The sequence below is a fragment of the Carassius auratus genome, chromosome 27, assembly GCF_003368295.1.
Source record: "Carassius auratus strain Wakin chromosome 27, ASM336829v1, whole genome shotgun sequence".
NCBI classification, from domain to species: domain Eukaryota; kingdom Metazoa; phylum Chordata; class Actinopteri; order Cypriniformes; family Cyprinidae; genus Carassius; species Carassius auratus.
In genome coordinates, this window is record NC_039269.1 from 12,619,320 (window position 1) to 12,678,128 (window position 58,809).

At 38.9% G+C, this 58,809-nt stretch overlaps 1 protein-coding gene across 1 annotated transcript; it reads right to left on the reverse strand.

Moving 5' to 3' along the window:
* Positions 1-2,464: 2,464 nt before the first annotated feature.
* Positions 2,465-44,842, reverse strand: LOC113045536 (translation initiation factor eIF-2B subunit gamma-like). The gene is made up of 13 exons (XM_026205949.1): positions 44,824-44,842; positions 44,574-44,716; positions 44,193-44,349; positions 40,305-40,462; positions 23,413-23,572; positions 23,027-23,138; positions 13,827-13,916; positions 11,857-11,990; positions 11,546-11,736; positions 11,368-11,430; positions 11,117-11,265; positions 6,307-6,410; positions 2,465-2,641 (listed from the first exon to the last, which is right to left on the reverse strand). Exons 3-13 carry the CDS (start codon positions 44,338-44,340, stop codon positions 2,589-2,591), a joined length of 1,362 nt encoding a protein of 453 aa, XP_026061734.1. The 5' UTR covers positions 44,341-44,349; positions 44,574-44,716; positions 44,824-44,842; the 3' UTR covers positions 2,465-2,588.
* Positions 44,843-58,809: the final 13,967 nt, after the last annotated feature.

Here is a 58,809-nt window from a genome sequence, read left to right on the forward strand (position 1 = left end):
CTGTAAAATAAAGTGCTACCAGAAAAGTTATAAAAGTTACTTTTTGGTTGGCAAATCTCAAAGCTCTTCTCACATATAAGCAGGCCTAGAAAACCGGGCTGGAAGCTACACAGAGACAGTGAGGTGGGCCTGATATACGATCTGCCAGTTGACATCTGATCCCCGGCCCAGGAAAACACAAGCATCTGTCACATTTGGCCCAAAGGCTGGGGAATGACACTGAACACAGCTCTGCACAGCTCCAAACCAACACAGCCATGGGGACTCCAACTCTGAGAGGCTTTGTCTAAATATACAAACCTTTGAAAAACAACGGCTGCCACATCTCCCGAGCCAGGTCTGGTGGTCCGAGCGTGGACACTGCAGCGAGAGGGGCCAAAGGCCACGACATCTGATTAGTTATCACACTGACAAAATGGAGGACACATGTTTCATATTAGTAGACGACAGGCATTCAGAAAGGTCCTGGGGCATTTGGGGATTTTAATCATTTCATTTCTACTTAACGTGTGCAATGCATCATAGCACCAAACAATTTAATAAACATTATCCGTCTCCAGGGAACAATTCATTATTTAAAAAAGTTATTATTAAGCCATTTGGGAAGAAATCCCAGCACTACCGCGGATCCCAATGAGCTTAATCTGCCAAAAGTCTTGAAACATAATGAAGAAAAAAAAAAGGGAGGCCGAATGGAGCAGTGACAATCTCATAAATACACAAATTATTTTATGGATTCAAAGACAGCGAGGGGAAACACGAAAGAGATGTCACTATAAAATATTTCATTACACCCAAAAACAAAACGTACAATCATTCCACCGCTGACACTAAATGACTTGGATTGGCCCTAAAAACAATCAGTTGGAACAGTTATAAATCACACAGAGCATCTTCCTCAGGCTCTGAATCCATCGTCACCAGGGAACCAGGGACCTGTAATTTAAGAGATGCACAAGTGCTGGAATGCTATAAATCGTTGACAGCAAAGAGGAAAATCTTTAGGAAGTATTCCTTTTAGGCATTTTGTGAAAGCCTGTAAGTATGGGAGAGAAAAAGAGACTGTTAGTAGTCGCTGTCTGACTGGGTGGTCCATTTCTTTCAGTCTTTTTGTGTACAAATAAACTTCTCCCCATTGTGGTTATCTGTTCCTTTCAGCACCAGAGCATGCAGTCCCAGTCATGGTGGTCACGCAGATGGGTGATGGGATATCCACTGGACAAACAACCAAACTGCAAACTACACAGACACCCACCAAGATCAACACCTGCAACCAAACACACTTTATGAACTCGGTTTCAATACATCAAACACTTTATACCCATGTTTCCCACATGATAGTGCCTTATATAAATCAAATCCCTAGAGGAAGTGATGGTATCAGAGCGTTCTTTGATGTGTGCGTGTGCCTATACACAGCAGTATCACAATCCATCTACCATGCTATCATTTTTAGGGGTGATAATCGATTTACAATTAAGGTGATTTTCTTTTATATCGCTTTTCAAAGGGTGTTTATATTTGCATAATATTAAATTGAGTTAAAACTAATTATTCGCAATATTAAAATTTGCATATTAATAACAAAATCATAATACTACTAAATTGATTTAAAAATAGGGGAAAAAAATCTTTATATGTATTTTTTATATCGCTTTTTAAAATATTTTCATATTTTAATAATTCTAAAGTTAAAAGTGTAATAAAAGTGTAATTATTATTCACATTAATAATTATTTTCCCTAGTTTAAAATCAGTTTATTATTATTATTAATGCTAATGTTCATTTTAATTTGAATAATAATTATACTTTTAATCTAATTTACTCTTATTAAAATATAGGTATTTATTATAAATGTGGCAAGTTGATAACTTGCATACAGATATTAGCCTGTTTACTTTTATCTCACAAAAAAAAAAAAAAAAATATATATACATTTATATATATATATATATATATATATATATAATTTATAAATAAATGTTATTATTAATAAACTATTAATATAAATAATACTAAAATAGGTTAAACCTATAATTATTATTCTTATTAAAAGTAACATTAGAATTAATAATAATAAAATAACGTTTCATTATTAAAGATTTTAAAAAATTACATTTACGTTAGTGTTAACCATAATTACATTTTTAAAGCTCAGTATTAACTGTATTATTAACAACATTATTATTATAATTAATTAGTTAATACATACACATGACTATTAATATTATTTATTAATGCCAAGTTAAAGTTAATAATAATAACACTTACATTTGTATTCATGATTACATCATTACATAATAAAAATGGCATTCATATTATTAATATATATATATAAAAAAACTAAATCTATTGAATTATTTGTATTTCAAATGGTAAAAACACCATGGCACTTTTTGAAAAAGTGGCTGCAACCTACTAAACTGATGACATACAAAACACACACACACACAAAAACAGAAGTCTTGAGATAAATAAATCCATTTTTATTTGGACACATAAAAAATGGATCCTGTGTAGGGGTTATGCACATGGAAGCAGGTTGATCTGAGCATCTTCGGCTCTGTGTTCCATCTCCACCAAAGTTCTAGATCTCCATGAGTTGGTCTGATCCAACGATGACCTCATTGGTTCTTTCAGCTGTGAGGAGAGAGAACAAGATTCTCACAAAGAGCTGTCAGGCATCTGGCGATGACCTGTGTGTCCTGTTAAGATTCTAATGGTTGTTTCTATCAATTAAAGACAGGAATATACTTTTATTTTTATTTTTTTAAATCTGGAGTTTACCTTTGTGGGCCACTCCATCAAATACTGACAAGCAAACAGTTTACAAATGTGTCAGGCTTATACACACTCGCTTTGGAAGGATGATATCCTCTTGCCGAATCTGACTATTCCAAACTAAACGTTTGAGAACAAGATTAATGATCCATAAAGACATATTTTAGTGTGAAGGAATCTGCACAAAAGCCTGTTTTTGTGTTCTGAGTTTGGGGAAAGACAAATAGAGCGTGCTATGCCAGAGAGAGAGAGAAAGAGAGAGCGAGAGGGATGAACACAAAGAGAGAAGGTTGGAACAAGGGTGTCTAAACAGTCTGAGGAAAGGTACACGTCCTCAGCCTCCAAAACACCTGCAAAACTACTGCACCTTACAACACTGTGCCGAGTGGCAGGCTGGGTGGTCCTGGACGTACAACCCATCTCCAGGGCCTGGGATGCTTTTAGCAGCCATAACCCAACACACTCAATCCCCTGAGGACAAGGATGCTGGGAACACAGAACCTTATAGAGAAAGCGTTCAGCTAGAGTTTATGAGATGTCTATCACTCCTTTGTGGCTAACACACGCCAACAAGCCAGTAGCAGTAAACAGACTGGGAACAGAAAGAGTGCGAGTGAATGAGAGAAAGACACTGAGAGGATGGAGAAAGAGAGTGTGTGTGGAGTTGACTGTATTAGACCACCATGGTGGAACAGCTATAAAGTCTACTAAGAGTTGTCTAATCACTCAGCAGCTGTCTAAAGAGATTAAAAGAGTACCAGAGTCCAATGTGGGGGTAACCTATAAGCTACAAGTGGACACAAATCTTGGCATGTAATAATTAGGGCCAATACTGGCATTTTTCCCATATATATTATGCTACAGCTGACAATATTTTGATGGATATATCAACACTGATATTTTAAAATTAAAATGTTAAATTTAAAATTAATTAGTTTTACTCAAAAACCAGGCATCAAAGTGAGAATAACAGAATAGATATATGTCCAGATACTGATTATTACTTAAAGGTTCATTTCAATAAATTAGAATGTCGTGAAAATATACATTTCAGTAATTCAACTCAAATTGTGAAATTTGTGTATTAAATAAATTTAATGCACACAGACTGAAGTAGTTTGTATTCTGAAGTCTTTGGATCTTTTAATTGTGTTTATTTGGGCTCACATTTAACAAAAAATCCACCAATTCACTATCTCAAAAAACTAGAATACTTCATTAAAAAAAAAAAAAAAGCCTTCTGTAAATTATGCTAATTTACTGTACATTTACTCAATATTTGGTAGGGGCTCCTTTTGGTTTAATTACTGCCTCAATTCAGCATTGGCATGGAGGTGATCAGTTTGTGGCATGGCTGAGGTAGTATTGAAGCCCAGGTTTCTTTGACAGTGGCCTTCAGCTCATCTGCATTTTTTGGTCTCTTGTTTCTCTTTTTCCTCTTGACAATATCCCATAGATTCTCTCTGGGGTTCAGGTCTGGTGAGTTTGCTTGCCAGTCAAGCACACCAACACCATGGTCATTTAACCAACTTTTGGTGCTTTTGGCAATGTGGGCAGGTGCCAAATCCTGCTGGAAAATGAAATCAGCATCTTCAAAAAGCAGGTCAGCTGAAGGAAGCATGAAGTGCTCCAAGATTTCTTGGTAAACGTTGCAGTGACTTTGGTTTTCAAAACCAAACACCAGCAGATGACATTGCACCCCAAATCATCACAGATGGTGGACACTTAACACTGGACTTCAAGCAACTTGGACTGTGAGCTTCTCCACCCTTCCTCCAGACTCTTGGACCTTGGTTTCCAAATGAAATACAAAACTTGCTCTCATCTGAAAAGAGGACTTTGGACCACTGGGCAACAGTCCAGTTCTTCTTCTCCTTAGCCCAGGTAAGACTCCTCCAGGAGTGGCTTAACAAGAGGAATACGACAACTGTAACCAAATTCCTTGATTCGTCTGTGTGTAGTGGCTCTTGATGGCCTCAGACCATTCCTTGTGAAGTTCACTCAAATTCTTGAATCGATTTTGCTTGACAATCCTCATAAGGCTGCGGTTCTCTCGGTTGGTTGTGCAACCTTTGCAGGTATTTTGAGTTGATTAGCTGATTGGCATGTAACCATATTCTAATTTGTTGAGATAGTGAATTGGTAGGTTTTTGTTTAATGTGAGCCAAAATCATCACAATTAAAAGAACCAAAGACTTAAATTACTTCAGTCTTGTGCATTGAATATATTTAATACACGAGTTTCACAATATGAGTTGAATTACTCAAACTTTTCCACCACATTCTAATTTATTGAGATGCACCTATATATATATATATATATATATATATATATATATATATATATATATATATATATATATATATATATATATATATATATATACACACACACACACACACACACACACACACATATACACACATGCATACACAGACACACACAAAGTAGAATAGTTCAAATAGGTCACATTCATAAAATTAAATTAAATACAAGGAAAGAAAAATTCTGTAATACCAAGATAGTTTCCAAACATTGCAATCTATATCAGTGCACAAATTTGAATCCAGCATTACATTTAAGCTGAATAACCATATTTTGTGCGTCTCGAAATCTTTCAATTTTCTAGCTCAACCTCAAAGGACAATCAGCCTTTTTATTTCAGGAGGGTACACATCAAAACCAAGCAGCGACTCTTTAATGAACTTAATTTCTCTCTTTGACTTCACTGTAAATTTGTGCATCTGTGAGCAAGTGTCAACCTCAAGGGTACAGAAGTGGATTTATTGCAGTTATTATAAGCCATGCTTTTTAAATAATAGGTTACATTAACCTCTGTTCTGGGTTTTTCTGAGATAACTTTGAATCGTGGTTTCTTGCTGCGCTGAAGCCGGAGGAGCGGGTGTACGTCGGGGGAAGTACAGGGGGTCTAGATTGTAATTTGGGATTTCTGGGAGCACTTCAATAAGCCTCAGCATTTTTAGAGGTTATGGCCAACTAATCGAGTCCAGCTCGAGAGTGATGACAGAGAGGTGGGGGGTGGAGACGTAGAAAAGTTTTTTTTTTTTAGGGGGGGTGAGAGGGGGTCAGTCTACGCAGCAACACCCTGTTGTTCAGTCAATTAGACTGTGCAGCCTCTGGACATCCTAGGGCCGCCTTAAGGCACTGTCATTGATGGAGAGGTTAGAGACCAGGCACGGACCACCCGGAATACAAGAGCCTGAAGCCACACACACACAAACCTTGCAGTGATCTAAGACTGCGAGGATTAAGCATATTAAAAAATAAAGCTCAATTGTACACACAAGCTTAGGTTTTAATACGCTATTAAAACAGATTAAAACGCACATACACACACAAGATCACACAAACGAAAAGGCAGACATGGGCGTGAGAGTGCACACATAAACACAAACACAAAAGGCTGGATTTATTACGAACACTGCGGAACTACAGAAGTGTTGAGTGTGTGTTTCTGTGCGTGTAGTGTAACCCGCAGAGCGCTGGACCACAGCGTTCTTACTCTCTGGCTCTATGCGCTGGCCGCTCCCCACAAGACAGTACTTCATGTCGGCTCCACGTCCAATCACTGCATTGTTGCAGATCACGCTACCTTGAATGTTACACCTGGGGAAAGAGAGAAATGTTGTAGTGTTTTAGTGTTGTTTTCATGCGCATACAAAAAAATGCATGCCATAAAAAGTTTGGGGTCGGTAAGAAGTCTCACCAATGCTGCATATATTTGATAAAAAATACAATAAAAACACTAATAACATGAAATATTATTTTTGAATTTAAAACAACTGTTTTCTATTTAAAATACATTTTAAAATGCAATTAATTCCAGTGATGGGAAAGCTACAATTTCAGCAGTCATTACTCCAGTCTTTAGTGCCAAATTATCCTTCAGAAATGATGCTAATGTGTGATTTAAATCATTTGTAACATTATGAATGCATTTAACTGTCACTTTTGATTCATTTACTGCATTTTTGCAGAATAACGGTATTAATTTCTTTTAAAAACAAAAATCATACTGACCACACATTTCTGAAAGGCAGTGTAAATCATGAGAGAAACAGCACTTGTTGTGTCCAAAATAGTGACAAGTTGGACTAGAATTTGAGAGATGTTTTGAGACTGTCATATTGTTGACACCTACGTCTATTTGGTCAGTAGTGTTGGCAACAAAAATCTTGCCTCTACCATGCCTCATTCAGTTCTTTTTTTAAAGAATTAAAAATATATATTTTTAAGTGAGTATTTGAATAAATACTGTATGTGACAGTGGACCAAAAAAACATTAAGTTGCACTGGTATATTTGTAGCAATAGCCAACAATAACCTATATGGCTTATTATAAATCTATGGGCTGTATATATCTTTTATGCCAAAAATCATTAGGATATTACATAAACATCATGTTTCATCATGCAGATATTTTGTAAATTCCCTAATGTAAATGCACAAAAACGTAATTTTTGATTTGGAATATGCATTGCTTAGGACTTCATTCGCACCCTCAGATCCCATATTTTCAAATACTAATATCTCGACCAAATATCGTCCTATTCTAACAAACCCTGGTTTTGTGGTCCAGGGTTACATATTGTGTTAAATAACACTTTGGCTGTAATTTACTATTCAGAGATGTTTTTGATTTTGGAAGGCCCATATTGTTTGACCACTAGTCCCAAGCAAACCATTTTTATAGCTCAGTTCACATAACTGATCTCCAGCATTCGACTTGACTATTAATATCCAACTTTACTTTCATAATCCGTCATATTTCTATGTGAAACAGAATAATCAACATGAAACATACCAGAAAGAAGTCAGGCTTTGTGTGAATTTGCTAAAACAACACCCAGATAGCTAATTGCTCAAAACGAAAGTAGTCTCAGAGAAAGTTATTGCATTATGATTGAATAGCACAATGAATTCTTTGGAATAATACACCATGACCACATGACCACAGACCAATAAATCAATCAGAGATAGAAAGCAAATAGTCAATACTGATTTAGTTGCTTCTAACCGTTGGTCTGTGCACATTCACATCAAACCAGATGTCTTTTAAGACACTGAAAACATTGTTTCACATCAAAAGTAATTTAAACAGAATCAAGACTCCATTGCACTGCACTCCATCCAGCTGTTTTTGAACTCCAGAACACATCTTGTGTAAACACTCTATCCTTAACACTAGATATCAAGCAGTAAATACCTTGCTACATTAAAATAATACAGGAAGTATATAAGTAAAGAAGCACTGACAGTGCTTATATGCAACATGACTTCTTTTCAAAAAACATAGTTTACGTCTGGAATCTTTGAGCATATTAGCATAATTAAAGGCTGATATTTGTGTATGCGAAGTGCTCGGGAGCCTGGCTTTGAACTATGTGCACTTGGACGCACACAGACACAGACGCACACGCACACACACACACACATCCCTGTGCTGCTGTCTGTTTACATCATACAAAGAATAATATTTTCCTGGGATCGCTTTGGCACCATAAAACTTTATTTGCTCAGTTTTATGTTTACTTGGTTTGCCTGGGCCAACTCTTAACTTTTTCTGCACTCTCTTGCGGTGAAACATATTTACCACGAGTGTTCGGCTTTCATGTCTTTTTGCTAATTGCACAGCTGAGGGTCTTGTCCTTTCCTCACCCGACCCTATTACAACCCCCCACCCCACACACCCCCGCCATCACCACCATGTCAATTTGAAACCTGATACCTCAATGTGTTCCCCAGTTTTTATTTTCCTCTTGGCGACATTAGCATATATATTAAAAACAACATTGCCTTATGACGTACAGGAGCGCTTTAGTGCTACTTTTCTGTGGTTTAGTGTCCGGATGTCACAGGACCTACTGGAAGTGCCATTTCACACTTTCTCCAGCCATATAGCGATGCAGAATCTTAAACCACAACTTTTTATGAAAGATTTTCAGCTCACGGAACAGGGACAGCAGACAGGGCATCCCGTCTTCAAGATCAAGCAGCGTCGGACAGCGTGCCCCGTGTTGTAGCTGACGGAGGCAGGTTTCTATTGGCAGCTACACAGTGCGCTCTATTCAGGTGCACGGGTGTGTACAAGAGAGAGAGAGAGCGAGCGAACGAGCAAGGTTTGAAGAAAGAGAGGGAGCGGGTGAGACAGAGGGGGTAGATGGGAGATTACAAGGATTGGCGTTTTAAAAAGAGAGACCACCAAAGATGCAGTTGCTGAAATACCACTAATTACTGACACTTTGCTCCTCCTCGCTGTGATCCCCCCCTCCCTGCCCTCCACCCCCACAAGTCACCATCATGCTCCCCCCACCCTTCCCATCAACCCCAAACCTCCCGAGCTTTGTAAACAACCACTCCTACATGCAAACAAAGGGCCGAAAAATGCAAGTGGCGCTGTTAAATGCCAGGGATTTCCTAATCCCTTCTTACTTTTTTTATGTTTTGAAAGAGTTGCTGTTCCTTTCTTTCCTTCCTCTATCCTTTCTTTCACTCCACTCTTCATGCACAGGCTAATTCGTACACGAGGGTCGCCACGTTGGCTCCAAGCTTGTTTTTTTTGAAGGGGAAAAACTGGTTTAAACCAAAGCTGTCTCCACTTAACAGGGTCCTTTTTCTTTACCACCCAGAGCTGATTTGGGACAGTTTGTGTTCAATGGCAAGCAGGATTGCCATGAACCCAAATCAGCTTACATCTAAACCGTTTAGGGTGAAGAAAAATAAAAAAAAGTGGTGGGCAAAGAAAAAAAAAAAGTCTATGATCTCAGAAATAAAGCATGCAAGTTTAGAGAGATATGAATGTTTGCTGAAGCTTCTTTGACTTGTGTGTTTAACACTTCTTTGGGAATCATTACATCTACATTTATCACTTTTCTGTTAATTTGTGGTACCGGGGGCCTGTTCGGGGTCAGCGAACACCTTTAGGGGTCTGACAACACAAGTTTCTGTTTTTGCTCAACACAACAAAAAGCAGAAGCATCCACCCCAACACCACCCGCAGGCAGAAGCTGGTCAGTCTCTCTGCGCATTATGTCTACGTCAAGCCCACTTTTAACCTAAAAGACAAAATCTGAACATTTGTTTCTACCTGCTGAACATCTGACCCAAACCACTAAATACTCACGAGACGGTCAATCTGTCTCTCATCCTATACTGTGGACGGTACAGGACGACAAAGGGGTGCATGAAATTGCAAAGGCTTTGTACAATACTATTTAAAATGTTGAAAAGTATACTTAGGGATACTTTGAACTGCTAAATGACAGCTAAAAACTTGGTATGAATTGAAAAATGTATTACTTAAAAGTAAATTTGTAACTATTTCCTAGATGCTTTTATCAAATAATCCCTAAAATGTTCATGGTTTCCACAAGAATATTAAGCAGCACATACATTCTTAGCATTAATAGCAGTAAGAAATCAGAATATTGGAATGATTTCCGAGGCATCATGTGACACTGAAGAGTAATGGCTGCTGAAAATCCAGATATGCAATCACAAGAATAAATGACATTTTAAAATGTATAAAAATAGAAAAGTTAGAAGTTTTCAAATGTAATAATATGTCACAACATTACAGTTTTACTGTATTTCCAATCAAACAAATGCCGCCTTAGTGAGCATTAGGAGATAAAATCCCAAAATTTTGGAACAGTTATATATAATACTTGATAAGTCAATCTTGCAGATGGGCTCCGTAAAGTCGGTTTCATTTAAGCAAATCATGTCATTTTATTAACATTTTTAAATCAAGGTTCCAAAGCTTCCAAATTCCCATGACTGTCCCTGGTTTTTTTCTCTTCTTCTTTTTTTTTTCTAAATCATGGCAACTGCACTGAAAAATGAGTTAAGAATATGAATTGTATTCGATATTGCCATTTCCATTTTTTTAAAAAGGTTTTATTGATTCGAATGGCTTCTCTTGCTCTGAAAATCACCATTTTAAAATTCACAAATATTTCCAAGTTGTCCATGACCACTGGAAAGCTGCTAAAATAACTGGTAAAAATAAAAAATACCTTGACAGTCTATGCTGGAAAGTGTGTTCCCAAAAGTCTGCAATGCATTTGACTTTATTTGATCTATTGCAGCAACATGATTTAGTTATTTATCTAAACTCTTTAGTTAAATATTGCGGTTTATTAGTGTGTTTTTAAATATTATTACATTTAACCACTCAAAGAATGCAAATGATGTTATTCTGGTCAAACATCCTGTCTGGGTTTGATTTACAAATAAATTACCCATAAAAAGACTCTTTCTGAATCATATTCTCATAAACATTTAGAACTCACTTGAGTAAGATCACATACCCTTCTTCAATAGTGACTCCATTCATGATGATGGAGTTGGTGATCTTCACCTTCTCCTTGATTATAGATGATGTGCCAACATTTGAACGCTTGATGGATGTCTTGTCTGATATCTGACAAAATGGCCCAATAATGCTGTCACTTCCAACCTAAATAAAAGAGACCGCATTACTTAATTTGAGGCGTAATGTATTTCAATGCACATTTTCAATATGCAACATGCATATTTTTGACACATCTATGGGACTCACCAAGGAGCGTTCTGAGACCGCAGCAGTCGGATGGATTGGAGGCTCCTCAAACAGCTTTGGAACCTAAGGGATAAAGGAAACCATAATTCAGTGCAGCCATAGCAGTGTCTCAAACGACTGTTTTGCGGACAGTCCACTGTAAAGAAAAATGGGCCATGTTCTTTCAGTTTGTTCTCACCACACGATTGGCCTCTATATAAGCCGCGAGCGTGTTCACACGATAACACATGCCCTCCTCCATGATGTGGACATAGCAGCGTAGCTTTCCGCCATGGTAGGCCTCACTCATGTCTCCACGATGATCGTTCCAACATGACCTCTCTCGGGCGAGCTGGACCAGCGCCTCATCTTTACTAGTGCTGAGGAGCTCTGTGAAGGCATGCATGCGGTTTTTGAAAGGTCACCATTTATTATGTACACCAAACATGCTCTTAAAAGGATCGCAAATATGAACCGTGCAAATGCGAGTCATTACAAGAGGAAGCTTACCCAAATTGTGGTCAGCATCCTGTTGTTTTTGATTCCTCTCTGTATCCTCCGTTGCAGTTTTGGAGTTTAAAGACTTGGAGAATTGCTTACGCACCAAATACGGCACTAGTTCCCCTCTGATTGAGGTGACAGACCTGTAAATAAAAGCATATGGTAACAACACAGGTTTGAGCTCGGCCTTAAAGCAGGGCTGTCAGTCATTTAAGACAAAAATCATTTTCTCACCAGTAGTGTATTTGCTATTATTCTATCAAATTCAAAGGCATTATAGTGGCAGAAGAGTAAAGTAACAAATATCCATTACATAAAAGGCTGTTAATCAGCACTACTTTTCAAAAGCTTAGTTTATTTTTATGCTTTATGCAAGAGACGTAAAAGCAAAGAGGAACATTTTACACATCTTAATGTCCAACTGAATGTATGGTCTCTTATATATAGAAGATATGAAATGTTTAATTACAGTTAAAAAAAAAACATGTTACTTGAGGAGCAATTCAAAATCTGCATCACTCCTTAAACTAGTCTCTCTCTCTCTCTCTCTCTCTCTCTCTCTCTTTATTTTCTCTTAGGCAAGATTAGAATTTCCATCTGAATGCAGAGACAGAAACAACAGTTACTATGTCCATTTTCTCCTTCAGTACTCCATGGCACTGCAGGCTCAAGGGCGACAGAGAGAGAGAGAGAGAGAAAGAGAGAGACGAAGGGAGGGAGGGATGGATGAGGAAAAAAGAATGCGGATGAGAGAGAGAGAGAGAAAAGGCACCATAAAAAAGTCAAACTTCTTTGATGAGGGAAAGTGGGGAGTTGGGGAGGGCTGGTGGGGGGCGGCAGATTAGATGAAATTATGTTTATATCAGGGGGAGAGTGAATTAAAATGTCAAAGCGGAGAGAAGCCTCGAGCTTTTCTGAAGTCTGTGAGAGGGAGAGGACCTAAGAGAGGCCATGCACCACACCACTTTACAGCGGGCTGCCTGGCCTCACAATGTCAGTTACAGGAGCACAAAGGGGACTGGAGGGGCAGGGGAACGGAGGGCTATTGGAGAGGATGAATGGAGAGCTGAGGGAGGAATGAAGGGGTGGACTGTAGAGGACACAGGCCCACTCCAGGATTAGAGACACTGCGAAACGACTAATTATGTGGAAGGGCTGCTGCTTAGATGCTTGCCATGAAGTACAGAAAGCTTCTTTTTTTGTTGTTTTTTAATATAAGCTTTTTAAGTAAAACTTCTTATATTAACTTTCAAATTCAAGTGAATTTTATTATACAACAGTAAATAAAAATACAAATACAATACTATACTATAAGTCTCGCAATACAATATAACAACAATAAACGAGCCATGTTATAAAATACATTTTCATGTTGTCTTTATGTGAGGAAAAGAAAAGTTGGAAAAGATTTTAATGACCTTCTGAAATCGGTTTGGAGGATACTAAAACCATATTTAATAGCAGGTGATGTGTTCAAAATTCACATGCGGTTCAGACACAGATTGTGCTTTCAGGTTGTACATTTTCAAACACTTTTACAGAAAAATGAATCTTTTTGATTCAATTCCTGATTCAACACAAACTTAGTTATTATAAAAAACTACCTTCATAAAAAATTGAGAGGAAAGTTGAATTGTCAGTATTTAGATTTAATAAAAGCAGCACTCAAGCAGCATGAACTCTAGAAGTTTGTGTAAAACCGTATGATCTGGATGTTATCCAGCACGATTTGAGCAAATTAATTCAATGGATGCAACATCTGACCTTGCGTTCAAAAGGAGTTCATGCGGCCAGTGTCATAAATGTGCAGACCTTATTATTTCTTCTTTTTTAGTAGTAACTTTTCCTTGTTCTAAATTCTTAAACGTTCAAAATAATCCTCATAAAGTGCATGCAAATTCTTTGGCACAACACACACCTGGCAGACATGGACACAGAAAGCTGTGAAATTCTTCCTTCATTGGGAAATCTTCACTTACTTGTTGTGTACTAAGAAATCAACCACAGATCTCTTCAGGCAGTACAGGTGGGCATCCAGCAGGCCGGTCTTGATGAGCATTCTGGGATGTCTGGAAGAGGGATATACATATATAAAAAAAGTGTTTGAGAAAGGGAGGGCAGTGAAGACGGGAATCTTGGAGTGCAAATAAAAAATAATCACAGTAAATGTGAGGAAGGAGGATGCGGCTGCTCCAGAATAAAACGCAGGGTAAACGTGGAACGTGCTTGATGGTGAAACAAAGTAAATACATAACAGCTCTGCCTAAAAAACATTATAAGGCGCCCTGCTACCCCGGTTTCCTCAGATGTTTTATAATTAGATTATATAGCTTGCCTTTACGTCCCATGCAGTCTTTCATTTTCCTGTCTCACTCCCACTCTAATTGGTCTCTTTGAGGCACTGAGAACTATAATGACCCCCAAAATAAGAATAACAAGTGAAACACAAGTGAAGTGACATGAAAGAGAAGAAATGGAGGTTGTATCTCCATTTAATCTCAGACAAAACTTAAAAAAATATAATCATTTCCATTTTTTAACATACATTTACATCACGGCCATGGCAACCTCAGCTGGATTACGCTTGCTGCCACAGCTTTTGAATTGTGAGATGTCAGAAACACCATCGGACCCCCCAGACAGTTTTATAGCCTGCCATTGACATGAAAATGCTCCCAGAGCCCCTCCACAGTGTCATGAGAGGCCCACAAAATGGCTGCCCCCGGGCCAGAGTGATTCACATGGAGAAAGAGTCCAGTGCATCCTGAAGAAACACACTAAGTGTTACTAAAGGTAAAGCAGACTAGAGCGCGACGCAAGTTAAGCTGTCAGATGTACGTGAGGACTTCCAGTCCCATGTTTGGAGAGAATAGTCTTTACATCAAGATTACTGGGTCAAGGTTTTGCTCAGTGGCCTCAATTCATGATGATTCAAGGCTATCAAGTGGCACAATTAGGGTAAAAATAAATAATTAAAGACTTCTCGAATGCAAAATATAAAATAAACCTTGAAATATTATTGAAGTATTTTAAGAAATGGATAAAAAAAAGTTATAACTATACAAAGAAATTATGAAATTCATTAAATTAAAAGAATTCAGTATACTGAACGTAATCATTTTAAAGTAATATTTTGAATAAAATTAAACTGATAAGTTAAAAAAAATATTTATTTTTAATGAATCTTTTCACAAAAAATATAATTTGTATGTAGTATCTCAATATAATCGTATTATATTTGGTGGCGCTTAAAGAATTTCCTTTGTTTTTGCTGTAAACAAAGCAGTGCTGCACTTATGAACTTTAATATGCATTATACAGAGGCAAGATGAAAAAAACTTTTCTAAAGACAGTAAGTTTATACATTCATATAAACTCCTACCCCTAGCTGAATCGCAATTTGTTTTGCCTCTCAACCGATTTGAATCATCACATATTTGAATCGATTTTCAATCTGCTCACGGTTCATCGTTATGTCCCTATGTTTTGGTACTTCAAATGTATCAAATTCAGTGTATAAAATATGATATTTGTAATTAATATTTTTAATGAAAAAATGTACAATAAATCTTTACACAAAAAAAATTGTAGATCATAAAAAAATATGTATTTTTTAACATTTGTTAAAGGTGCAATAGTTGATTGTCTTCAGAAACTTTTTTTTCTTTTTTGTTATGCTGTTTCACATCCCTATAGCAATCATTAAATTAAGTAGTCAATGTATATATCTGTATTTATTACATTCTGTAGAAGGCATAGAACCAATAAATGTATGTCTATTCAAAACGCTCAGTCTGAGAGTTTTTAAATGACTTTCCTACCTGCCTGTCAGTGTATGTGTTTGCATACCTCTGCACACCCTGTTCACGCAGACAGGATATGTCATCAGCGTGTTTACACATGCTGTGCAGAAAGAGCGAGAATGGCAGACAAACATCAACAACCCGGTCTTCCTTCCTGGTATTGTTTTCTCGCTGATGAATGACACTTGATGTAGCCCAGCGGTTCACAATTCCAGTCCTCGCACACATATTTTGCATGTCTCGCTTAACACACCCAATTCAGATTACCAACTCGTTAGAAGTGAACTATGTGAATGAACGGTGTTCTGATCGATATGATCCCTACAGTGTGTTCATTGCTCCCTATTCCCTGAGCAGGGGTTTACTTCACTTCGGAACAAGGGCTGGAATTGGGAACCGCTGATGTAGCCTTTTGTAGTAATGTTGTCTCTGGTATTCTGGTCTGAGTATAAATGCGTTCAGGGGGCCTGGCTTTGGCCAGCGATTGCAGGGCGATTTCAGTGCTATCAGGCTAACATTAACATTTTCTAAGATCTCCTATTGCACCTTTAACATTTGTTTATATAATTGCTATCTATGCAATCCAAGTTGGACTGCTGCCAGAGTTTCAATGAAAGTATTTTATGTTGATAATTATATAAATATGTCTTTCCATACATACATACATACATACATGCAGACTTCTGACTACTGCCTACTCAGACTTTTGAACCCCACTGTACACTCCCACCCATAGCGATGCACCACATGCAGGCTTCATGCCGGATGACCTCCCACCCCCCGTGACATTTACGAAGCGAGAACCTAAGAGAACCATCTCTTCTCTAGAGCTTTACTGTTTCCCTCCAGTGGATAACACACCGAGAGGCTGAAATGCTGCAGTGTTTATTCACTCAAATCTCAAAAACAGACTGGCTGTGTGTAAATCAGAGCATGTGTGCGTGTAGATACATTAGAAATAAATTATGATGACACTAAGCTGTTCCGTTAGCCAGCAGTGGCTGGATTCCTGAAAAGCAGGAAAAGTGCGTGCGGAGACAGAGGAACGTTCAGATGTTTTCAAGTACATATGGCACCAATGTGCTTGGCTCACACACGCAGACTGTAGGGAGAGATCCAGAGGAGGTGAGGAATGAACAAAGGCATGACACACTGATTTATGGGAACACCCAACATGTGACATCATGGTTTGGCACCTGCGGGCAGGAGAATGAGTGAATCACAGAGAACGATGAGTCGAATAATGGAGTGATGAGTAACAGATACAGATCCTTGCGGTTTCTGAGAAGAAATGAGTGTTAAAGACCGGGGAACAGAAGGTCAGGAGGAAGACGGGACTGCCAGACAATAAGGAACAGGTGCTGTTTATGAAGTGCAGACACTATAAGGATCACAGTGCAAAACATAACTACGAATCAACTTTTCCATCAAACTACTCACTTGAACGGGAAGTTGCTCTGAAAAAATGCTCTGAGTGGTTAAAAGATGTTGCTATGCCTTCATCAGAGCAGACTGTGCTTGCCGAAAGGAGGGGCTTTGTAGAAAATGATGTGTCTAAGAGAGGCGGGGCATAGAGAACCTACAATAATGTACAGTATTTTAAAAAATAATGTGTTTTTTTTTTAACATTAAAGCAAATACACAAAATATGTGATCTTTAAAACAGCATCATATGAGTATTAAAATATATATATAAATTTAATATATAAAAATATATATATTTTTATTATTGTTTTTGTTATTATTACATAAATCTAACTCATCTATTGAACTATAAATCTAACTAAATCATATAATCTAAATTAAAATCCTAAATTGAAGATGAAAACTGACTTATTTTGGTTTTACCTAAACAATTGTTTTTTTGAAGAACGTACTATTATGGAATTCAGAACATAAATGTTTATATTCAAATAATCTAAATCTACTCAAATTGAAAACGCTAAAAATACACAAAATGAGATTGTAACCGTAATCATGTCTTTTGATTTTCTCTCAATAATGTGGTTTTATTGAAAAACATACAGTTCTGGAATACAAATTTAAAACGTTAATTTATGATCAATAATTGCAATATATCAATTTGTTTTTAAATAATAGCTTATAAAAATGAATGATAATATGTTTTAAATGTGGGGCTTTAGGGTCAGAATGTTAAGAATCAATCCATTACTCACTCATCTATGGGATTGTTTTGGCAATAAAAACATTGACCTATAGAGCTCATGTGGGTGCCACAGGTTCAAATCCAACTTGCAACATTTCCCCCACTTCTAATTACTTAAGGTATTCTTGTCTGTGGGATTACAAAGAATCAGAAAAGTCAGAATTTGCTTAAATAATTGTAATCTTGAAGCAACTGTCTTAAAATGTGCTTTACTGTAATGCTCCAAGTTAAAACTCTGCCTGCAACAGTTTCCATCAATCACATTCCCTTGCTGTCTGCTTCCTCCTCAAGCTGACAAGGATGACAAAAATCTGGGAAAGGCCTCCAGGGTTGTGAGTGACTCACACTATTAATTTTAATGGCTTACTACTATAAAGCGCAGCACAAAGAGCAGCGTTACAGCGCAGTGAGGTCATACGTTACACAGTGCGCCATCGAATGAGCCCAAGCAAATTTATCCAGGCCTCTTTAAGCTCCGATGCATTGCAAGATGCGAGGCCTTTGTTCTGCGCTCACTGGTCTGAATCGACGGGTAAATAACTAACAGACTGACAGTGGAGCAGAAAGACAGGAGGATCTGATGGGTTGGTAAATCTTAGCACAGGACATATGGCTCACACCTTTCCCTCGATCATCCTCAGTCGATCTGGAGAGTGTAATGTTTGAGCAGCATGTTTAGGAGGGGGAGCTGGATTGCGCACAATGTTAAACACTGCTCCTCATTTCGCTGTGTTAAAGCTGCAAGTGTTTAACAATGTTAGCATGCCTTTTCTCTGAGCCGTCTGAGAAAGTTTACTGCTTCCATAGCTGTCAGACTGAGATACATGCATGCTTCCTGTCCCATCTAGTCTTTCTGGATTTGTGTCTTTTAAAAAGTTGTAATGGTCTGCTATCTGTTCTGCAAACTATAACAGGTAGAGCTGTCATAAAACCAGAGAGAAAGGCTGCATGGCTAGTAACTGTATAAAAAGAAAAAAAATCTAATATTAGTATGTGAGAGAGTGGTAATATCATTACATTCCTATTGGTCAGTGTAAGAGGAACTCAGCTTAGTCTGAATGTTAGCCTGATTTAGACCATAGTTTTCCAGCATAAGCTGCCACAGTGACTAAGTTTGATCGGCCTATGTTAAATTTGCTTTATGGAACCAAATCATTTGACAATAAGTCAGACTAACTGAAATAAGCCTGGCTTATTTGGTGGACTTGTTTTATGAAACATTCCTCGAGGCATTAGAAGTGATCATATTTTTTTCCGTTGCATCATATTGCGTCAAATCACATAGTGTTGAATTGAATCAAACTTTTCTTTAAATCTTTTTAAAGATAACATTTTCTTTCAAGGCACTGAACCCCCAGCTGCCCCCCGGGCGCCGCAGCATAAAGGGTTGCCCACTGCTCCGGGTGTGTGTTCACAGTGTGTTTGTTCACTACTGTGTGTGTGCACTTTGGATAGGTTAAATGCAGAGCACAAATTCTGAGTATGGGTGACCATAATTGGCTGTGTGTCACGTCACTGTCACTGACACGGTCACTGTCAAATACAAAAAGTTAACTGATAAATGTTAATAAATACTATAATAGCATATAAATATTACTAAACAACACTAACACACGTTCAGAGACAATTTTAATTGAAAAAATAAAGTAAGATCAATGTGACTGCAATTAAAGGTTTCTGCTACTAGACCGCACAAAGATGGAGACACCAATCTCCAAAAAGCGTTCGTCTCACATTTCAAGTCTTTGACCCTAGAAACACAAAGGACCACCAGTAAAGATGTACCACCAGTAAAGAGCACTGTTAGTGCCTCTTTTAATGATGCTAGAAATGCATCAGTCATCGCAGAGTTGCCAACTCTGCCAGCTCGCTTTCAAGCTCTGTCTAAGCTCTCACACTATCCGACAAAATCTCAGGCCAAATTACATCACAGCGCAAATTAAATCGCTAAATCTGCTCAAAGGATTTTCCTACCAGTGCAGGACTTGTTTGGTCTAACACAGATATTATAAATTGGACTGGTCTAAAAGAGGCAGGATTCAGCATCAATCAAATTTCTTCCAACACTTTCAAAGTGACTACTACATAGCCAGCTGTCAACAGCCGGATGGAGAACATGAAGAGTGTTTGTGTTAGTGGAAGCATTCCATTCAGCTGGTGAATTTCGCAGCGTCACGGACCAGGCAGGAGATCATTTTGTTGCGTATTAGATGAATATGTGCACTGTGGCTTGAAGATTCTCTGTCAGTAACTTTATAAAAATTATTTCATAAAATAAAAGATGCATTTAAAAATAGCAGACATCATGGAGTAAAGCACACTGAGAAACGGGCATGAACCAATTTATCTTTCACTTCAAAGGGTTCATGGATTCACTTAAAGGGATCGTTCACCCCAAAATGAAAATTTTATGTTTATCTGCTTAACCCTGCGGCATCCAAGATGTAGGTGACTTTGTTTGGGGTAAACAGATAAACATCAAAATTGGATGAACTGTCCCTTTAAATTTGAGCAACTTAACTGCTTTAACTGCTTAAACTGTGCTTTAACTGTTTAAAGCAATCAAGAGATGCTTTCCCCAACACATAACTTACATTATATTAAAATTTTGAAACAATTTGGTATAACCATGTATACAAAACTATAGCTTTAAAAATTGAAACTTATGTATGCATACTTTTCAAACAAATGTGCAACATTGAAATGAGCAACAAATTAGCTTAAAACATGCATTAAGTATAAAAGTTGATAATTCTGTCATAATTTACATACAAATGTACATTATTTACCCTCACATTATTCCAAATTGGTATAACTTACTTGCTTCTGTGGAAAAACATCAGAAATTGAAAAGAACACTGGGGCCAAACAATTTCGGACCCCATTGACTGTCACTGTACGGAAAAAAAAAAAAAAAAAAGAGAGAGATTTTTTTCCAAAGTATCTTTTGTCTTTCACGAAAAAAAAAAAAAAAAAAAATTCACAGGTATGGAACAGCACTAAATTTGGGGTGAACTATCCCGTTAAGCCATAATAACAGAGAGAAGACAGTGTTTTTACAGGTCTGATAAATAATGAGGACTGACTTAACACATGTGGACTGCACATATAGGCTTCTCTGTGCCTGTATAAACACACATCCAGACAATGCCAAGGCTCAGAGACAACTCAGACAAACAGAGCAGTATCTGAAGTACTGTTAAACATTAGCAGACATCTTTCAAACCGCACTGAGAATTCCTGCGTCCTTCAGAAGAGCCCAAAAAAGAAATGGCCAGGTCATATTCCACCCAACATAAAAATATATATATATATTTTGTGACATTATTATGGAAGCTTATTTTCACCACCAAATAATAATAATAATAAAAAAAAAATAAATAATAATAATAATAATAATATACACCCCCCCACCCCTCACAATTCTTAAATTTGTCTTTTCAAAATTGCAAGATATAAACTCTGAATTATGTGATATAAATGAATTATGAGACAAAAGTCACAATTACTTTTAAAAAACTTTCTTGCTTTTATATAAAATATTTTAAGTTCTTTATTTCGGGGTGCGATTTGTCTCAAAATCATTCTTTCTTGTTTATACTTTGAATACGTGCTTATATTGTGAGTATATATTTGCATTAGGCTGGTGCGATACATTACCAAACGTCAGATTAGGCAGTGTGTTTACATTCTCCCACTCACCAGACAGCATGCTAACAGCTGCCGCAACCCTTCTTTTACTCAACAGGATTTACAGTGGCAATGACTCTCCAAATTATTTATGAGCTCCCAACACAGCCGCATATGGAGCCCTATCCCACAGCCCTCCTACACCCAGACCACTGATCACCCCCCACAACCAGGAACGCCAGGACCTTTAGTCCATCTACGTCGGAAGCGAACTGCATGGCAAAATACTATAAGAACCAATGATCTATAATAGAGATTCCTTATATATATATAGATCAGTCAATAGAACTCCTTATAATCAGTGATGCTGTCTACACTGGATGCGGCACGGCATGACACCACAAATTCCTGACAGTAAACTGCTGCCACGTTCGGATTATGACATGCTGACACAAAATACAAATGATTTTCAACTGTCCCTTTGTCACTTCCAGTAAAGACAGTCTTTAGCTGATGCGGCGTCACACGACAACTTTCCCGTCCGGTGTAGACACTGTGCAAGGAGAGATAACTGAGGACGATGGAGAATGATTTGCAGATCCTCAGTACCACTGAGAAACATATAATCTTGTCAAATGTGTGGTAAGTACTGTCGCTCCGTAGTATAAACAGTAGCCTACGTGCAATTGCGAATCTCGAAAGTGAAAGTGAAACTAAAAAGCGCACATTTTAAAGGTGGGACATTGTGTCTATCGGCCATTGGTACCGTCTATCGGCCCAACCCTAGTAAAGACATGTAAATGAACAGAAAATACTCTCTCTCTCTGTCTAAACATACATCTAGTAAATCTAGTCGCAGTGTAATATGCATCATTAGCCAAGTATAAGCTATTAAATGATGCCGTTTGAAAAAGATAATACATCTGCACTAAAGCATGGATAAAACGTCCACAGATGAGGAGCAAATGGCTTCTGAAATTAAGTACTCAAATATTAAACACTCGTCAGATAAAATAGTCTAATAAAATGTACTTTCTCATAGTTCTGGGAAATAATACACACAGATCCAAAACCTCAGACCCAGAGAAAATCCAAAGAAAAGAGAAAGCAAGTGAGAAAACAGTAAAAGAAAGACAGAGCAGAAATATAAAAGTGGGTCGGGAAGGGGAGAAAGTTGAAAAATGCTTAGGACCAACAGTTAAGAAAGACATCAAAACAGAGTTGACAGGCAGCATTTATGACAGGCATGTGTAGAGGAGGCTCCAGTTTTATTAGCCAGCCCACATAAACAACAGGTCATCGCCCGTGAAACCACCATTGTTCTGAGGAAGCAGGACCACTCTAAAGACAGTGGCTTTAAATTCTATTTAGACCAATCAAGTCAGATTTTCAGCATAAAAAAAGATAAGCACAAGAGAACACAAAATGGACCAATGCATATCCCCTGAACACCAAGCCCAAAGTATTGGACAGCAATGACCAATCTGTTTTCATTAAAAGGCCAGATCAACATATTTTGGTTAAAATAAAATAAAATAAAATAGACTCCAGGTTAGACCTGACTGACATTGACACTTACTTGCGCATGATGGACTTCCGGAGAACAAGGCCTTCATCCAGGTCTGCCTCATTGGCCATGAACAGAAGCCTCTTTCCCGTGACGTCCACGCCTACAAAGTCCCGCTGCTCTCCTGCCATAAGGCACAATTCCAATCTGTCATAGCCAATTCATAAAATACGACAGCGGGATATTGTAAAATACAGTCAAACTGTATTTTGGCTCAAGACAGATGGCTAGTCAACAACCTGGATGATTTGCAGGAATGCAAAATAATACAGTCCACTGGGATGCATTTTTTGTTCATTTTGGGAAAAGAGGAAATTGTCAATAAATAGGTTTTGGAAACCTATTCCAAACCACACCATCTTTTTCCTGCACAATCACGTTAGTGTGAGTGATAGTACCTGCTTTCTTCTTGCCCTTTTGGCCAGGGACAGTCTCTGTGAATTCATGTACTTTGCTCATGAGCATCGACAGTGTGGCGTTGTGTGCACGAAAGAGGTCCACAACTTCATGCAGAGCCACATCTGTTATCAAATCACAGCTCACCACCAAGATGTCCGTCTGTGGAAGAAAAAAAAAAAGTCAAATCCTATTTAAAACCAGCATCAACACGGAACAATCCAGCTTTTCCACCCACGACTTGATTATAATGTGTTCCCTACACATAATTACAATGATTACTTTCAGGTTTTGAAATCACCAGTCAATTTGTTGTTTTGTGCCAATGGGCAAGTTTTTCCAAGTACTGTATTTGCTACAGACACTCAGCATCCTCCCTGTTCCTGTGAAATAAAAGAGTAAGATATATTTGTTCACAACAACCCAGGTCCATCCAATCTAGTCATTAATTGTCATAGCTGTAATGTCACAACCAATGACAACTGCAATGATAATATTACCACCACCACCATGTATATAAAAGCAATTTAGTCTTCAGAAACGATGGGTTACTTAACGTAATCCCAGGTTCTTTGATAACAGAGTGAGGTGTTTCACTATGGGAATCGCTTTGGGCGTGACCAACTATGGAAGCTCCTATGCCACCACGTCTGTCTTTGACAGACAGGTCGACCTGAGATCAGGCTCCGTCCCCACCTATATTACTCAGGTCGACCCCTACGAAGTCATTAAGAGAGATTTCTTCCCGTTCCTATGCAAGGAGGGAAGTGTTGGTGAAACACCTCACTCTGTTATCAAAGAACCTGGGATTACGTTAAGTAACCCATCGTTCTTTTTCTAACTTCGCTCGGTGTTTCACTATGGGAGATATAGACCACTCCCGGATTGCAACATACGCTATACCAATCATATGGGACTTGACGTGCTGACTCCTAACACTGCATGAGCTAAGGATGGCTCAGACACGTTCAGTCTATAAAATCGCACAAAAGTGTGCGGTGTGGCCCAGCTTGCTGCAGCACAGATCTCCTGGACCGAAACACCTCTGAGTAAGGCCCATGATGTCGCCATGCCCCTAGTTGAGTGGGCCCTTAAGCCCTCGGGAGGTTGGGAACCTCTGCATGCATATGCTAAGGAAATAGCTTCTACAATCCAGTGGGACAGTCGCTGACGTGACAATGGCTTCCCCTTGTGAGGAGTAGCCCATGACACGAACAGTTGGTCATTTTTCCTGAAACCTGCTGTCCTTTCTACGTACAGTATTGTTCAAAATAATAGCAGTACAATGTGACTAACCAGAATAATCAAGGTTTTTCGTATATTTTTTTATTGCTACGTGGCAAACAAGTTACCAGTAGGTTCAGTAGATTCTCAGAAAACAAATGAGACCCAGCATTCATGATATGCACGCTCTTAAGGCTGTGCAATTGGGCAATTAGTTGAATTAGTTGAAAGGGGTGTGTTCAAAAAAATAGCAGTGTGGCATTCAATCACTGAGGTCATCAATTTTGTGAAGAAACAGGTGTGAATCAGGTGGCCCCTATTTAAGGATGAAGCCAACACTTGTTGAACATGCATTTGAAAGCTGAGGAAAATGGGTCGTTCAAGACATTGTTCAGAAGAACAGCGTACTTTGATTAAAAAGTTGATTAGAGAGGGGAAAACCTATAAAGAGGTGCAAAAAATGATAGGCTGTTCAGCTAAAATGATCTCCAATGCCTTAAAATGGAGAGCAAAACCAGAGAGACGTGGAAGAAAACGGAAGACAACCATCAAAATGGATAGAAGAATAACCAGAATGGCAAAGGCTCAGCCAATGATCACCTCCAGGATGATCAAAGACAGTCTGGAGTTACCTGTAAGTACTGTGACAGTTAGAAGACGTCTGTGTGAAGCTAATCTATTTTCAAGAATCCCCCGCAAAGTCCCTCTGTTAAAAAAAAGGCATGTGCAGAAGAGGTTACAATTTGCCAAAGAACACATCAACTGGCCTAAAGAGAAATGGAGGAACATTTTGTGGACTGATGAGAGTAAAATTGTTCTTTCTGGGTCCAAGGGCCACAGGCAGTTTGTGAGACGACCCCCAAACTCTGAATTCAAGCCACAGTACACAGTGAAGACAGTGAAGCATGGAGGTGCAAGCATCATGATATGGGCATGTTTCTCCTACTATGGTGTTGGGCCTATTTATCGCATACCAGGGATCATGGATCAGTTTGCATATGTTAAAATACTTGAAGAGGTCATGTTGCCCTATGCTGAAGAGGACATGCCCTTGAAATGGTTGTTTCAACAAGACAATGACCCAAAACACACTAGTAAACGGGCAAAGTCTTGGTTCCAAACCAACAAAATTAATGTTATGGAGTGGCCAGCCCAATCTCCAGACCTTAATCCAATTGAGAACTTGTGGGGTGATATCAAAAATGCTGTTTCTGAAGCAAAACCAAGAAATGTGAATGAATTGTGGAATGTTGTTAAAGAATCATGGAGCGGAATAACAGCTGAGCGGTGCCACAAGTTGGTTGACTCCATGCCACACAGATGTCAAGCAGTTTTAAAAAACTGTGGTCGTACAGCTAAATATTAGTTTAGTGATTCACAGGATTGCTAAATCCCAGAAAAAAAAAAATGTTTGTACAAAATAGTTTTGAGTTTGTACAGTCAAAGGTAGACACTGCTATTTTTTTGAACACACCCCTTTCAACTAATTGCCCAATTGCACAGCCTTAAGAGCGTGCATATCATGAATGCTGGGTCTTGTTTGTTTTCTGACAATCTACTGAACCTACTGGTAACTTGTTTGCCACGTAGCAATAAAAAATATACTAAAAACCTTGATTATTCTGGTTAGTCACATTGTACTGCTATTATTTTGAACAATACTGTACACACGAAGTGCTCGTACAGGACACAAGGCATTCAACCTCCCCTCCTCTGGAGAAGAGAACGGAGGAGGGTGAAAAGCTGCAAGATCTGTAGTTTGACATCTATATGACGAATCCACTACTTTAGGTACGAACGCCGGGTTAGGGCGAAAGGAAACCCTTGTAAACCCTGCAGAAAACTGCAGACAAGATGGGCTGACCGACAGTGCCTGTAAGTCACTCACCCTCTTAGCTGACACCAGCGCTAACAGTAGTGCTGTCTTGAGCGAGAGAAACTTTAACCCTATAGCTTCCAATGGCTCAAAAGGGTGTTGAGAAAGGGCCTCTAAGACTGTAGACAAATCCCACAATGGGACCATTCGCCTGGCCCCTGGCCTCTTACGTCGTGCCCCCTTCATAAATCGACTTATTAAAGGGTGCTGACCTGCTGTCTTGTCACCAAAACCCACATGACAAGCAGATATAGCCGCTAAGTATACCTTTATTGTAGAAAAAGCTTTCCCTTTATCTAGCAGATCCTGCAGGAAACATAAAATGTCCCTCACTGAACATTGAAAAGGGACAATATGAATCCGTCCACACCATTCATCAAAGACTCGCCACTTATTACTATACAGTGAACGAGTGGAAGAGGCTCTTGCACTCTGTATAGTGTGTATGACCGATGGGGGCAGACCTGCTGCACTTAAATTCCACCTTTCACGGGCCAGGCCCAGAGAGCTATCCTGTCTGGGTGAGGATGGTAGATTTCCCCCCCCGCTTGTGACAGGAGGTCCCTCCGGGGAGGGAGGGGCCACGGCTGACCCGACAGTAGTTGAACAATCTCGGCCACCCAAGGTCTGGAAGGCCAACGTGGGGCTATCAGTATCAGCGACAATCCCATTTCCCTCACCCTGGCTAGAGTGGGTGAAATCAGGCTCAGAGGGGGAAATGCATACAGCAGGACATTTGGCCATTGGTGGGCTAAAGCATCCACACCCAATGGTGCATTTCCGTCTGCCAGAGAGAAGTACAGAGGACATTGGGCGTTTTCCTGCGAGGCGAAGAGATCTACGACCGCCTGGCCGTATCTCTGCCATATCTGCTTCACCACCTGGGGATGAAGCTTCCACTCTCCGTACAGGGGATTTCCTCTGGACAACAAGTCTGCCCCCCTGTTCAATATCCCTGGAACATGGGTTGCCCTGATGGATAAAAGACTTATGTCGCACCACACAATCAGCTCTTTTGCCAGCTGGTGCAGCTGAAGAGAGCGTGTGCCTCCCTGTCGGTTGATATAAGCAACCACTGTGGAATTGTCTGTTTTCACTAAAACATGCTGACCCCTGATGAAGCTCAGAAAATGTTTCAGCGCTAGAAACACTGCCAACAATTCCAAGTAATTTATGTGTTTGTGAATTAGCTGAGGGGGCCAAACGCCGTTCACAGTTCTGCCCATTAGAGTCGCTCCCCAGCCCTTTAATGATGCGTCCGTCGTCATAGTGACTCTCGACGACACTGCCCCCAGGGGAATCCCCGATCTGAGGGTCGCGGGGCTTTTCCAACGTCTGAGCGCTCTGACGCACGCATACGTCACTCTCACCTGTCGGTTGAGATGACGCCGAGAACACAGACGCAGATGCGCGACCCAGCGCTGAAAGTCTCTCATTATTAGTAGTCCCAGTCGTACTACAGATATCACTGAAGCCATTAAGCCCAGCATTCGCAGGCACAGTCTGAACGGGACAACTTTCCCCGTCTGAAAACGGGAGAGACATTGAGTGAATGACGCGATCCTCCTCTCTGTCAGAGTGACTCGATAAGAGAGGGAGTTTATACTGAGCCCCAGATATTCTGCGTGCTGAGCTGGCTCTAAGCGGCTCTTTTCCATGTTTATTCTGAATCCCAAGCTGTTGAGATGCAATAACACCATATCTGCGTCTTTGATTGCTTGCTCTTTCGACGAGGCGCAAATCAGATAATCGTCTATGTACGACAGTATTCTTATCCCCCTGTTTCTCAATGGGAAAAGTGCTGCTTCCACACATTTGCTGAATACTCTTGGTGCTAGACACAGACCAAAGGGCATTGTCTGAAATTCGTAAGCAGTGCCTCGAAAAGCAAACCTGAGATACTTCCTGTGAGACGGGTAAATATCTATGTGAAAATACGCGTCTGACAGATCGATCGTCACAAACCAGTCGTTCTGGCGGATGGATCGACAAAGTGTCTTGTGTGTCAACATTTTGAATGAATATTTCCGTAGGTGCTTGTTTAACACACGGAGATCTAGAATTGGACGCAGAGATATGCTCCCCTTCTTTGGGATCACAAAGTAACGGGAATAAAAGCCCTGACAGCTCACTTCCTTTGGCACTACTCTGATGGCTCGTTTTTCTAAAAGACAGTCTATCTCGGCCGTCAGGACGCGAGCTGACTCTCCCTCGGCCGCTGAGGCTATTATACCATTGAATCTGGGTGGTTTCATGGCAAATTGAAGCCTGTATCCCCGTGAAATCGTGTTTACAACCCACGGATGAGCTGCGCATGCGCGCCAACTGAGTATGCGAGCCGAGAGAGGTCCCCTGTATACTTCCCCAACGCCGGCGCGTTTTGATGACGTCATTACCGTCTCCGCGCTGACCCCTTCTGGAGGTGCGCGCGCTCCCTCCAGCGGAGAGGCTAGGGATACACATCTCAATGTTTGGATTTTTTTGCAATCTATCGCCCTCGGCTGACTGCCTGGCTGCGATAGTGAAACATTTATTGTGTTTAATGAGTTGGGGGAGCACGTCGCCCTCAGCCTGTGGCCTGGATGCGATAATGCATTTTTTATTAAACATTCCCCTGAACTGATGGGCGTTTGAAAACCCAGTGTAAGTGCTTGGTGACACTTGAGAACGTTTTGAACTTGATTGCTTATAGCTGGAGCCCTTACTGAACTGAGAACAACAGGGCTGGACCCCCTCTTTCTCTTTGCGGGCGGAGAGAGAAGTGACGGGGAACATTCGCGTGTCAGGTCGCACGCTTCTTCTTCCGATCCTCGGGGTGGGGTGGGCGGTTTCTCGCCGCCGCGGCCGCAAATGAATGTTTCCCCCCGGGTCCGGAGCCATCAGATCTCGGACGATAGCCCACTTGCTGTCCGCTGGGAGGCGGTCTCACACTCCTAGCTCCCGTCTGCCGTCCTCTCGCCGCAGCGGCTGCTGCAAAACCTTGCCGTGCTGGCTGAGAGGGTGGTCGCGGTGTTTGCTTGCGCGGTAAACAGAGGTTAAAAGCCTCGTCCTCCTGTTTCCTGAGGGTGCTGGTTTCTCTCATTTTCTCGAGAGCTGGTCCGAAAAGGCCCTTAGTTGGGTCGAACGCAGCGTCCATCACCTCAGCTTTTTGAGCGTCGCCTAAACCAGACAGGTTCAGCCATAATGCTCTCTCACCTGAAACGGCCAAGCCCATAACACGGCCACAGCCCTGAACCGCGCCACGAGAAGAGCGGAGAATTAGGTCGTTTACCACACATATCTCGTCCCAGAGAGCTGGGTTCGGCACTCCTGTATCTAATTGTCGCCCCATCTCCTCCAAAATCTCCGCCTGGTACGCTGACAGTAAAGTCACCGCGTTCAGCGAGCACACTGACTGCGCCGCATACTTGTACATCCTCTGATAGATGGACGCGGTCAGGCGCTCCATCTTGTTCGGCAGCGAAATTTGGGAAGAGGCAGAAATAGATCGACGATATGGATGGAGGTGATAGGCCACTGAAGACTCTATCGCTGGGGGTCCGGCCAGCCCCAGCTCTCCCATTCCTTGGATCTCAAGTTTAGAGCATCCCTTGGTCGGGAGCTTGCTCTTAAAGGGGCTACCCCAATGGCGGGACATCTCCTTCATGCACGCCGGCACGGCGGGTAGGAGTTGTCTCGTTGTGGTTAGAGCAGGCGGTAGCCTTTTCCCGTCATAAAGGTCCCTCTCTGCTCCCTCTGAATCCTGGGCCGCAGGCCACGCTAGGCCCAGTTTTGCCGCGGCTCGCTTGCATACCTCGTGCAGGTTACTGTCTGCCTGCGAGCCAGTGTCAGTCGCGCTAGGAGGTCTAGACTGCTGGACAGGGAAGAGAGAGTTGTCTTCCTCCTCCTCTTCGTCCATGTCCAAGTCGAGGAGGTCAGAGTTAGCATCGCCCTCTGCGTCCTCGTCTCCCGGCTCCTCATCCTCGTGTGCGAGAAGGCCATCGAACAGAGGAGGCATATCCGGGGATTCGGCTTCCATCATCTCAGCCCAGCTCGTCGTAGTAGCTCGCTGATGATCGTTAGCCTTAGTTTTCGCGATGGTTCCAGCCAGACATGGGTCCTGCTGACTAGCCACCGCCACTCTCAGCCTTCTCTCCAAAATTTTAACCGGCAATGACGCACAGTGAACGCACGTTTGTGGGTCCGCAAGCGACGTTTGAGCGTGCTTGGCGCCCATGCACACAATGCACATGGGATGGGGATCCCTGCCCGAGACGGTTGCTCCACATGATGATGGACACGGGCGGGGTGCGGGTTCCTTCTTCGACTCATTCCCTTTGGCGGGGGTAATGACTGTCGACATGACGGCTGGAGAGAGAAAGAGAGATTCGAAGACTCGTCGTAACACGTTAGTCCGATTAATGGTTCACAGGGTAGTTAGCCCTTTTCGCGGCTCGCCCTGACGCGTAAAGCCTATGGTGGCTTGACACCACTGAAAATCCTATCGTCGTGATAACACGCGATAATCTGAACAGAATAGCTCGCCTTGACGCGGACACTATTCGGTGTGACACTCAACACAGTACCAATCCAATCCACTGATATCGCGTTCGGTAGCGTACTCCAATGACGGCCCGCCAGTTGAACAGTTAAGCGAAATCAGCGAAAAGTTCGGACTTGCTGAGAGAGCTTGTAGTCCCTCACGGGAAGAAAGCGAGAATGACTTCGTAGGGGTCGACCTGAGTAATATAGGTGGGGGCGGAGCCTGATCTCAGGTCGACCTGTCTGTCAAAGACAGACGTGGTGGCATAGGAGCTTCCGTAGTTGGTCACGCCCAAAGCGATTCCCATAGTGAAACACCGAGCGAAGTTAGAAAAAGAACTACATTTTTCATATTAATTACATATGTGACCCTGGACCACAAAACCAGTCCTAATGGTAAATATTTATTATTTTGTAATAAATACGTTTCCCACTGATGTATGGTTTATTATGATAGGACAACATTTGGCCGAGATACAACTATTTGAAAATATGAAATCTGAGGGTGCAAAAAAATCTAAATACAGTGAAAATCACCATAAAGTTGTTCAAATGAATTTCTTAGCAATGCATTTTACTAATCAGAAATTAAGTTCTTACATATTTATGGTAGGAAATTTATGAAATATCTTCATGGAACATGATCTTTAATATCCTATTGATTTTTGGCATAAAAGAAAAATCAACAATTTTGACTCATACAATGCATTTTTAGCTTTTGCTACAAATATCCCCCAGTGATTTAAGACTGGTTTTGTGGGTCAAGGGTCACGTATTAAAGAAGCTAGCATTGTCCTAGGAAGTGAAAGAAACATGGTACCAAGCTTGGAAACTGAAGAAGTAAAAAAAGACAAGTGCCAGTGTTCCTGGAGCACAAACTTGTGCTGAATGGTCAAATGAAGCTTGGTAAGGTTATTTTTATGGATCGGTTTCATCTGAAACAGTTGTGATAGACTACCATCAGCATCAGGTCAATATTTCATACCTCAAACGTATTTCCTCAGCTTGTCAGGCTATTATTTTCTATTTTAGCCCTACATACAGACTACTTACTGGCATGCTGATCTCCTAAAACTGGCTGGTATATTAAATAACACCAACAACAACCAGGTTTTCATATACTCCCAAGAAAAAGAGGTTTTTGCTCATACAAAACACTGCCACAATGTTTCAGATGACATTTTCATGGCGTAATGTTCTATCTTCACTTCATGTATGAAAACTCCTGACGATGGTCAACAAAAGAAGAACATGACATGAGAATGATGTGAGAAAACGAGAGACCCAGTCTCACAAAAAAAGCCCTGTGCTCTGCCACAGTTTGCGTGAGTGTGTGTATAAGTGAGCGCAAGCATGGAGGGGAACCCAGCGATAAATCCTGCTCTCCTTTGCCATTGTTTCTGTTTGAGTTGTCTGGTTCCCATCTGGTCTGTCCATCTCAGGCCTGTGGATAAATAAACATGGGAGCAGGAGTGGGGAACGGCCCGTTAGAGCGTGCCTGGTTCAGGCAGAGCTGCATGCCTCATTGGGGAGGCCCAGGGAGAGGCCCTGCCGTGACGCTGTGCTCTGCTCCACTCCGCTCCAATACAGTTCCGGTTCTCTTGCACTGGCCCTGGGGCAGAAGGCCCAGGAGCCACCGGAGGACACATGCTCAAAAGATAACAGGGTGCACAGCGCTGTCTGTTTAGAATGAGCTAACTGTGCTACTGAGAAAAGAAGAACAATCCCTCCCCATTGACCACTGCAAACTCAGAATGACTTCAAGCTAACAAACTCACAGCAAAGTCAGAACCACACACAATCCGCAATCATGTATACATATTCTGCACAGAACTGTGTGTGTGGGGGGCGGGAGGATGGGTCTATGAGAAGCTGCATTTATTATTACTTAAAAGACACCCTTTGGATGACAGGACTCTCAAAATCATACAAACATTTCATAGAAAAATTACCTTTCAAAAACCAAAGAGACATCTATATTTTAAAATAACTTACTTCAAATGCAATGAATATAATTATTTAATAAACAAAGATTTCTGTAAGATCAAATTATAAAACCTGATACACATGCAGAACTCTGATCATACATCTACTTAAATTACTACATTGCTTGCCAACCATAAACGGTCTAGAGTTAGACTAATGAACTACATTACTTGGCAGTAGAACTGTTTATTCGAATTATTTATATTGAGCATATCATAATACAGTTGCCAGTGTTTAATTAAAGTAATCAGACCCGAGGGGCTTTGCCTTTCAGCAATGTCTATCCCAATGGTTCTCAAGCCAGTGTTATTTTACTATCATTAAAATACTATTTGAGATTTTAATAATATATTGTAATAGTATTTTAGTATTTTTTCCCCCCAGTTAGTTATTTTAGTTCATCATGTTAAACTTAAAGATAATTAAATTTTGCCATGAATATGTTGAGAATATTGAGATATTAAATATGGAGAGATATTGCCATGGCCACTACCTGAAATAAAAGAAAGCTCAAAAAAGTTTAAGTCCATTTTTGAAGGTCCAGGCCCCATGATTTTCCAGAGTTTCATGATAAGGAATTATAGGAATACAAAAATAAAATGTTTTTTTTTACATTTTTGGCATATCAACAAATAAAAATCATTATTAAAATGCCTCTTTTATTAAATTTACATGACTTTCGCACGTCAAGAAACCTCACTTTCAAAATGATGCTACCTCATATATAGATTTTCCAACACCATGAGAATAATGGTGTTGGAAAATCTCAAAGTCATCTCATGGACCCCTTGGAAGTTTGCAGAGGCCCTAGGTCCCCAGTTTAAGAGCCACTAGTCTACCATGGCTTGTTTCTCTTTTTTTTATGGCCCTATGAATTCTGCAAATACCTAATAAATAAATAATTATATATATATATATATATATATATATATATATATATATATATATATATATATATATATATATATATATATATATATATATATATATATATATATTGTGCACACATTTTAGACATGGTAGTTCACACAAAAACTAAAATTGTGTAATTGACTCATACTCATTATTCAAACTAACATTCTTCTGTAGAACACAAAGCGATATTTTATAGAATGTTTTTGCTATTACTGTTTAATGAATGTCAGAGGATCCAAAACAACACAGAGGCATGCAAAAGAATGACAGGTTTGAATGATTTAACTTTTTTTTTTTTTTATTCTTGGGTGGACTATTTCTTTTAGACTGGTCACTGCTGTGGTTCAAAGTAGCCAATAGACAGGCATTGTCTGGAAATGTGTACTCCAGTCCCAGAGTACATAAAAAGAACACAGAGCGAAAGCAAAGCAACCACATAACGGCTATCATTCAAACATCCAAACATTTACCATGACTTCACAGTCAACCAAGAATGAACACAGATGAAACGTAAAAAATGTGACCAATGCTAGCCCACCCATCGTAAACCACCCAAGTAAATCGATCAGTCGCTGCAGCTCCAACCACTTAACATTTCATAGCTGGGGTTTCTATTTTTGAGGGGACCCAAGAAGTGGCCAAATGCCTGAAGCCTGACAACGGCAGTGCCCTCTTGGCTGCGGGAGGGGAGGGAGTTATGAAGGCTGGATCAGCGGCCTGCCTTAGCCACAGAGCCTCTGAAGGTCTGGAGTGGGCGTCAGCTGTTGGATCATCTGAGAGCCGCTGACGCTGACGCTGGGCCATTCAGTAGGCCTTGGTGCTGCGCTGCACTGGAGGAGAGGCACAGGGAGGTCAGGCCACCCACAGACACTTCCAGTTCTGCTTGGCTGCCTCCTGGGTCAGCCAGGTGAGACCACCCAAGAGCAGAGCAGAGGAAGAGACAGGAAAAAGAGGGTGGAGAGAGTAGAACAGGATAAGAGGGAATAAAAAGGAAGGGAAGTAGAAATGTGGCTTATACTAGTATGCCACTACAGACACGCTTACTTGCAAACAATTAGCCTGTCAAGACTGCGTTAGGTTGTATTGAAAAACAATACACATTTACTTCTCAAATTCAACAATTTGAACTGGAAAAATAAATATATATTTTTTGGGTGGTTCTTAAGTAAAATTCAGTGGGGGTGCCAGAAAAAATGCTTTCTAGAAATTTTTTTGAAAACTTTGGTGAGAATTTCAAAATAAACTACTATTTTGTAATATTTGTGTTTGTGTCTGTGTTTTTTAATTTCATATAAAAAATAAATATATTCAGACAATTGTTTATTGTTTGGAGACAACAAACCTCTATGAAACAATGGCATATTTGTTTATTATCATTATCATTAATTTAATAAAAATTATATTTAACACTAAGTGCATATAAAGAAAATGTATGTTTCCATATTTCTTTAAAAATTTATAACTAAACTTGGACATAATTAGACATTATCTATCTATATATATATCTATCCATCCATCCATCTGTCTAACCAAATTTGAAGTTGAGATTGAGGTATTATTTCTATACAAGGAGGTATGTGACAAAAATAATAATAAAAAAAGCCAAAAAAAAAAGTAAAAAAAAAAGTCTGCATACTACAAAAAGAAAAGAAACTGCTAGTGCAAACGAAGATGTACTGTATAAGTACATTTTTCTGGAAAAATGAGTACACAAGTTGATCGAGAACAACTTGATCCCAGTGAAGTCGGAGCCTTATTACTAACAAAAGCCAGCAGAGCACTATACAACACGAAGATTATTCAGTTTCTGTACAAACATTGACTCAATGCATTAGTATGAACTCAAACACAGGTTAATGAAAGAGAGTTTTAAGAGTCAGGCACTCTGTCAGATGCTTCCATTATGTCCACGTTGTTTGCTGAAGCAAGGGAGTAGACTACGTGTTTAGACCATACAATAAACGGGGATTTAGGGCCCCTATTGCCAGCACTCATCTCTCAACGCGTAGTGGGGCTGTTCGTGCACTGGAGGGCTCTGCAACTCAATGCTTTTAATCTCTCATTTCTCTCTAGGATTAGAAATGAACGCATCTGTGCTGTTAGCATGCTCCAGCAAGCTCTCCTCCTCAACATTCCCTTTGCACCGCATTGATATTTCTTGTCAGTTAATCTCCAGTGATAAGCGTTCGCACATGTTCAAGACATCCCTCTCTCAGAGATTTTATACTTTCATAAGTGTTTTGTGCAAAGATATGATGCACATGAACAAACACAGTAATGCATCTGACAGACAAAACATTTTGAACTTTCTGAAAGAAATTAATTAACATTTTCACAGCTGCTTTAATCCAAAGTGAAATCCAAAGAGAGAGAGAGGGAGAGAGAGCGAGCGATATAAAAGGTAATTTTTTTCTCATCTGTCCATCAACTCAACTACTGGCTCACATATGTGAAGAATCTTGCCTTTCTATTTTTGGTGTTGACCAGAGATTTGCATCTTGCCGGTTAGTTTCTGTAATTCTGTGTCAGATTCTCCTGCAGACTGTAGATTTTCAGAGCATCACCTCAGCTTTCTGGAGGCTGTTGGTGATTTTACAGACATGTATTTTAGAGTTAATTTTAACAGCTTTTATGAATTGTCTGTCATCAACTACTGTTGTTTTTCTCAGCCAATCAGGCAGTCATTAGTTGCTGATGTCGCCGGTAGTTTCCAAACTCTTGATTTCTCCATGCCTTTTGTTTTTCCCATAGTTCTAATTGACTTCCTCTTTTCTTTTCACATCTAAATTGCTTGCTTTTCTTTCAGAGTCAGCTCCCTCATCTTCATCCTGGTTTGTTTGTGTCACCATCGAATGCAAGACTTAGAATGCAGAAGCAACGGATATAACTGAGAAGACTGATTTTAATATCTGAAGAATTAATCCAACAGGACACAACACTTAGAAAGACCTGTGAGGCAACGGTTCCAATACTTATGCTCACATCAGATAGGGAGATGAAAAACATCTTTGTGTTGAATCACCCAATAATAAAATGTGTCACTCTGTAGTTTTGTCTCATATTCATCTTTTAATCAGATTTTCAGGTTTCTTGAAGAATATGAAATGTATAAAATAAATATATCAGGATTGTCCTGAATTTCTTGGGTCAAATTGTGTAGTTGTGCAAGTAAAATTGTCAGTCTAAAAATCGAGCTTTCTAGACATTTTATTGACATTGGGGATAATTGTAAGTAAACTAGCATTTTTTGTATTTATTTATTTATTTATTCAATTTAAAATATCACTCCCCAAACTGACCAAAATTTCTCCTTTTATTTAGCATCAATGCTTCTTTGTTCAAAATATTTCATAATCCAAAAAGCTTTTTATTTCCAGAAATGTCAGATTTTCAATGTGGTTTCAGACATTTTCATTCCCCACTTGTACTTTCTAAACGTGTCTTGCTCAAGGATACGAAGCTGAAAGCTCATGGATCATAGCTTGTGGGATCTGAACCTATAACCTTTTGGTTAGTAGCCCAGAACTTTAACCACTGGTTTACACCACACCCAAGGAACAGAAAAATAATGTTTTTGTGACGTTTCAAACTACCTTAATTCCAACAGTGACCCTAAAAGCCCACCAGGATGTTTCCTTACCGCCCAATTCCATCTACATAACAACTCTTACACATGTCCTGCATGCCCATGAACGCCAGCAAGGGTTCTGACATCATGTGTTTGTGGAGTTAGCCGTCTCTGGCCGCTGGGCTTTCAACAGGTGAAATGAGGCACTCTGTGGAGTTGGACCCATCAACGTGGGGCTGTACAGATCAAAGATCCTCCTGTAGCACACAGGATCTGCCCCTCACATCATTCCACTGACCCCAGGCCAGCTCACATGGGAGACAGGTGAGGCTGTGTTTGCCTGCCAGGCTTTTACACGCTTCTGGGCACACGCTCATGCTTACATGAACGTGCGTGCTCAAGCTGTTATTATGTTTCTTCCATTTAGTCACCATGCTATGGTAAACTCTGAGCACAATGATTTACAGTGACGAAAATTCATCACATCATTGTGTTGCTAACTCTTTTGTGACCCTCCTTCATCACTGAGCACTTCTTGCATGTCAAATCAGTTGCTACATCATTACTGGCTACAAACCAGTCCACAAATATTATTCAGGCAGTTCTATGAAACAGGGAAATGCTGAAATTCATCATTAGATGAATATCTTCATCACATTCAAAATCATTCCATGGTATTTTTGTGTTAAAAAAGCTGAAATTAGGTTTAAATTGTGATTAAAACGAAGCACAAATTAGCCTTCCAGAACTTTAACACTCACTGTTCTGGGATGGTAGAATAATAAAAATAAAAAAACTTTTTTTTAAATAAATGCTGAACAGTCATTACTATATTAATTTGCGGGCAATGAGGAAAAAGTGCTGGCAATTTAATAATAATAAAAAAATAAAAAATAAAAAGTTTTTACCAAAACGTGTCTTTCTGTCAGTAGAGTGTTACAAGACTAGAGAAAACTGGACTTTTAGTCCCTTTTGGAAGTTTTTTCCTTTGCCAAAAAAACTTCCAACATCCACAATGCACTTTTAATTCTAGTGCCATCCCTCTGTTGAGCCGACTGTCCATGATTTGGAATACAAAAATATGGAAGTTTGATCCAACTCTGTATAGTTAAAAAAAAAATATATATATAAACTGAGATATATGTGTGCACAGAAAAAGAGTATACACTGTTCATTTAAATATACTATAGAAAGTTGGTTGAAAATTAACAAATTTGTCCTTTAAATGTGGTTTCTCCTAAAACAAAACAAAAAATGTTTTATTGTTTCTTTGTCTCCATTAGCCTCACAGTGTCCATGATTTTGCCAAGAAAAACATTTTCCTGGATCAACATCTTGTTCATTCCTACCAACCAATCAGATTAGAGTTAATATAATTTCACTCTAATTTAAGGCAGTTCATGTTTAGGGTTGTGGTTAAGGATATTTCCTTTCGTAGAAAGGTTGTTCCAGGACCAATAAAAGATTTTGATCCTATTAGCAAAATCAGTCACAATTCTGGAATTTTCCATTAGAGGGGTCATACAGTATGATGCGATTTACATTTTTCCTTTCTCTTTGGAGTGTTACAAGCTTTTGGTGCATAAAGAAGATCTGTAAAGTTGCAAAGACTAAAGTCTCAAATCCAAAGAGATATTTTTTTTTCTAAAAGTTAAGACTCATCCACACCCTCCTAAAACGGCTCTTTCTAACACGTCCCCACATCTCTACGTCACTTTGTGGGAAGATTTGCATAAAGCTGGCCAGATGTTCATGCAAAAAAAGAAGGCGTACCTTTTATTCTCGTTGTAGTATTGCTGTTGCTGCTGCCGCCGCGATGTCGTATGGACACTGTGTGTTTCCCTGTGAAAGCGAAACTACTTTGTCTGGCCTTCCAAAAGAGGACAATATCTGCTTCGTCATGCCTGGAGCTGATCTGTGCTAGTTGCTGAGGAAATACATCAACTTTGCACTGTGGATTGTCAGATCGGCATTCACTGAGGATGAAGCAAAGTCCAGCACGGGGTCGTTACATGTGGTTGCCGCAAGCCCAATAGACACTCCGTCATAGAATGCGCTGGCCACGCCGTTCTCAAGCCTCCCGCCTCTGCTCACTCAAACTGGCCTTCACTCACTCTAGGCCTCCGGTCTGTGCTCACTCAAACTGGCCTTCACTCACTCTAGGCCTCCGGTCTGTGCTCACTCAAACTGGCCTTCACTCACTCTAGGCCTCCGGTCTGTGCTCACTCAAGGCCGCAGTGTGACGCTGTTTCGTTGAGAAAGCAAAACTACTTTGTTTGGCCTTCCAAAAGAGGACATGTCTAGAAATCATGTTTATATCACGTTTATAATGGGTTTTATGTTTATGTCTCATCGCTTAGGCTGGACAGGGCATCACAATATGGGGCGTGACATTTCCATCACATGGTTGAGGTATTCGGCCAATCACAACACACTGGATAGCTGGCCAATCAGAGCACACCTGGCTTTTCAGACCGATGAGTCTTGTAAAAATCAAGGCGGGGCATAGAGGAGAAACAATGATGTACAGTAGGTGGAAAATAAGGAGTTTTTTTTTTTTTTTTTACATTAAACCGCATAAACACATTTCATTACACTAAATACACCAAAAAAAAAAGCATCATGTGTCCCCTTTAAAGTATTTCTAAGTATTAAAGTAGTAAAAGGTCTTATCCTTCTTGACCATCCAAATATGAACAATTCAGGCCCTTTTTGGTGTCCTAGTATTTGGAAAGTGATAAATGTCAGTGAAAGAAATGTTACAACTCCGTGTTATCCTATGATATTGAAACTTGTTGACTCACCTTGATCTTTTGCTGTATGTGTCGAAGGGCATCTGCAGTGCCCATGTCAGCATCCTCCTGAATACATACAACATCCAACCTCATCTTCACATCGGTCTTCATGCGCTGATCTGTGCTCAAGGCCTTCTGAACCTCTTTAGTGGTTATGACAATCACCTCTGGAAAAAGAACATAATGATAATGCTCAGATGACTCAAGGATTTAACGAAAAGCAAAATACCTTGCACTCACCAAGGCAGCATTTCCTTGATACAAAATATTAAAATGGTAGAACATGAATACAATTTTTAAAAGCAATCTTTTTGCCAATTTTAATATTTTTTTAAATGTAATCTATTCCTGTAATGGCAAAGCTGAATTCTTAGCAGGAAACATTTATTGTGGAAACGGAGATACATTTTTTAATCTTTGATTAATAGAAAGTAAATGGAGTGGATTATTATTTGAAATAGAAATCTTTTGTAAAATTATACAATGTCAGTTTTAATAAATTTAATGCATCCTTTCTGAATTAAATTGTACTTTCCCAAAAAGTTTGAATGGTAATTATGCAAGTGATAGAAGTTTAGATATGATTTGAATTTTGTGGGAAAAGAGGAGATGGTTTTGTTTCACTACACCATTGGTAAAGCACAGCACACACTTTACCTGTGATATAAAAATATATATTACACAAAACGCCTTCAACTGAGTCTTTGTGAACTATTTGTCATATGCCCAATGAGAGAAACGTTCAGCCAACTGGAAGAATGTCCCAGAATTCTGCTTTACTGCGTAAATATTTTCTAACGAAGGGGCTTACTTACCATAGTTTGTGCTAAGACTTGTAAAAGCTAATTGCAGGCTCTTGCTGGCTGGCACTCTGGCTGTTAACAGGACAGACTGTGCCACACATAAAGGTGCATACTGTACTGCTGGGCAGGCAAAGGGCCATACCCACAAACTCCACACCAGCTGGACCACATGGTCAGTCAATACAGCTAGGTGTGAACAATAAACCTTTAATTATCATAAAGGCATTGAACACAAATACTCAAAAAGGTACATGTCCCCTACTGGCTCTCAAATGTGGTAAAGCAATGAAGAGAACACAGGGCTGTAAGTTAGCGTTTTGGATTTATTTCCACAAAAAAACACCCTTATTTTAAATTGTTAAGGTATGGATAGGATTTTCCTGTATTATTAGCATGAAATTCTATAAATACAAATATGTTGCCCATGATTAGGACAGTCTCATAAAATTAAGTTATAGATGTAATAATTCAAACATAAAAAGTAAATAAATTGATATATTTAAATGTACTAAAACATTTAAAATGGTTTAATTTTCAATTATGTTTTAAAATGTAGATTAAAAAAATCATAAAATTGTCTATTGATTTAACCATTTTAAATATTATTTATTTCCATTTTTATGTTTTTATAATATTAATTAATTATTAGAAATTAACTTAGCGCATTCCTTACTAGCACTAGTAAAATGCATATTGCTCTATGCTATGCTGGCCCAAAACAGCTTTTAAGGGTGGGCCTGCTGAAGGTCTCCTATTTCTAAGCTACGTGGAGGAAAGCTGGCCTAAAATATAAGGCACACTGCCATTTATCCTCAAGTACTAGACTGTAGTTGATTTATTACAGAGTTGAAATGATCCAACATTAGTTGTCTGGGGTGCATTTGACTCTGTGTAATTGCATCTTGGCTTTATTACATTTGTCTTTTACCAGTCTTGTCTTTCAACTAGGCAATACATCCACCTCTACAATTGTAATGTATAAATTTAGGACTTAGTCATCCCTCATTTTATTTATATATACCAATGATGTACAGCCATATAAAGCATAATACGCTGTCAAAATACGAAAACAGCAAGTATTGTTGGTTTTATGCAGCTCCTGTTGCCTGACAAAAAGAGTCTTGACACTGAAAGCAAGATGCAACATAAGTGCTGGTCTGTGCGGGTGGCTTTAACATGGAAACCATGGCGTTAGAGTACGTCAATTGTTAAAACGGCTCTACCTTTCCTATTTAGGAAATAAGGACTTTATTAGCTCAATTTAAGCTGCCTCCGCAAATTATTCCCACCTGCAGCCTAAATGTGTTGTAAGCAATTTCAGCTGTTTTGTTAACTCCCACCACACACACCCACTCTCCAAAACCCACCCCAAAGACAAGTCATCCAAACTCATGTCAGCAAACCCATGCAAAATGATTCACAGACAGAGAGTTTCTGATTGGCTGTAAAAGCATGAGTCTGGCCTCAAATTGTTCTGGGTTTGTTGTTTACAGACCAAGACTGCTAGAGAGAAGGGTTTCTCGGGACACCCATTTCAGTGATTTCTGTCTGAAACTGTTACTGCATTAATTCATTTCCTCTTCATCTTGATTTAATTATGGTAAGCATGGAAGCATACAAGTGTATTATAGGAATAATACGTGTTAATATTTTTTTTTTTTAAATAACACCTTTCTCACGAGAAAAGCAGCTTAAAGTATTGTTTTATAAAAAAATATATATATATTTAAAACACTGGAGAGGACCGGTGTTATTTTGGTATCATTGAGATACTATTATAGTTTTAATTTAATATTTTGAATCAGTTAATTTTCATTTTCTCTTTAGTTCAAGTTTTAGTATTTGTGGTGTGCGTTTTTGTCATTTTATATATCTGTATAGTTTTTATTAATCTTTATTTAAGTTTTTAGTTTTAGTTAAGTACATCTAGTACAAACTGAATTAAAATTAGAAATGTTTATGTATTTATTAACGCTGTCAAATCATTAATCGTGATTATTCGCATCCAAAATAAAAGTTTTTATTTACATAATACATAAAGTATATGTGTACTGTGTTCCATCGAGATGGTTTAGGGGTGAGCTGGACCGCAGACAGAAGGCAAAAGGGCCAACAAGTGCTAAGCATCTCTCGGGGAACTCCTTCAAGACTGTTGGAAGACCATTTCAGGTGACTACCTCTTGAAGCTCATCAAGAGAATGCCAAGAGTGTGCAAAGCAGTAATCAAAGCAAAAGGTGGCTACTTTGAAGAACCTAGAATGAGACATATTTTCAGTTGTTCCACACTTTTTTTGTTATGTATATAATTCCACATGTGTTAATTCATTGTTTTGATGTCTTCAGTGTGAATCTACAATTTTCATAGTCATGAAAATAAAGAAAACTCTTTGAATGAGAACGTGTGTCCAAATTTTGGTCTGTACTGTATGTATGTATGTATGTATGTATATATATATATATATATATATATATATATATATATATATATATATATATATATATATATATACACACACACACACATATATATTTCTTTTTCAGAAAATGTTTATATATTTTAATGTTTAAATGTTTTATATATTAAATATATTTATTTATAATAAATTATATGCACATAAAGACATGTAAATAAATATTTTCAAAATATATGTATGTGAGTTTATTTATGTAGACATAATAAATATACACATAACAAACATATTATGCAAACAAAAACTATTTGAATGTGATTAATCATCTGACAATACTGCATGCAATGAACTGCATTTTGCAGTTTTATTTTATTAAACACTTTTTTTTGTCCTCTAAACAGGAAAAGACGATTTCTATTGCCCTTTTGCCCTCAGCAAACCTAAAAAAAATGACCAAAAAACACTGAGCAACATTAGGAACAGCCATAGGAGTTTACAGTTTAGAGGACAAGCAAACTTTACTGATTCATAATAAACGAAAAACCGGAATTAAATAAGTCTACATACATATCTACATCAGAATATACTAACACTAAACACCTGAAAACAAAACAACAACTTTTCTCAAGGGACAAAATGTATTATTTAATGAACTTTGTTTTCTGATATGACAGTATGTTTACCTTCAAAGCCCACTCTCTCCAGCAGGTTGAGGGGGTACCAGATGAGGGGTTTGTTGCCCACAGGAAGCAAAGGTTTGGGGGTGTTATAGGTGAGATCCATCATCCTGGAGCCTCCACCTGCTGCCATCAGCACCGCTTGCAGCTCCATCCTTAACACCTCCAGGACAAAATAAACAACACATTCAGTCTAACTACAATGGCTCTCACCACAAAACATCGCACTAGACTGACAGACAGAACCTTGTGTTGAATATTCCTTGGTCCAACATGCTTTTCAAAACAGGACCCTTATTTCATCATGTACACAACGTCAACCGAGACGCACTGCTATGTCGCTATCATTTATTAACGTTTAAACACGTTTAGAAACACTCGGTTTACCTGTATTGCTAGTCCAAATGTTTATGATTGTTCAAGTATCGATTCCGTGAACGTGAAGATCTGCAGATCTGCAGCACTGTAGCAGACGCTCATGTGGATCAGACTCGCTGTCTTCAAACAATTACTGTTAAACCTAAGAGAATCTACTTAAACACAAAATGAATAACTTAAAATATATATATTTATATAATAACTAAACGAATAACTAAAACTCTGAATGTTTTATATGTGGGAGTCTACGATAACTGACCAGATATTTCGAGATAATGACATAAAACCGCTACTTGTAAATGGGTCGTACGGAAATCATGACCAGTAACTTTGGTTCCGCACAGAAAATCAGAAGCAGAATGAGAAAGCGTCACTTCTATCTATCTATCTATCTATCTATCTATCTATCTATCTATCTATCTATCTATCTATCTATCTATCTATCTATCTATCTATCTATCTATCTATCTATCTATCTATCTATCTATCTATCTGTCTATCTGTCTATCTGTCTGTCTGTCTGTCTGTCTGTCTGTCTGTCTGTCTGTCTGTCTAATTAAATTACTCTATATTACAAATATGCAAATTACAAATGTAATTTATATAATCATGTATTTTTTATTTTATTTTAACCTATGATACTGATAGATAAATCAACCATCTTTTCACGCTTTTTGTTTGAGTTTATGCTTTTGGTGTTTTTTTTCCTTTCATTTTCCTATTTTATTGTTTGCATAACTTATTAATAAAAATTTTCTTTGTACTCTATTTTTTGTTTTAATGTGCGTATCAGAGGAGTTTGAGAGGAGGTTGTAAAATATTTTTATGTTTAAAGTAATATCAATATGACATGCTAAGTAGTCTACTGAAACCCCCAAAATATGGTACATAACCTATAATTTTACAAATAATGAAATATATCTTTAATATAGTTTACATTACATTGACCAATTCGTTTTCCAGTCTCATAGCATCCAGCATCTCTTAAAAAATATAATACCCACAATAAATTGCTGTAATGCGGTATTACTCACCACTGTCATCAAGCAACAAATGACATAAACTGAAATACTGAATATATTTCTCAAGTGTTTGAATGTCCAATATTAATATATTATGGTTTTAGATCTGCAACAACAGTGTCTTAACTATCTTGGCAGAATAGTTACCATGTTACAGTTTTGTAATAGATTTTTCCTTCCCACGTCAACAATTCTCCCTTTTTCTAGAGTTCACTTGGAACCTGTGTATTAAGAATACATCCAGTTTTACAGTCAAATTTAAAGTCTTCTCTCAAGCCCAGTTCCCTCCACCCATATCCCCTCAGTCAACAGCCATGGCCCAAACCCCAATTCACAGACCTCCAATGTAACAGCAAATTGAACTCTGGGAATGTGGCTTAGCTTTGTTTTCTCTGGACAGGAGATGAGCTTCATTGGTCACTGCCTGCAGAAGAAACATTGGAATAACAGGGCAGGCTGCCTCCATTAAAAAAAAAGAGAAAAGTTAAAGCAAAGGAAATATTGATGTTAAAGCTCTAACTGTTTCTGTGTTGAATTCACACCTTTGCTATGTTTCCTAACACCAACTGTTTGTGATTCACACTCTCCAAAAACGTTGGCCACCTTATCTTTACTTCTTTAGTAAAGTGAAGCAACATTTTTAAAGGATAACCCGAGAAATCTCATATGGATTACATGACCCAAGTTTAACATCTGGTGTACTGCCTGAATGGACTGCTGCAATTTCTGTGGGGTCATGTTAAATGATCACAAACAGAGAGCAAAAACAAGCATTCTCATTTACATTTTTATGTCCAGCTAAGCAAGCATATCTGTTTTTCTTTTAGCATGAGGGAAATGATGCTAAATATTGTTAATGTGCATCACTGAAAGTAAATTGGCTAAAACAGATGATGTGCACAACACAAATTAAGCCCATAAATTCAAACATTCATCAAATTCTGCTGAAACATGTTCACATACTGCCTTAAATGGCGTATTACTGTTATAAAACAGCAGCAATAATATGAAGAAGAAATAAAACAATTAAAAGTAGGTTATATTTAACAAACATCTTTATATTAGTCATAAAAATGCAATATTGGTCAACCTTGAACTATTGAATGCATGCAGATTAAAGCTAAAAAGCCTGACATTTTTTTTTTATTTGACCGTTACTTCTCACAAATTTTGAAGTGAAGGTCAGGAGGTCCATTTTAACATCCATGCAATCTGGCAACCATCATCTCTGAAATCCAGCCATAAGAGTTTTAATGTTCTGTTCTAATACCTCTGATTCATCTTTATTTACAAGCTGTTCACTACATACAGATGGCAATATTTCCGTCATTACAGCAGCGGGCTCTGGTTCAAGAAAAGACGGTAATAAAAGTCAGTCCAGGCCAATGACACTTCTCTAGTGATTATCTGCTCTTTTACAGCACTAGCCTGTGACCATGACAAACTTGGGAGGGCTTAAAAGGCAGACATGATTGTGCTAATGATGGCATGGAGGGATGGGCCACAGAGAGGAAATGTGGCACAGGTGTTGCATGATGGAACACAGTCCTTGATGAGCGATATTTGAGATGAACATGAACAAAGACATTCATAATACCTTTAAGAGGCAATCTACTCCGAAATAAACCAAATGACGCATATGATTAAAACTCTTTTGAAAAGTTTAAATTGTAACTTATGTATAGATAGATAAATAGATAGATAGTGTTTAAATATTCTAGATAGATTTAATGTTTAAAATAAGGAAAATAGTATTTAAATAGCAATTAACGTTTCCAAAATGTAAGAAATATGTGAATATAAACAGTACAGTATAGCCTTCAGTGTGTATGTATGTATGTATGTCATATGTGTATATATATATATATATATATATATATATATATATATATATATATATATAGTAAATATCTATTGTATTCGTTTAACACATACACACACACACGATTCCACTATTCCATGGCTAAAATGCATCTCATAAAACTGGATGTCTTGTTGATTATATGATTTCAATATGCATTTAGGTGTAAAATTGTAACATTTGTGACAAATCCTCTGAGCCTTATGTTATTAAGATAACTGATCCTGACAATTTGCCATCAGGGCAGTCAACATAAAGAGTTTCCAGCACAGGATAATGATTCCAGATAGATAGAACCAAAGCAGAGTCATAATGCTACCACAGACTTGAAGCTCTGCCTCGATTTCCTATTCCTGGCCATCGCAGCTCTTGTAAATCATTCTCAATTCCCCTAAACAAGCCAGTTGGATTAGGTTGGTTTAGATCATAAACATTTGCAGGGCCAGACCACCCAGGGAGTGAGACTCAGGCCTGACCGCTGCCTCGCTGCGAGCCACGGCCAGGCCGAAAGCACAACACGTTCAGTGTGGTTTGTGTTTGCGCCACTTCCTGGACAGAGAGAGAGAGAGAGAGAGAGAGAGAGAGAGAGCGACAGAGAGAGAGTGAGAGAGAGGGCCCCATCTGCCATGGAAACAAAAACACCCCCCCCCCCCCACCACCACCACCTTATTCACGGTCAGCCACCGATAGACTGTGACATAGATAAACACACTGGGCTCCACGGGCTTCATACTCTTCTCTGTCCTGCGCGTCTCAGAAAGCCCTTTTTCATTCACTGCTCCTGTGGAAAAAACGAAATCTGCCACAAGGCTTTACAGGATGGCTTCACAGACATAATAATGCATGTGGAAACAGAAAAGGATTCTTGTTATGACAAGTGAAGGAACAGAAAAAAACATTTTGTGTTGTTTACTTGAGAGATTAAGGATTACTATGGTGTGGTCTCAAGTATGGTGTCCAAGTGAGGCATTGCTCCACTCAAAGTATTGGGTTAAAAGACTTGAGGAATTAGCCTAGAGTTTGACAGAGCCTGGGCACATGGTTTTCATTAATGCACAATTGGACTCTGCTGTAGCAGGTCTCCCAGTGAGTGCTAGTTGACATGGAGGTTGAACTGTGAGAATACACATTCACAGTCCCATTAGCAACTGATAATGACGCATAAATCACGACCACACAACCGCTCGGTTAGTTTCACGCCAAACTGCAGCACTGTTATTGGTGAAGGTATTTATGGTTGCTCGTTTGTAAATGAAGATGAGCAAAAAGACTTGTAGGCCCGAATGGCGTTGATGTGTTTGCGATATTATAAATCCAGGATTTTTCATTTTCCATGCAAACACTTTACACAAAATAAATAATACCAAATCAAAATAAAAGATCTTTATCTGCATCTATGGTTCCACGAAGAACATCCATGAAATCTTTCTATTGCACAACAGGTTCTTCATAGCAGAAAATGGTTTCTAGATATTTTTTATGGAAAGGAAAACATTTTATTTTAAGAAGTGTTCTCTGAAAAGCTCATTAGGAAATGCCTGCAATGGACCCCCACACCCCAAGTAGACCTTATGTTATATGCATGAATTATATTATTATTTGTTGATTGTGATTATTGATGTTTGTGTGTGTGTGTGTTTCACATAGCAGCATTCCTTCCAGCTGCAAAAAGGAATAAGAAACCATTTTAAAAGGGATGATCTAATCTTTCATTATTGGGAGCATTTCATTGTTGCTTGAAGATATCAACAAAGCTTTTTAAACACATCTACTAAATTATATAGCTGTTTGCAGTGCAATATTCACATATTTTACAATGTCCGATGGTGATAACAAGAGCTGGAAATGAATGGGTAGTGCTTTATAAGGCAGCTGTTGGAATGGAAGTCCTACCCTGTGATTAAATGAGCCAGTCAGGTTTTTAAAAGATGCAACACCTCTTGAAACACAATGTTTGCAAACTGTTCTGGAGTGTTTAGGAAGCCTCACACATAAAAAAAAAGATGAAAAACTGTGGCAACGATTTTGTTCCTATGTCTTATTCAGTTATTCCGTTGTTATAGTAAAAGCACGGCCATGATTTATATAAAATTATAGAGAACAAATTAGTACAACGTGAGGGAAAGAATTAATCTGTTGAATTTGTGGGAATAAACATTTAACAAAGATTTCGAACACATTTGAACAAATTTTTTCCCTACATGTCATGTGCAGTGGTCAGCTGTAGTCGTCCACCTTTAAAGCATAGGTGCAGGCCTACATGTTTGCATATTGCTTAAATGATGGGAAATGGGACCAAGTGAACGCTTTTTAAGAGTAATTGGAAATGGATTCTTCAGTAATCATTTTATTAAAAATCAGATTTTTAAAAAAGAATAAAAATCTTTTTAGTGTCTTCAAAAATAAGCTACGTTTGTCAGTGTAAGGATTGACAGGTGTGTTCTCAGTTTCAGTTCATACAACTACTTTACATGCAGTATTCTAGTAGCTGTTTGAGTCAGAGAAAGAATAACCGATCCCCTGATCATGCCGCATCGCCACAGAAGGCTGCTTGGTTTGAAAGTGATTTCTCTGTGAGCTATGCTTCATTCGTTGATATTAACAGTAGATAATGGGCCTTTTTTTTGCCAGCGAATGTCACAAATGTCACCGCACTTTAAACTGAAGGGGCTAGCTCTGGTGAAAGGCAGTGGATGTTGATCTAAACATCCCAGAAAATATGGGTGTGAGACTGGCAAATGTTCAAGTGTAAGTGTAAAAACTGTTGTCCAGCATTTAAAATTGTTTTGGAGTTATTTGTTGAATTGAGGCAATTAGTCCAGTAGCTCTTTATAGTGGTTATATTGCTCTTAAAGGACTTCATTAATGCTGGTATCTCTGTCACACACTGAAAGACTGTGCTCCCCAGAGATTTGTAATTTGTGATAACAGCACCGACAGTCATCATTAACTCACTTGCTTTAAACACAGGATTTGCAGGGTGACACTTCATAAAACCCTTCAGATTCCTTGTAAAACTTGTGTAGACCATTCTCCACTCTGACACAGGTCTGGCTCTAGGGTGGCAGAGGTAGACACATCCCATTTGTCCCGAGCTATAGGCCGCCTGGAGGGCCGCTCCCTTGCTGGGCTGGGCCCCTGCGAGTGCCAGGCGCTGTGTGCTAGGTGAGTGTCTGTGGCAGGGTTTTGACTGTTTTACATGCTGTCTGGGCTTGGTTTGCCTCATATACTTGGTTAATGATTGCTATAACTCCTAATTGTGGCCAGCGTCCAGGCAGAAAGTCAAGGGCCAGCCCTGGATAATGAAAGGGTAAAAAAAAAAAAAAGCTAAAATTGTGCCACAGATTATGGGTACTTAATTTTAAGATTAATGGTGTGAATAATAAAAATTGGAATACGAGTTTTACTTTTGTAAAGACTAATTGTGTTGTAATCAGTTCTAAAATGGTTCCCATCACCCCCTTTTTTCTGTTGTTTGTGGCTGTTTATTTGGAAAGAATTAATCAAATGTTTTTGGGGAAAGAACGTGCTATGGAATTAACATCACACAGCCATAATCATACAAGCCCCCTATACAACACAATATTATCAGATCTATAGCTATGTAATATGCACATATAAACTATCATATACTAAGAACATTCATTTAAGTACAATTAACTGCAATTCATATTTTTATTCATCATATTAGATTGTTTTACTATATATTCATAATAATTAATTATATTAATAAATGTAAATAAGTAATTCTGCAGTCCCCTTGCAAGATAGCTACAAATGACCATTTACCGATGTTTACCGATGTTCTTGCTACGTTTCTGTGCATTGATAGTGGTAATATCCTTTCTGTCTATGGAGGGTCAGAGAGCTCTCAGATATCGTAAAATATCCATACGTCTCAAAATATGTCTCAAAAATAACGTAATCGATGAAACGAAGTTCTTACAGGTTTGTAAGTAATTAATGACACAATTTAAATTTTTGGGTAAACTAATTTAGCCTTTTAACAATTTCACAAGTACTGCAATTGAATTACATTTTTTTATTGCAGTAACCGTAAAAGATTACAGTTATATATTTAATAATCAAGACCCTATCCACACGAAGGCAGTTATTTTTAAAACTGCAGAATTTTCAATGCGGTTTGGCCGTTCGTCCACATGCAAACACAGCACCATTTAAAAAAAAAGCCTGCCAGGGTGAAGATTTTCAAAAACTTCGGTTGCAGTGTTATCGTGTAGATAGTGAAACTGGAGTGTTTGGCTTGTGATGTTGGAGCCTGTGCTGTTATCTGCACCTACTGGAAGCTTTTTTTGGGCTTCTGATTGGCCTACATGGCTTTTTGGTTGAGACACAAATAATAAATTTGTACTTTTACTTTTTTCTTTTACTGCACACATCAGTCCGCCTGGTTCTTGTGATCTCTGTGTGTGTCTGCTTTGCCCTTGTCCACCCCAAACCCACTGGTCTGTGACCACACATACTCCCCACGCCGCTTCAAACATCCCTGCTGTCTCCAGCGCTGTGCCCACACTCTCTCTGCACGTGGGGAGCCTGCCTGCAGGCATCAAACACTGGGACTTTCTTGAGAAAAAATTGTGTTATATATCTCGCAGTGGCTCATTACTGTTGGGGAATTTTCTGTTAATTATGAGCGAGGCGCATCTAAGCAGTGTTTAATCACTATTTTATGGCCAACTTGTCATAGTTGAGGCATCCTGTGATATCTTCCTCCCACAGTGGCTGATGAGGCAGTCACTGTTCATTGGTGGTTGACTCACGTCAATGTGAAACTGTGCCTGTTTATGTGAAACTGTGCCTGTTTTATCCAGCTGGACTCGGCCCATCTTTTAGAACGAGCTAAATCTGGAAGAAAAAAGAAAGCTTTGAGTAGATTTATAAAGGTTTTATTTATCCGTGGATGACAAGACAGGGAATAGCTTGCAGATTGCATGCCAAACACAACAGACTTAATGCTAGTGTGGTTTTGTGATGAATTTTCGATGTGTGGTTTGAGTTGTTGCATCAATAGAGCATCTTTCACCTGCCTGGATAATACTCTAATGCGTCTGTAATGAATTACTCAACATGCTTGGATCTGAACGTAGAAGATGAATGAGGAAGACACTATGTAATGATGACAGGTATAATGATGCCCCTCATCGACAATAATTGTAGATTTGCTGTTCTGTATTTTTGAATGTCTAGTGCCTCTGGGCAAAATGCTGGTATTTTGTCCCAAACACACTGAAGGGCTTTTGATTCTCTCTCATCATAATTAGACTGATGAGTGTCAGACCAGTCCCCTGTGTCTCATTGTGGTTTGATGGAGATTTCTTCTGCGGGCACTGTGAGCGAGCTGTCAGACTCAGACACCCAGCTGGTTGTCCTGAGAAATTTACTCGGCGGCCCTGGGCTGATATCTGGCAGCATCTCCACCATTCTCAGAGAATTCCTCATTCTCCCTGCAGCGGCTGCCAGGCTCGGAACGCTGTCGGAAACGCTGCGGCTTTGGCTGAGCGCTGTGTGAGGTCCACCTTCACTGTGCGAGCAGTCTGCTGGCAGAACAAATATGGGTGGAACTTCTTGCCACACACACACACACACACACACACACACACACACACACACACACACACAAATACACTTCCTACACACACACAGGCTTTCTCAAATCACATTTTAGGATTTAATTTAATAGGCTAATGAGGCTAGGGCTCTGACTGAGTCACAGCTAACCTGTCTATGCTCTGCTGTGAACCGAACGCTCTTCTTCCTATTTCTGTGGGACATGTGTTCAGCTCTCTTTTGGTTATGGATTATGCACTTTAGAGGTTGTATGTATACATTCATTACATTTTGTCAAATCCAAAAAAAAAAAAAAAAAAAAAAAAAAAAAAATCAGATGTTTTCTCCAAAGCATTTAAAGTATATATTTTTTTATCTTTATTTATTTAATTATTTATTTATTGTTTGGAAATCAAACATATGACTTTGGTGTTGTTAGGAGATAGCAGTTAGCACGAAGCTCTATTGTTTGAGCTATAGGAAGAGATGTTTTAGTAACTTAATGTATTCCCAATAAATAAAAAGTCTTTGTAATATTTCATGTTATTATTACAGTTTTTGCCCGTTGCTTGAACACATTTTGCAAAACTTCGCTCATTGTGCCAAAACTCTACACACAAGTAAACATGACACAACACTGGGAAATATACCATTCACATCTGTGTCAAATTGAAACTCTAATATCAAAACCTAAACTCTGCTATCAAAACCTAACATTCCTTTGTCAAAGTGTAACTCTGATGACAAAATGACAAATACTTGCATCATATGCATACACTTTCAGATCAGGAGGAACACACTAGTCTACTTTATATAAAACACTGCAGTCTTTGATTTTCACTGTTTATTCAGAAGGCATATTTTCAGGAGGCACATTTTCAAACAGCATAAAAAGCAAATAGGCCTGCTCAATATTGTACATTGTAGCACTGTACATTGCAGTAACATGAATTCAGATAAAGCAAAAAAAAAAAAAAAAAAAAAAACAATATATATATATAAACACTATACTGTAAACACAGAAAATCATGGCAATTGTGCATTGGCTCATGGATCCCGCCGTCTGTTGGCCTCATCGACATCACAAGCATTGTCTTCTCCCACTAGGGAAAATATCCCCTTGCATGTCGAAACCATCCATGGATTGCTGTCACCTGAATGTCACCACAGTTCCATTGCCTGCAGAAGAGACATGCGGCATGTGGATGGACTCTCTGCCCACCTTCCCTCACAGTCAGGCCATGGTTGATGACATGGTCCACCAAAGTTGCTCTTAAATCATCAGAAATAGGGGTCCGTGCATGGCCTCTTCGACCTCCTCCTCCTCCTCCTCTTCCTCTTCCTCATCCTTATCCTTATCCTCATCCTCATCCTCATCCTCATCCTCCTCTTCCACTTCCTGCTCTTCCTCTTCCTCCTCTTCCACTTCCTGCTCTTCCTCTTCCTTTTGCTCTTCCTATTCCTCTTGCTCTCCCTCCATCCATGCTTGCAAAGTTATTGAAATGGCTAAACTGAGGGCTTTTTGTAGCTGACTGATTGGTGTTCAGTTTTGCAAGTAAGTGTCTTCAGTTGTGTATTTGAGTGGGGTAACACTTTAGAATAAGGTTCCATTAGTTAATGTTAGTTAACTACTTTCGTTAACATGAACTAAGCAAGTACAATCCTTCTACAGCATTTATAAGTCTTAGTTAATGTTAATTTCAACATTTACTAATGCATTATTTAAATTAAAAAGTTGTGCTTGTTAACATTAGTTAATGCACTGTGAATTACCATGAACTAACAATGAATAACTGTATTTTCATTAACTAACATTAACGAAGATGAATAAATACAGTAATAAATGTATTATTCATTGTTTGTTCATGTTAATTAATACATTAACTAACATTAACTAATGGAACCTTATTCTAAAGTGTTACCCTGAGGGGTAGCAATTACCCAATGTGTTTTGTATTTTGGATACATGTGTTTTCCAAATGGCACTCTGAGATTACATTTTTGAACGAAGTGTCTTATGTATGAAATAGAGTGTAGTATGCAGGACCAAGTGTGTTGCATAAAGGAGTAAGTGTGTTGCAGAATTGCAACTAGAGTGCACAGCAGCACTTTTGTTTAAGGTATGGGTTCATGTGTTTGAGGTATGGTAACAAAAGCTTCAAGTTGTGTTACTTTAGTCTAAGCATGGGTCTATTGTGTTCAAGCAAAGGGCAAAAACTGTATCATTACCACTGCTATCTCTCAGCTGTTTAGAATCAGAACTAGTGATGCCAGATGTGAAAATGAATCATTTATTCATCTTATCAGTCAATCAACTGCAAAAAGGTCCAATTAAGTTTGATTCATTCAGATAGTTCACTCATGCAATGAATTGTTTGCAGTGGTTTCTAACAGGATATTTTATAAGACTGGATGAGGTGAACATTACCTATATCCACTTAAAGCATTATAGTCCTCTAAGTCCTCTAAGGTTTAATGGGGGGCTTGTGGCCAAATACTGAATGAAAGGCTAGAAACAAATGCCTCCGCTATACCTTAAAATGCTTCATATTATGGTAAAATTAGTTACAAATGAGGCTCCACAACAGTTTTAAGCAAAATAGTGCTATTCCAAAGAGCAATGCAGTCCATTAGCTAATATTTGAACCCATGTTTCACTGCAGATCTCTTTATTATAGATATACCTGAGCAAATATTAGTCTCAGAGTTGACTCTCTATTAGACTTCTTCAGTGTAAACGCACAGGGTGATGTTTGAAAAGCATCTCAGGATGATGCGCATCTTAAAATAATCATCCCCAAACTGTAGTAAAGCCACCCAAGCAATGTTTTCATGTTTTCACTGTGGTCGTTCACCTTCATGTTTATTATTGTGTTCAGGTGTAGCACGATGTCCCCGGAAAAGATGGAACCATTTAAGTTTCGGTTGAAATAAATGTTTACAGCATTCCAAACATTTTGTCTGAGAGACAGTATGTGTGGTCCTGTCGGCACCTAGTGAGAGGTGATGTCTTGTAAAGGTGTGTTTCTGCGCCTGCTTGTTTTACCTGTGTGTGTGTGGTTACGCGTGTGTATTTGGGAGAGAGAGAGAACTATGTCTGAGTCTATGTGTGTGGGAGGATGTCTGCACATGTGTGAGTCCCATAACTTTTCAACCAAAGTTTACACACACACACACACACACACACACACACACACACACACACACACACACACACACAAATTAAAAATAGGGGGACTAAACATCTGTTTTAACACTTACTGTACAATTGTGCACACTTCTTTTATTGTAAATGTTTATTGTAAAAGTGAAAGAACTGAAAAAAAGGAATAATCACATACATATTGCTTATTCATTGAGAACCTTGTTATGTTTAATTTAAGTAAGAATACATTTTCAACATTCTGGCTATTTATTTATAAACAGAGGGCTTGCCTGTACGGAAAAGTAAGAAGGTTTCACTGAGACCGTTAAAGCAACACCATAAAATGTGTGGAAGCAATCGTGCGAAGTAGGAGACTTTTATTATAGAAGAAAGAAATATTGGCAAGATCCAATGTAGCATATTGTACAACTTTGCTTCTGTAGCGAGTTTCACGATTTTCTGTTTGCACAGCGCCACTTGGTGGTACGTTTGAGTGTTGCATGAGAAGTAAACGGGTTGTTGTGATTTCCACCAGGTTCAAGGGTCTGCTCACACTGGGGCCGAGGGTCCTGAGGCCCGGAGAGGGGGGTCCGGGGATGAGAATTCCTGCTTGCTACGGCTGGTAGCAGCTTCCGCTCACTCTGGGAAATCGGTTGAACTGGAGCTATCCTGTGAATCCCCACGCGTTAATAAATCATTCTTAACTAGCCCCCTCACACACCATACTGCGGTACAGAATCAGGCATGTGTTTCAGCCCTCTTGGTGTGTGTGAATGTGCACATATGTGCTGGGTCTAGCAGTGTCTGTGAGTGTAGGTGTGTGTACGCAGCTGGATCTGTCTTTTATTCCACTCCCTGGAATAATGATCCTCTCTTACACATGGGGTGCTTTACGCTGTCCCTGAATAAAGACTCTGTACATACGATAGCCTACTGTATGTCTTACAGTTTCTACCCCATACTGTCTTTTTTCATCTGTCTTGGGCTTAAAAGAAGGTAGCGCACCATACTTATAAAATAACAGGGAGGACACTTTTAGTAGCTTTCATATGCATGTGGCCATTCGCAAAGTTCCAACAGAGTAATATTTAAAAGACATTCAGTCAGTGACAAGCACACACAGATCGGAAGATCTTAGAATTAATGTATCTAATCGATTTTGAAAAGTGAATACTGAAGTAGGCCTCCTGTTTAAAGGGATAGTTCTTCCAAAATAAAGACTATTTACTCGCTCTCATGTCTTTCCAAAGCTACATGACTTTCTTCATGCCGAAGATATTTCAAGATATTTTGTATAAGATAGTAAGCAGTTTTGGTTATCATTGACTTTCATTGTATAAAGAAGAAAAAAAGCAGTGTGACAATTCTTAAAGCATTTTCTGTTATGTTCCACGGAGGAAAGAAAGTCATAAAGCTTTGGATGTAAATGATGAAAGAATTTTCATTTTTGGGTAAACTATCCCTTTAAACTTTTACCCCATTATCATCTCATTATTTGTTTAAACAACAACATCCTGTCATAGTCCAAAATGAATGGTTTAACGTTAATTTTGTGTCAACAACATAATTGCAAAAAGTAATGTTTTAAAACAGGTTTCCTTATAGCTGTCTCTGTATATTATGCTTGGAAAATATTGTAATATCAAAAACCTCTAACCTGATACAATGGAGTCAGACCTGGCATGAGCATTGCACTGTATGTCCTTCCCTGCCTTGCTCTGTTTCTCTCTCTCTCTCTCTCTTTCTTGAATGGACCCATGGGTGCAGTGGGTTTGCTTGGCAGCTTGCATGCCAACAGCACTCCCATCACCTCGTTGACTTCATGCCAGTGGGAGTGACACAAAGACCACCCCAATGCAGTGTATCGACCCCCGTGCCATGCTCATCAACACACTGGACTAGAGAATAATAAGAGAATAATACAAATCAAAAGGATATAAAGTTTCTTGAGTGCCAAATTAGCATTTTAGAATGATTTCTGAAGGATCATGTGATACTGAAGACTGGACTAATGAAAATGATGTTTTTTAGAATATATTAAAATAGCAAATAATGTAAATTGTATTTTTTTTTTTTACACTGTTTTGGTTTGATTGTTTGTTTGTTACCCCAAAATATTTCATGCATAACACACCCCAAAATATTATGCATGAAATATTATGCATAATGCTTCAAATGATAAATAGGCTGTGCATATCAAATTGTTATTCGTTAAGCATCCATGTAATAAGTAGCCTAATACAATATACAGTTAATTTGTCAATTTGCTACATAAACTATGACTATGTGATCAGGGCCTTGTATTATACTGAAGGAGTACATTTTTCAATAATGATTTTGAACATTGTGACCATAGTTTGTTAATATAGGTGAAATAGTGACCTTACATCATTATATTAGTTGATTAGTTGCTCTCGAGCTTTCTCGGTCTTTCTTTGATAAGCATACAGGCCCCAGGACTTTTATTTTAATATTTGCCAAGTTGAGAAATGCCAAGTTTCAGGCAGTATAAACACCAGAGTGAGTCTGTAAAATATATTATTTGCTTTAACTGACCACATTTACGATTCACAAATCGTCCCCAAGAGAGTGATAGGAGGTATCATATATATGCCTGTTACTGTCCACCTAGGACTCTGTTTATATTTT

Coding starts and splice junctions, on each gene's coding strand:
- LOC113045536 (XM_026205949.1), bottom strand. CDS start 44,340: ATGGAGCTGCAAGCGGTGCTGATGGCAGCAGGTGGAGGCTCCAGGATG. Junction 23,139..23,412: donor AAAGGGCAAGAAGAAAGCAG/GTACTATCACTC, acceptor GCCTTATGGCAG/GAGAGCAGCGGGACTTTGTA. Junction 2,642..6,306: donor CCAGCGCATAGAGCCAGAGA/GTAAGAACGCTG, acceptor CTCTCCTCACAG/CTGAAAGAACCAATGAGGTC.